The sequence below is a fragment of the Podarcis erhardii genome, assembly GCF_964252035.2.
Source record: "Podarcis erhardii genome assembly, chromosome: 8".
NCBI lineage: Eukaryota > Metazoa > Chordata > Lepidosauria > Squamata > Lacertidae > Podarcis > Podarcis erhardii.
In genome coordinates this window covers 70,037,175-70,109,263 of record NC_138499.1, presented here as the reverse complement: position 1 = coordinate 70,109,263, position 72,089 = coordinate 70,037,175, and the positions used below count along the sequence as shown (strand labels likewise).

The window sequence follows — 72,089 nt, the reverse complement described above, 5'->3', positions numbered from 1 at the left end:
GTGATACCTATTTATCTACTTGCACTGGTGTGCTTTCAAACTCCAAGGTTGGCAGGAGCTGGGACAGAGCAACAGGAGCTCACCCCGTTGCACAGATTCAAACTGCCGACCTGACAACTGGCAAGCCTACCTGCTCCCTACTCAGAGCTGGTAACCACATAGCACAAGGCAAGCAGGATCAACATTTGCATTACTGGGTGCTGTGGGTTGACCCCATGTTTGATTGCTCATTTTCTACACATCTTCCTGCCATTGACTGCTGATTTTTAAACTTTTTAAGAATTAAGTTTTTGTTTCCAAACTTTTCCCATAAAACAGCTGGGAATTGGGGTAGACATTCCCTTCAACGAGTAAAAAAACCAAAGCAAAAAACCTTCCTCCTCAGAGAAAGAAACCTAAACTCCACAGTGGAAATAAAGAACTTAAATGTAGAAGTGCCCTAGCTGAATATAGCACAAAAGGATCAAAAAGCTTTGGATTACAAGAGCTTTGGATGGTACCCAACTTGTTTTGCATCAGTAGCATCCATCAGTGGTTTGAGGAAGAAAAACCAGTTGTTGCCTCCTCAGATAGGAACACACCCACCCACTCCAGAGGAGCATGATTTGCAATCCTGGCTTTTCCACAAAGCGAGTGAGTCTCACGAGTGAGCGCATCATGACTCATCTTCAAAAGCTTGGTGGGCAGGGCTTGGAGACTATAGGGACATCTTCATTGCTTCTGTCCATTTCTGAACATCTCGCTTGATTCCTGAACTCCTGAATCATGACTCCTCAACTCAGTGGCTGTTGCCAAGCTTGTGCTGTTTCTCAATGAAATGAAGATCTCTTTCTTGCTTGTACATAAGAGCCTGTCTGTATATGTTGGGAGTGAGGCAGAACAAACAGAGGGACGCCAACTTTGTTGCCTTGAGCTTCAATCAGCAAATGTAACTAAGCATTTACAGAACCATGAACTTTGTCCATCTAAGATGTCAATCTTGTTAGGCTTGTGTGCAATTACTGAACTTCAAATCTCTCAGGGTGAAGTTAGAGGCCTAAGCAAATTTTTGGGTTTGTTTGTTTTTTGTTGTTGTTGCCTGATCTTGGCTCAAATGGTAACTTTACGGGAAATCTTCTGATAATACTCATTGCCCTGTGGCTAGTAGCTGTTGGATGGAGTGCTTCATTGTTTAGGATGCTCATTGAATTAAAAAGAAATAGCAGCAAAACAGTGTGCTTGTGCAGTAGTATAAATTAATCACACCGGGGCTCTTTGGAAATCAAAGATTGAGGAATTGGATTATGTGCAGAAAACGGTCTGATTCAAGCCTGTCTTTTTCATGAGGGCAACTTAATTAAACTTGGAATTTTCCATACAGAGTCATGAAATGAAAGCAGCAGAAAAGAAAAACACCTCTGACGCATCCACCATGAGCTATGTTTCTCTGCACAAATAGTTGTACTTTGGGTATGCTAAGACCGCAGCTGGTGTTAGTCACTCTTCAGTACCACAATAGAGTTTTGGTACACCCTATTCCGGCAGTTCATTTTCCTCCAATGAGTGGGCAGGACAAAAGAAAACAGTGCACTGGTGTTAGCTGCTGAAATTATGACTCCTGAGTGCAACATTCGCAGCTGCAAACTTTAGAAAGGAACTGCAGTACGGAACTATGGAGCGGTACTATTTCTAACTCTTTGGCAATGTTCACATAACAAAATGGCACTGCTCCGGGCTTCTTTCGCTTAGAGAGTGTCACGGAGAACCGTTATTCTCACTGCAACAAATGACGGAGCACTTTGGCTCCCTCTTTGAGTTGCATATCACTACCCAGCGGAAAGCATGTGTGGGTATATTGGCGAAAGAGATGAGGTTGTGGGGAGTGTATTGTCTTTTTCAGGTCTTATGAGAACTGGGCTTAAATAAGTCATGTAAGGGTTGTGGGTTTTGGCAGGCACTGCCCCTGTCTCCCAGTGTCCCTGTTGGCTCCACTTCCAGTCTTACCTTTGATTGGGAAAGTCTTCCATATTTTTAAGAGAGGATTTTGCTGTCTCCAGTTAGTTTGTTTATTAGATTTATACACCGCCCTTCATTGTAAGATCTTAGGAAGGTTCACAGAATAAAACAGAGGATAAAAACAAGTAAGCAAGTAAACCAAGACAACAAAACAATAACCCCCGCCTTCCCACAGAAGCATTAAGAAAGGCTGTAGAATATTAATCAGCCAAAAGCCTGGTTGAAGAGGAATGTTTTCGTCTGGTACCTAAATGAAGGTGCTAGGTGAACCATCCTGAAGAGAGAATTCCACAAATGGGGAGCCACTACAGAGAAGGCCCGTTCTCATGTTGCCACCCTCTGGACCTCACGTGGAGGAGGCACACAATGAAGGACCCCTGATGATTGTAGAGTCCGGAATGGTTTATATGGGGAGAGGCAATTCTTCAGGTATTGTGGTCCCGAGCCATTTAAGGCTTTATAGGTAAAAACGAACCCTCTAAATTGAGTCCAGAAGCTAATTGGCAGCCAGTGCAGTCGGAGCAGAAATGGTGTAATGTGCTCAAACCGTCTTGTCCCAGAGGGCTTAGGAAAATTGCAACTCCACTCTCCTTTGAAAACTGCTCACCCAGCTTCTCTTTGCCCCAAGCCTAATGCTTGTGTACGCATATGCATGCACACACATACATTTTGAAACTCATTGTGAAGTTCACTGCTTATCAGAGTTCATTGCTCATCAAAGATCTGTAGCAGTTACAGAAAATTGCCTTCCCGATTCCATGTGATGATACATTATTATGATGATATTTGAAATGACTGTTCCTAAGAACAGAACAGTGAGCAGCAGCTTCCCTGCTCTTCCTTTCCACCAGATATACAATTTTCCACAGCGTTCCAGCTTGATTTATTGCTAGTGTTTTCTAGTTTTCAGGCTCTCAAGGGTAGTTTAGGATAGTGCAGTTTAGATCCTTTTGCTGGGAATAAAAATGAGCACAAGAAAATTCACCATTGCGAGAACTAGAAGTTGATGAAGAAAATTGTCAGTGCATAGAAGCAAATGAATTTAGGAGTTGTGGAAGCCTCTCTTCCTTCCGCATTCCTTTTCAGGCGCCAGCTTCCAGAAGGATCGCTGCCCTGGCCAAGGCGGCAGAGCAGCTCAGGCCCATGGTGAGTAAGTGTTGGCCAAGGGAGGCAGGCAAGGGGTGACAACGGCCCAGCCCGGCCCAGTCCGGTGCTCCTCTCTGTGTACATTGGGAGGATTCACCCACCAAGGCCTGCATTGGCACCGGTCGGGTTCCCCCCCCCTGCATGTGCAGGCAGGCATTGTAGCATGGCCCCACTTGGATCTGGTGGAGAGGGGTGCTCTGGTGGTGTCGGTGGCTTACCCACCCCGGACGCTGGCAACCCATGCTACGCCACTGGAGGAATCTCCCTCATTCTTAAAAAGAATAAAAATAATGAGCACAGTGTCTTGAAGGAATACTAAGTCATATTCAGAGTAGACTTATGTCAACCAATTTCAGTGGGTCTGCTCTGACTAATATTGGATAGCACCAATTTGTAGTTCCCTTTCCTCACAATAAGCTTGAGGAAACTAACAACAGAATCAAATCATAATTTAGCAATGCAATTATTATTTTTTATAAAACACGTAAACACCGTAAAGCAACAGAAGCAGTGATCCCTCCCCCTGATCTCATGCCCCCCCCCCTCATGCAGGCGCTACCACCCAATGTTCCACCTCCTCTGGCCTGCCTCAGCGAAGGGGAGTTTGCCTATCTCAGTTGCTTGACGCACCTCCTTGATCTTTGCCCCTCCACCCAGTGGGGAAAGGAGAGGTTGAGGAATTGGCGGGGGTCCACCCTCCTTCTCTACCTGGGTGTGCCCATGCCCCACTCCTTCCCCTCTCCTCAATGATGGACGCAGCTACCCTCAGTCCCTGCTGACTCACAGAGACCCCCTCGGCCACTGTGCTGTGCCCCATGGGGCAGGATTCCTCCTCAAATGGGGGGGGGGTGCCCTCCTTGGCTTCACCCCACTCCCCTCCCCAAAGAGCAGATTTGTCTTTTTGTCCGATGATGGTAGCAATAAAAGCATCCTCCCTTAAAAAGAAAAACAAAAACAAAACAATGAATTGTACCTTGGTTTTGTGTTTTTTTTTGGGGGGGGGTCACTCTGCTGTGCCAACTCCATCTTGGTCTCTTCCTCATTTAAATCCAATGCATATTATTGAACATCATTACAAGGCATTGCAGTGAATTAAGCAGCCAGATAATTTGTCTGTGCCAGCATTCATCTGAGTGTCTTTCCCTTTTCAATACAGTGGTACCTTGGTTCTCAAACTTAATCCGTTCTGGAAGTCCATTCCAAAACCAAAGCGTTCCAAAACCAAGGCATGCTTTCCCATAGAAAGTAATGCAAAATGGATTAATCTGTTCCACTTTTAAAAACAACCCCGCAAACAGAAATTTAACATGAATTTTACTATCTAAAGAGACCATTGATACATAAAATGAAAGCAATAAACAATGTACTGTAGTCACACAATTAGTCAATCAGTAGCTGAACTGGGTTCCACACAGTCACAAAAACAAAGAGCTGCAAAAACAAAAACATAAAATAAATAGCAAAAACAGACAGACCTCAGCATAACACTCAAAACAGAAGTGTGACACTCAAAATGGAGTATGTTTAGCTTCCCAAAAAAGCTCACAAACTGGAACACACACTTCCAGATTTGCAGTGTTTAGGTTCCAAGTTGTTTGAGTACCAAGGCGTTTGAGAACCAAGGTACCACTGTATAAGAAAGAGATGTGAAAGGATGCACCTCTTTGGTGCATTATTGCACATCAGTTTCCCTGTAGGGAAAAAGCCATTGCTCTTGTTGTGAGTGATGGAGAAGAGAAATTCCTGTTCTCTCTCTCTCTCTCCCCCCCCCTTTTTAAAAAGCACAAATGATTGCAGCAGAAAGAAAAAACATCTTAGCCATGAGCAATTTGGCGGTTGAAAACATGAGTTTTCAATTGCTTGTCTTGGTCACAACCTGTGGCTTATTTCCACGCAGCTATTTATCATTTCCATCTCTCTCCTTATCATTCTTCCATTTCAAAAAGAAGGCAGAAAAGATTCAGTTTGCTAATATGCCCTTTGAGTCAGCTTTACATAACAGCACCATAGCATTTCAGCCAAATGAGTTTCTGCCTTCAAGAATATCATTTTTGCAGCACAGTTCATTTCAGCTGGGTCTATTTTTTCCCTGCCTTGATCAAAAAATAATAATAGTAATGGGCTTCATTCAAAATAATGGTTTTCCTGCATAAGTTACATTGAAAGGAGTGAGAAATGTGGAAGAACGTTACTCTGCATCTGGAATCTTTCTTGAAAAGTGTCTCCCTTAAAATGCACAGCCCAATACTCGCTTGAAGAGCGAAGACAAGTGGACTGAGACTATACAGCCCATTGAGATTTCCATTGTACTGTTTTTTCTTTCTTTTCTTTTCTGCTTTTGTTTTTTTATTTTTTGTTAGGTTATAAGTGTTATAACTGTGGAAAATTTAATTTAAAAAAATTTGAGGGGGGGGAATGAAAATGACCTAACACACGGGTCCAAAAAATACAGCATAAACACAAATTCCAGTTCTTCCATTTTCTGCAAAAGATGGTTAGCTTGGAGCCTGGTTTCCCCTTCCCATTAACATCAGAGTACAAATGACCGCGGGTATCAATGACAGCACTGTAACTTTCCAAAACAGCTTCTGTGGCTTTTGCATGTGCTGTGCATCCCACCTAGTGTCTGACAAATATTCAGGCACTTTAGACTTGAGGTGGCAAAAATGATTTTAGAACTGCCCATCTCTTTGTGGAGGATGAAAAGAAGGAATAAATTTCGTTGATAATGCCAAAACAGTTCACTGCATCAAGGCAGCAAACCACAGCTGAACAGCCCACCAGATTTAAAAAGTGACCTGCCGGCTCTTGTTGCTTCAATGAGTGGTTGATGTACGAAAGCAGTGATTGGTCTTAACTTCATTACCATAGCATTTTCGAGTCTCTGTCTCTTGTGCTTGCTAGCACCACTTTCAAATCTTTTACTCATGCTTAGATTAGAATCTAAAAATTAAAATTAAAATTGGGCTTCTGTCACTCTTCAGTAGCTGCCATCACTCAACTGACTTCCCTATGCCTTTGAGGGGTCTGACTCTGGCTGACTCCTGGGGTTTGGAGATGGAAACCCCTAACTTTGGGTTTCTCCTGGAGGGTTGGCACCTGCACATTTTTGAGCTTTTTCCCTCCCAGGACCTTTCTTAAGGCACTGGTAGTGGGCAGAGTGGGGGAGACTGTGTACACAGCACCGGACTGGGCTTTTAAACAAATAACAAATATTTTCTTGACTTTCTACAAGTATGGTTCTGGAGGAGACTCTTGAGAGTCCCATGGACTGCAAGAAGATCAAACCTATCCATTCTGAAGGAAATCAGCCCTGAGTGCTCACTGGAAGGACAGATCCTGAAGCTGAGGCTCCAATACTTTGGCCACCTCATGAGAAGAGAAGACTCCCTGGAAAAGCCCCTGATGTTGGGAAAGATGGAGGCCACAAGGAGAAGGGGACGACAGAGGACGAGATGGTTGGACAGTGTTCTCGAAGCTACCAGCATGAGTTTGACCAAACTGCAGGAGGCAGTGGAAGACAGGAGTGCCTGGCGTGCTCTGGTCCATGGGGTCACGAAGTGTCGGACACGACTAAATGACTAAACAACAACAACAATGTAATGCAGAGCACAGGTTGCAAAGGATGCTCTCGAGTCTAAACGACTAAACAACAACAACATCTACAAGTAACAGGATTTTAAACACAAAAGGCACTTTAAACGTAGAAAAGGAAAATAGCACCGGGCACATATAAAATAAGACAAAACGTAGTTCCTCTGACCCTGAACTGATCCCTATACTTATTTTCCCTTGGGGTGAGGTCCAGTTATCAACCTGCAGCCTGGCTTCCTGCTTTCTACAGGTAGTTCTGGATCCCCTCGAGGATCCCCTGCCTTCCCTGGTCCCCAAGGACACTCTCTGCCAGTGGGCAATTTACAGTGCAAGCTGCAGGCACCAACAGGGCTCTGTGAAGTGTGGAAGATAAGACGTCCTTGCCTGGGAGGGGTGAGGCCAGTGCCAGTCCCATGTGCTTGCCTTGGTCTGTTCAAGCCAAGGAGGAGGGAAGGAATGGAAGAGACTTGGGAGAGCTTGCTGGCCTGGTCTATCTGTCCTAGCCGGCCCCCCACTCGCACTCTCCCACTGATTAAAGTGCAGCACGTACCACTACTGACCTGACCCTTGAGCTGGAGAAAGCTGCGTAGCTGGTTGTTGACTCTGGGCCTATAGGCTCTGGATTCTGAAATGGAAAATGTTGGGGTGCGAGGATACTCAACAGTTCAGCTCGTTGGGGTGCAAGTCTTTGCGCGTCTCTGCGGTTAGCAGAAGAAGGAAGTTCCAGCCAAATACAGGAGCAAAACAGTGGTCAGTAGACGACGATCTTTGTTGTTGTGCAACAGGTCCCCACACAGAGTAAGAACCCTGAACATGGGTTACAAGCTCTTTGAAGACCTTCCCTCCCTACCAGAATACATGTCCAGAACCATCATTGATACATCACTGATACATCATCATGGTGTCACAAGGAGGGAGGGGAGTCGTGAGGTTACCCAAGTTCATCAACTTGTCCTGTGTCATGAATGAGCCAGACGTCAGGGAAGGTATGCAGCCAGCTCCCAGTGAAGGAAGTAGCCAGGAAGAAAGAGGGTTAACTGCCAGACAAGATGAGCATAGCCTAGTGCCAACTCCCCTATCCTTAGGACTGGCAGTTGATAAGAGAAGGACACAGGTCTGGCCAGGACGCTGAAGGGCTGGTGAGGTCCCCTAGATTTAGAGGCCCTAGGCTTCAGCCTACTTAGCCTATACATAAACCCAGTACTGACCGCTGCAATAAAACTCTCAGACACTGCTGAATTAAACTATTTTGGGGTTCAGTTTAGAACTTCATTACTATGAGATATCCAGATGAAGACTCCATTGCATGGTGAGTTCCCGCCCCCCACCAGGATAAATAAAGACACAAGACACCATAATTAAGGTTAACTGGGCGAATTAGGCCACAACTTTATTGAATTCCGGAATGAGAGGCATTGGCTTAGGCATTGGTCCTATCGACTATCTGGCTCCAGCCCATTTGCTGGAGACATGGGGAAGGGTTAACACTTTATCGGGGGTGTCTCCTGCCGAGGCATGTCGACTAGGAGCTCCCCCGGGTCACCGCTCGGGGGTGAGCCTTTGGCCCACACCTCCATAGGCTTCGGACAGGGCCACCCCCCTTGGAGTCCTTTAACGGACCACCCTTCGCTCACTGGGGGGAGGTGATGGCGTTCCTCCCCCCCCCCATCCTCTTACCAATGCCTACCGCCAATGCCGAAAAGTTGTGACGAGTTGCTACGAGGTAGGCGAAAAACCAAAAGGCTACAAATTGCCAATTGGGAAAAATTCCTACCATGCCCCTTGCGGCGACAGACCGAAGTCCATAGCAAAGTCAAAGACCTACCTAAAGCATACCTAAAGGGAGGGAGGGTGGGAAAACGTGAGGGCTAGCCGGCGAAAAGAGGGCGAGCCCCCTCTGCACCGGCCCTAAATAGGGCAGACCCGGCCGGGATTCCCCTGTTCTCGCGGGGGCTGAAACCAGCCCCTGCTCACGTGGGGGTGGGGGTGAAGCCCGCAACCCCACCTCCTGGGCAGGCCGGAAGTGGCTTTCTCAGACAAAATTTATCTATTCTTTTTGGTTCCTGCCCAGTTTGTTTCGTCAAAAAAAAAAAAAAAAAAAAAAACCCATTTCCTTTCCATTGTGCATGCCACCAAAAGTCATCCCAATGTTTCTTGTGCATTCTGGTGGACAGTGCCTGATGGGATGCATTCATGTTGCATGTTGCTGTCCCCTTCTCTCAGTTAGTGCTTCTCTGCCCACCAGAACTTCAAGAAACCTGAGGTCCATAGTGGACATGAGTGTGGATGTTTGTTTAACTGTGTGTGTACAATTTTTCTTTAAAAAAATTACACACACACACACACAGAGAGAGAGAGAGAGAGAGAGAGAATGGTACCTTGATTCTCAAACTTAATCCGTTCCAGAAGTCCGTTCCAAAACCAAAGCATTCCAAAACTAAGGCGCGCATTCCCATAGAAAGTAATGCAAAACAGATTAATCTGTTCCAGACTTTTTAAAAACAACCCCTAAAACAGGAATTTAATATGAAATTTACTATCTAACGAGACCATTGATCCATAAAATGAAAGCAATAATCAATGTACTGTACTATAAAATAAATAAGACATTATTGTAGATTATATATATATATATATATATATATATATATATATATATATATATATATAAATTATTTCCTGCACTGATGATGGTCATTGTTTAGATGGGGGACTTTTATCCATTTCCGTAGTCACACAATCAATCAACCAATCAATCAATCAATAGCTGAACTGGGTTCCACAAAGTCACAAAAACAAATTAACTGAAAAAGCTTCAAAAACAAAAATGCAAAATAAATAGTAAAAGCAAAAGTGCCAAACGTAATCCATTCTGGAAGTCCGTTTGACTTCTAAAATGTTAGAAAACCAAGGCGCAGATTCTGATTGGTGCAGGTGTCCCAGAAACAATAGCTGATAGCCACATCGGACATTCGGCTTCTGAAAAACATTCAAAAACTGGAACACTTACCAGGAAACAACCAATTCATTGTGAGCACACTTACAGGTAATTGTTTACCTGTGTGCATATACAGCTTTAATTTAATTTAATTTAATTTTTTAAAAAACAAACAAGTTTCTCACTCTACCAGATTTGCACAAAACAGCAGCCTTTCTCTTTCTTTTAAAAAACTGTGTCGCTCCAAGCTAGGCAAGGATTTGTAGTCCCTTTCATCATAAGTGCCATCTTGTGCCAAAGATTATGAGTACCCGCAATGAAGGGCTTCAACTTTGCCCCTTGACTTTGTGGGGGGCCCAGCCCCAACAAATATATTATTGTGGGTACAGAAGCATCCATGGCCCCATGGAGTTGGTTCCAGTGTCTTATATGAAAGCCTGATTCTTTCTTTCCTCCCTGCCTTCCTTTCCTTCCTAAAGGAGCACCTTTTTTTTTTTTAATGCAACAGTTTTGTGCAAGACGAGCTCCGTTTTCAAAATACAGCAGACGTGCTTCCGGCGACAGCTGTCAGAAAAGGGCAGGCTACATGTTTTCCTTTAGACTAATGGAGGAAAAAATGAATGTGAGGCTAGAAGGCACCAAGCAAAATATCCCCACACAAGTTAAAAAACAACAACACACCTCCCCACACAATGAGCTTCAGTGCATCCACAGTTATACAATCATACCTCATGTTACGTCCGCTTCATGTTACGTTCTTTCAGGTTACGTCCCGTGGCGACCCGGAAGTACCGGAAAGGGTTGCTTCCGGGTTTTGCCGCTCGCGCATGCACAGAAGCAGTGAATCGCAACCCACATGTGCGCAGACACGCCATTGCTGGTTGCACTCTTTTCATGTTGCGGACGGGCCTCCGGAACGGATCCCGTTCGCAACCAGAGGTATCACTGTATCAGATTTTCTTCCTTTATCCAATGATCTGTGGATAGGGAAGATCCAAATTTCCCAGGGAGGAAGTATTGGTTGCTGCCTGGATAAGGATGTCCTGTGGATGTCACAAAAAGCCAGCAACAACCCAGATAACAAGCAGCTGCAAATCCACATTAAACTACAGTGTGGATGAGCCTATAATTAATATAAAGGTAAAGGTAAAGGACCCCTGACAGTTAAGTCCAGCTGCGGACGACTCTGGGCTTGTGGCGCTCATCTCGCTTTCCAGGCCAAGGGATCCCGTGTTTCTCTGCGGACAGTTTTTTTGGGTCATGTGGCCAGCACGACTAAGCCGCTTCTGGCGAAACCAGAGCATTGCATGGAAACGCCGTTTACCTTCCTGCCGGAGCGGTACTTATTTATCTACTTGCACTTTTTGACAAGCTTTTGAACTGCTAGGTTGGCAGGAGCTGGAACCAAGCAACGGGAGCTCACCCTGTCGCGGGGATTCGAACTGCCAACCTTCTGATCGGCAAGCCCAAGAGGCTCAGTGGTTTGGACCACAGTGCCACCCGCATCCCTTATAATTATGTAATATAGATATGTGCTGTATTGCCATGTCTGGCTATCAATACCAGTCTGGCTGCCAGAAATGTAAACAACTTGCAACAAAGGGAACTGAAAGAAGCTAAAGGACACCAGTCAGTTCTTCAGCTTTTCAAAGGAGGTCAGGGTTTTATTTTCAAAACAGACCAGTAATTGGAAGTCAGGAGGAGGGACTGTGTTATAAGACTGCACCAGAGATGCAGAGAAATAATGCATGACCACGAACGGCAAAGGAAGTAAAGCAGTAAGAGGCATTAAAAATAAAGGGGGAAAGTGGTCTCATGAGGCCAGAAGCATTTAATGGTCTAGCATTCAGTAAGAAGAAGAAAAGGTTTATGGCTATACTGCCAACTTCCTTTTCAAGGACCAGACTTGCTCTATTATTTCTTCAGCAGAGCATCTAGCCGAATCCTTATTTGCTCATTTATTATTTTGTGTACCGCATTCCCCGCTACAAGCTAGATTCTGACTGCAATTTCTGAGAAATGTTTTCATATAAGGACCACGTGACGATGTTTATCTCAGCTCCCGTTTGCAGGAACTTTCTGTGCAGTGCCTTTCTGAGCCCGAGGTCATGGGCTCTCTTGTTCTGCTCTACTTTATATCTTTGATTTGTCAATAAAAGAGTAATGAATATGTGCCAGTACTTTCTCCCTAGCTGCTTCCACAGAACACAAAATCTGGTCCGCCCCCCCCCCAGCATAGTGCAACAATCTACATGCTCAGGAAAAGCAAATGGCCCAGAACTTTTGGAACCATGCCATCTTTAAAAACATGACCTCTTTCCTGGGTCAAGGTTGTTTTTGGTCTCTGACCTCCTTATGACAAATAGCTAACAACAGCCACTTGCCGGAAAGAGAAAAGTTGAAAGGGGAGTAGTATTATATCGAAAGATGCAGGTTGGTCACTTTGCAGCTTCTCCATTATTTTCTTATTATCCAAAAATTGACTGGAACATCACTGTGACCCCTTTTGACTGCTGGATGGAAAGAAACTCCATTGGCAAGAAATGGCAATGTTAAAAACATCCAGCACTAAAACATGGCATAGATGCACCCATCCTTCATCTACATATTGCAATATTATGCATGAGCCCCTCCCGCCGATCCACTTGTTTTCTCACTTTCCTTCCAGCCACTCCCTTTCTTCCTGACAGAGGAACAGCAAGGCTAGGAGGGAGTGGAATCTCTCAGGCTGGATCTACACAGCTATTTTAAAAAAGCTCTGGAAACGCTCTGGGGTGGGGGTGGGGTGGGAACGTTGTAAAGCTCACAATGGAAAATTTCGTTGTCTTTCAGCTCTACGGCACCATCTGGCATCCCAGTGTTATAATGCTATATTTTTTCTAATGTAGCTGAGTCCTGGGTCTACAAACTCTTAGGGAAGACCATAGATCTAAATAGGGGGCAGTGAGATGAGAGGATGAATTAAACTTGATAAGGAAGGAGGTCCGACGAGATTTAAGTTGGTTTAAAAAAGCCTTCTGCCATCCCAGGGACCCACATGATGTGTCTAAGTATGAATGACGAAGATGATACCAAACCAGACCCCTTTGGAATACTGAGGGACCTTTCCTATCTTATCAGAATTGGAGCTCCCAGACTAATTAGGGAAATGATTAAGAACTAGCCATTCACACAAAAGCAAGTGAACCTTGACTTCCGTTTTACCGCATTAAAATGCAAGTGGAGGTATGCAGGATGGATGATTCACCCATACAAAAATAAGTAAAGTATTCTGGTCACACACAAAACTAGATGTCAGGGAAGGTCTATAAATATTTAGACTTTTCTTCAGCTGCCAGCTACCTGTGGGACCACTGAAGTGAGGGAAAGATACTTAGGCTTCTGCCATGAAGAGAAGGCCTGCAGGAGAAGTAGGACTTGGAACGTCCTCTGTCTTGAATCTTGAAAAGTCACTGCTAGTTGGGGTTGACGATGCTGAGCGAGATGGACCAATTGCCGGACTCGGTTCTCGCATCAAGGAGAAAATAAAGGTTGCCTGGTGCTGAGTAGTGTTTTGAAGTTTGTTGTCTAGCAGAAGCTCATAATCAGGCAAGAGGCAGCCAAGCAAGAGTGTTTCATTCTTGTACAAGAATGGTTTCTCATCCACTTCATGGTGCAGACAAAAGGTCCTGATTACAGGTCACACAAATGATTTTATAGTTTCACATGAGCAGCTTGAAGCCTCATTCCTTTGCAGCTTGTCCCACCTTTATAAACCAATCATCACTTTTGATTAGCAACCTTAACTACGCATTTTGGAGGAATTTCCACCGTCCCCCTCTGTCCCTGCTAAGCCCTTTCCAGTTTCCTGCATTATTCTACTTGCAGTTAGACTTGTTTTTTCTGCTGATAATTTCAAGCTTTGACACCTGGGTTAACCACAAGCTTCATCTGTTAAGAGAGTTCCCTATTGTTGTCTGAAACAAGCAGGGGTGGACTTTGGCAATCTTTGGTAAGATGGCGTCCTGAGTCTGCATCAATAGGAGTATAGCATCTAGATCAAGGGAAGTAATAGTGCCACTGTATTCTGCTCTGATCAGACCTCACCTGGAGTACTGTGTCCAGTTCTGGGCACCACAGTTCAAGAAGGACACTGACAAACTGGAACGTGTCCAGAGGAGGGCAACCAAAATGGTCAAAGGCCTAGAAACGATGCCTTATGAAGAACGGCTAAGGGAGCTGGGCATGTTTAGCCTGGAGAAGAGGAGGTTAAGGGGTGATATGATAGCCATGTTCAAATATATAAAAGGATGTCACATAGAGGAGGGAGAAAGGTTGTTTTCTGCTGCTCCAGAGAAGCGGACACGGAGCAATGGTTCCAAACTACAAGAAAGAAGATTCCACCTAAACATTAGGAAGAACTTCCTGACAGTAAGAGCTGTTCGACAGTGGAATTTGCTGCCAAGGAGTGTGGTGGAGTCTCCTTCTTTGGAGGTCTTTAAGCAGAGGCTTGACAACCATATGTCAGGAGTGCTCTGATGGTGTTTCCTGCTTGGCAGGGGGTTGGACTCGATGGCCCTTGTGGTCTCTTCCAACTCTATGATTCTATGATTCAGTGAGTCAGGCCAAAATGGACCTTCACAATTATGAATCTTCTCAATTTTGCACCCTCTCAGCTTGGCACCCTGTGCAGGGGAACCACCTGTAAATCTGGCGCTGGGAACAAGGTACTACTCAGAGATACTACTGTTAGAAGCTGACAAGCAAGCATTTCATTTTCCAGAAACGGGCCCTTGATTTGCCCAGCTCACTTAGCTTTTATACTTAGCTACATAATTGTTGCTCTTTGCTAAGCCAGAATAACTCCATCGTTTAGTACAGTTGTCCCCACACAATAACAACCCCAGCACTGCTGACTGTTGTAAACTATCTTGGAGATATTTTTTATAGGAAAGATGGAGGTAAACCTTGAACATCGATAAATAAGTAGTAACAGTGTCACGTGACTGTTATTTGAATTGGTACAGCCCAGAAACAGGATTAACACTTCAGTGTGGGTGAGGCCAAAGAAACTAAAACAGTACACAGAATTAAGAGGTAAAGGGACCCCTGAACATTAGGTCCAGTCACGGACGACTCTGGGGTTGCGGCGCTCATCTCGCTTTATTGGCCGAGGGAGCCGGCGTACAGCTTCCGGGTCATGTGGCCAGCATGACTAAGCCGCTTCTGGCGAACCAGAGCAGTGCAAGGAAACGCCATTTACCTTCCCACCAGAGCGGTACCTATTTATCTACTTGCACTTTGACGTGCTTTTGAACTGCTAGGTTGGTGGGAGCTGGAACCAAGCGATGGGAGCTCACCCCGTCGCGGGATTTGAACCACCAACCTTCTGATTGGCAAGCCCTAGGCTCTGTGGTTTAACACACAGTGCCATCCGTGTCCCTTGTACACAGAATTAGGGTTGCCATATTTAAAAAAGTAAAAACCAGAACACCCCAAAAATTGTTGAGCTCCCGCCCCGGCCGGAAGTCCTGGTAATGGCCAGGAAAATCCAGACATATGTCAGCCCTAACAGAATGTACCTTCTTGCTCTCTCAACTTGCTTTGAATGCTTAAGAGGAAGATGTCTGGAAAGAATAGGAAAACTCTGCTGAAAACATGCAATCTCTTCTCATGCATTTGGAGACACAAAAATAAAATAAAGTCGGGGCATAATTAACTTTCCACTGAAACAACAATCAAGCTGAGAGAATGCTTTCCCCTAACTGCATACATGGTGGTTGTTTTGATTAGAACAACAAGCTTCTGCCAGTGTTGAATAATGAATTTCACTCTAAGGGTAGCACTGTGTGAATATTCATATAGAACGGTGTGAAAAGATTCTAATGCAGCATTTTTTGGAACACCCTCATTTTTGGGTGAAAAGTGCCTGAGCCATTTGATACCGGGGGACAAATAATTCTAACCCAGAGCATAGTTTGAAAGCAGGGCTGTAACCAGCACTCCGCAAAAGGTGGGATCCCTAGGTGGGGCTTCAAAGAAAAGAATGGGAAATCAGTGATTTTTCTCATAGCTAACAGGAACTTTGACAACTCTTTCACCAACCGGAAAGATTGATGTGTATTTCAGCACTTTATTTTATTTTATTTTTTGATATATTGCTTGGCCAGAGAACTGCACTATGTAATGTGGGAAATGGTGGACTTTGATGGGTGGCTGTGTTTCAGTTTGCATCTTGCTTCTGGAATTGCGAATTAGGTAGGCTTGCCTTGAAATGGGAACCAGTCAACATTCTCTCCCAGTCCTTCTTCTGAGAAGCAAACACTCTTCTGAGAGCTCTTGGGCAAAACATTCAATGAGATCTGGAAGTGTAAAGAGATTGAAGGTACATTCTTTCACCTTTGGTGGACGTGCCCAAGGATTAAGGCCTTCTGGGAAATGATATATAATGAATTGAAAAAAGTACTTAAGTACACTTTCTTGAAGAAACCAGAGGCCTTTCTTCTGGGCATGGTTGGCCAATTGGTGCTAAAGAAGGACAGAACCTTTTTTATGTACGCAACAACAGCAGCAAGAATACTGATTGCGAAATATTGGAAGACACAAGATTTACCCATTCTGGAAGAATGGCAGATGAAGATGATAGACTATATGGGATTGGCAGAAATGACTGGCAGAATCCGAGACCAGGGAAAAGAGTCGGCAGAAGAGGATTGGAGGAAATTTAAAGTTTATTTGCAGAAATATTGCAAAATTAATGAATGTTAGAATGTTGTTGGACAGAAATTAAGTGGTTACCAGCTGTAAAGTAAAAGTGGAGTAATAAGCTAAAATAAGTTACAAATAAGTTATAATAAGGATTTGCTGAATTAAGATTCGAACTGGAATACAAAAAGGGGAGGTGAGAGGAGGTTCGAGAAACAAAGTAATAGAAATAAGTTTTGGAAACTATACTGTTTTGTTTTGTTTTTTCTTTTTTGATTGTGTACTTTTTGTATTTTTGTATTTTTGTATTTCAGTTTTTTGTATTAAATTGGAAACTCTAATAAATATTTATTAAAAAAACAACATTCAATGAGATCAACAACCACAGAGTTGTTGTGGGTCTCACTTTAAGAGAAATGGATGAGGCTGTTTTCTTTCATTATGTCCTATAAAAATTAAAAGCAACCTTGTCGGTGCAAGACAAGCCCTTGCTTTAACCAAATCTCAAGTGTTGTATTCTGAGTTGTGCTTTCGTTGCCTATCAGTGTGAAGAATTCAGCACCAAAGTGAATCACCTGTCAGATTTTCGTAATGAAACAACATTCCCACATCCACAGGAGCCCAGAAATATCAAAGCACGTTGCACTAAAACGAAAACAAACCAAAATTTTTGAATACTGGGTTTCACTCTCATAATACTCCTATATGAAATTTTATTGGTGAATATTCAGCATGAAGTGAAAGTAAAGTCTGCTGCAATTTTCCATTAAAAAAGAGACAATCTTCCTGTTTTACATATACTTCCATGCCAAATGGAGTGGGTGGCGCTATGGTCTAAACCGCTGAGCCTCTTGGACTTGCAGATTGGAAGGTCGGCGGTTCGAATCTGCACAATATGGGGAGCTCCCGTTGCTCTGTCCCAGCTCCTGCCAACCTAGCAGTTCAAAAGCATACCAGTGCAAGTAGATAAATAGGGACGCTGTGACAGGAAGGTAAATGGCGTTTCTGTGCGCTCTGGCACTTGTCACAGTCTTCCGAGCACCAGAAGCAGTTTAGTCATGCTGGCCTCACAACCTGGAAAGCTTTCTGTGGACAAATGCTGGCTCCCTTGGCCTGACGCAAGATGAGTGTCACATTCCCAGAGTCACCTTTGACTGGACTTAACCACCCAGGGGTCCTTTACCTTTTACCCTTTCCATGCCAAATACAAATGTATTCATGGGAAAACTTGAGCAAGACACCCTCACAAAGCCCATTAAGAAACCACTTACATCAGGCTTCCTCAGCCTCGGCCCTCCAGATGTTTTTGGCCTACAACTCCCATGATCCCTAGCTAGCAGGACCAGTGGTCAGGGATGATGGGAGTTGTAGTCTCAAAACAACTGGAGGGCCGAGGTTGAGGAAGCCTGACTTATATGGTGGTGATGCACAAAAGATATCTTTGTGGTCTGGACAAATGGCAAAGCAAATTTAGAACAATTCATAAATTACATCAGCTCTGCTCATCCAGCTATCAACATTCAACAGCACCATTGATAATCCATTCATCCCTTCCCTCACTAATGAGGAACAACAAAATGGCTGCCAAACTCTACAGCAAACTCCCTGATGCTCATACCAACCCAGACTGGAAATCCTGCAATCCAAATTGTATAATGAAAGCCATTGCCTGCAGTTTATCTGTCATGTTTAAATGCATTTGCAAACAAGAAAGATAAATACCAAAGAAGGGTCAGTGAATTTATAGAAATCCTTCATGTTTTTGAGAAAAAATTAACAATAATTTATTTATATGTATGTTTATACGTTCAGTGATATGATGATTTGTACAATGTATATTTATATAGACATGTGTATTATTTAAAGCTCGAATAAAAAAGTATTTTAAAAGAAAAAGAAAAAGAAATCCTTCATGTTTTTGTTTGTTTGCAACATTCACTGGGCTTCCACCCTCTTTGCTGCCCAGCTGTAATCTCAACACAGATCCCTTTCTCTTTTGCTATTTGCATTGGAAGAAAGCTTCCACTATAGTTCCAATATACTTAGCAGATACATGCCTCAGCTTTGAATTAAGAACATACCTGCTATTTACCATGGACAGAATTACCAATTGCATGAACGTCGTCTCATCCAGTCTGGCTCTTAGTGAGTGGTTGCTATTCTCACTCCAAATAATAAGTGTGGACATGCAGTTGCCCATGTCTCCAGACACTGGGCAGCCGCTGCTGGATCCTACAGAGGCTAGGCACAGAGATCACTGGACTCCCCTATGAGTCTTTGGAATATTCAAACAGACACATCCACCCCATCAGTCAATATTTTGCTAGTAACAGAGACTCTTCAGATAAATTTTGCCTATACCTCTGACCTGACACCTTGAGATAACCAAGTACAACAGTGCCATCTGCTTGCCATTAGATGTTCCAGCAAGCTTATGTTTTTGGATGGGACGCGGGTGGTGCTGTGGGTTAAACCACAGAGCCTAGGACTTGCTGATTAGAAGGTCAGCGGTTCGAATCTCCATGACGGGGTGAGCTCCCGTTCCTCGGCCCCTGCTCCTGCCAACCTAGCAGTTCAAAAGCACGTCAGAGTGCAAGTAGATAAATAGGTACCGCTCCAGCGGGAAGGTAAACGGTGTTTCCCTGTGCTGCTCTGGTTCGCCAGAAGTGGCTTAGTCATGCTGGCCACGTGATCCGGAAGCTGTACACTGGCTCCCTCAGCCAATAAAGCGAGATGAGCACCGCAACCCCAGAGTTGGCCACGACTGGACCTAATGGTCAGGGGTCCCTTTACCTTTTTGCGTTTTCGGATGGCCCATGTTGACTCCTAAAAAGAAGACAGGCAAAAGGCATGAAATACCTTGCAAGTTTAAGGACTTACAAGGAGCTTTAGATGGACAAGGAAGAACAGGTTCATCAGTTGCACTTTTGCTTTCCCTGTTGGCTTAAAACAGTGGTTCCCAAACCCTTTTGGGCCACTGCCCCTTTAGTCCCATAAATTCACCCCCTTACTCACCGTCTTATTCCACATGTGCTCAACCATTTCATTCAGTGGAACTGGTACCCCTACAGGTGCCACAGAATACCCATTCCACATTGGCTAGAACTCGACCGTTCAGAGTAGCAACACCTGAACTTCGGAACTCTTTGCCTATTGAGGACAAGCAGGCGCCTTCACAGCAGTCTTTTCGGCGCTTGCTAAAAAACATTCCTATCTAGCAAAGCAGGGTTGACGTTACAGGGATTTCAAAGGCGGAATTGATGTCCGGGAGGTGGGGTTGGGGTTGGGGAGCTCAACAACTTTTGAGGTGTCCTGGTTTTTACTTTTTGGAACATGGCAGCCCTAAGAAAAGCCTACCCAGATGCTTAGAAAGTTGAGGAATTTTTAATCTATTTTAGTAGTTTAACTTTTGTATGTTTTAAAGTGGGCTTGTGAATTTTTCTCAATTTTACTGTTTCATTTTTTGTAAATAGCTTTGAGAGTTGTTGTTTTTTACAGCCAAGAGGTGTATAACTTTTATGAAATAAGAAATAAAAAATGAATGAATGAATGAAATCCACACCTGCAGCATCCTGCTGCTGCCCCCTTGCTTCTTAGTGCCCCCTAGGTAATCACCCCCAGGGGCAGTACCACCCACTTGGGAAGAACAGGCTTAAAATGCCCACTGCTTAAGCCCACACAGTTCTTTCCAGGAATGGATATCAATTCCAGATGGATGCCAGGATGATGAACCCCATCAGTGGAAATCCTGTAGAAGGTTTTTGGCTTGTGCAGTGGGATTTCCCCCTCTTCTCTTGGTCCTACTCCTCCAGAAATGGGTTCCTGGAAGGTTGGAAGAACTGCCAGAGTGGTATGCCGGGGGGGGGGGGGAGGAGGAGAAATGGGAATGTCTGTTTGGCCAGCTGATATACGGTAGTACCTCCGGTTACAGACGCTTCAGGTTACAGATGCTTCAGGTTACAGACTCCGCTAACCCAGAAATATTACCTTGGGTTAAGAACTTTAGTTCAGGATGAGAACAGAAATCGTGTTCTGGCGGCGCGGCAACAGCGGGAAGCCCCATTAGCTAAAGTGGTGCTTCAGGTTAATAACAGTTTCAGGTTTAGAATGGACCTCCGGAACGAATTAAGTTCTTAACCCAAGGTTATGCTAGTGCAAACGGATTGCTTGTAATATTGAGGCACCAAATTCTGTCCATTTCTATTTCTGAGGATTTCTGGTGAGCTGAACAGATGAAAAAAACATAACCCTCTGGCAGGATAAGCAAAAGGCAGGTGACTGTGAAGAGCAGACCTTTCCTCTCTTTCTGTTAACACCACGTGCTTAGGAGTTGTTGGAGAGGAATGATGTTTTGAAAAAATGAAGTTCGGAACGGAAATCTCAGCTTCTTTGCTTGCTGTTAGAGAACACAGCCCTCTGCTGGCTAAAGCTGACACATCAACCGAGACAAGTTGCCTTGAAGGAACATTTGCTTTGTTGCAGCTTGCCTCAACTAATTTAATTTAGCCATGCAGTACTTTTCTTTCCTCAAGAAAGGTAAGAACAATAACTGCCACCCCCAAGGAGTTTGTCTAGCTGCTGTTACTTAATGCTCCTCTTCCCAAACATACCCTTGTGATGGTGGAGAGCATTTTCTGTAGACAAGAGAGGCTTTGTGATAGCAGGCCAGATAGCTCAGTTGGTTAGAGCGTGATGCTCATAATGCCAAAGTTGCAGGTTCAATCCCTGTGTGAGACAGTTGCATATTCCTGCATTGCAGGGGGTGGGACTTAGATGATCCTTAGAGCCCTTCCAGTTCTATGATTCGATGACCTTTCCTGTTGGGCTGCATGGGAAATACAATACCCTATGACTCCTGATTCAATGCATTGGGTCAGAATAGCTGGTTGGTGGCATAGCTGTCAAGCATCCCTTATTTGGAGGGACAGTCCCATATTCCAGCGCCATGCCCTGCTGCTGTCCCTTATTGATGGATGTCCCTTAAATGTCCCTTAAATGATGACCCTTAAATTTCAAAGGAAGCAGCTCCTCTCCCTCCCTCCCTGCTGGCCATGGAGGAGGGAGGCTCCAACTGTGTTGCTTGGCTGTGTTGCTCACCCAATAAGAAGTCTAAGAACGACTGGGGGGTGGAGCTTGCATGCCTTGTGCTGATCAAATCAGCTGCGTTGCCTTTGCTCAGTGCTTCCCAGCGGAGAGGTGATGGTGGTTTTCCTTGAGGCTTCGTTTGGCTGCTGGCTGGGCTTTCTGCCTTTGGCTCAGAGGGGCTCAGAAGTTGAACATACCTGTGCTGAGTTCTTGGATTGGAATCGGATGGATACGTCATTGATGGCCCACTCACCCTTGCCGGCAACCTCTGGAGTGAGATCCTATTTCATTGGGTGTATGAAGTGGTCTATTAAGAGTTAGGAAAAAAGCATTTTTTGCTTCTTACGTTTATGTTTTAAGACATCTGATTTACACTTTATTCAGAAGTCATGCTGGCTGGCACATACATTAAACACTGCAGGTGGGGAACTTTTTTCAGACTGTGAGTCACATATTTCAAAAAGTGAAAATCTGGATACAAACGTCATTGAGCTTTTACCCAAACTTGCACTGGCAATTCTTTTGTTTTGTTCTTTTTTATTATTAAAGATTTTCTTGTTTTACAGAAGCATGTGTAATATCTCTCGTATTTTTCCCATGTAACATTTTTACAAATCAGTTTCATTTGTTGAGATGTTGTGGGGGGGAAGGGGGGAGGTGGGGGTGGGGTTGGGTGGCGATGTTTCTATTTTGCTTAATGTATGTAGGGTTTGGTGTCAGCGTTGCTCATGCTGTTCATTTGTGAGAGAGGTTGGGGTTGGCCTAGGGTGTGGTTGTTTGTTTGTGATTGGCTGTGGTGGTCTTTGTTTTCGTGTGTGAGTGGGGTGGGTGGGTGTTTTGGATCAGGTTAGCCATATTGATTTGTATGCTGTTGGTGGATTATTGTCACTGGAGATAATCTCACAGTAACTGCAAGTGTGTGGCATCATCTTCTCTGATCACCTGGCAACCAGAAATACAACCTGTTGTCATGTCTACCAGTTGCCCAGCACATGACACAGACCACAAAGACCATTCATATGTGTGACCTGTAAACAGCGGAGCCATAAGCAGAGCAAACTGCCCTACCCTGTTAACATGGTTTTTTTAGGTGTAGCACTGACAATTTGACAATCTTCTGTGATGAATAGATTACCGGGACGAATAAATCACCATGTTGAGCTGGCCTCATACAACAGTTGCACACAATGCTGCTGCTGCTGTTTCCTGGGTGAAGATGAGGGAAGCAGTAGACTTTAGAATGTAATATTGAATAAGTGAAGAAGAAAAAATACTTGTTGCTATGGTGAAAGCCAGGTGGGCAGCTGCTCCCAGCAGAGGTCCCTTCACAATTTCTTCATTGCTTCAAGTGAAGCTTCTGTGTTAACTATAAAACTTTTATCTCTTCGGAGCACGAGAGGAAGCAGTAGGATATTTGTCACCATGCAGAAGGACTTATTGCCTTCCAACGTAGCCATGACAAATTTCCCCATCTCTGAGTAACTGCATCCATTGGGCTGACAGAGCTTCAGGATTAGACGGATTCTCAAAGGTCTAGTAAGATATATAAATCAGGGTAGTGAATGGAATCTCCATGTTCAGAGGCAACAGATTCCCAATGCTGGGGACAAACAAACTGGAGTAGTCACTGCGCAGATTCCATGCTTCCAAAAGCATTTGGCCTGCAGAGGTTGAAAGTACAGTTCTGGATAATCCACAATTTTGATCCGGCAAAGTGCAACCAGAAGAGGATCTATACAGATATAAAAAAAAGCTGCAAAAATGCTTTTAAAAAAAGTTGTAAAATATACATGGAACTTGCCATTAGCTCATCAGCGCCATCTAGTGCCACATTTGTATAATGCACTTAAAAAATACATAAAACGTTATATTTGCAGCAGTATAGCTAAGTCCCAGCTTAGAGATGGGGCTTTCAAGGGTGTGAGGAGCATCAGCTTCCTTGACATAGAATCATAGAGTTGACCCATGCAATGGTCAGGAATGAGGCTTCCAAGGAAGTTATGAGTATCAGCCTAGCCAGGACAAAGACCTGTTATATATTCTGGGCTTTACTAGCTTTACGAGGCACCTGACCCTCACCTGAGACTTCTCCAGCTGAGGCATCACACACCAGGCTAAAGCTTCACCTGGGCTATTTTACTATTCAGGGCAACTTTACAAGGTTTAATTCCATTCCTCTCATCAAACCTTTCTTTGGCAGGTCTACTATAATCCTGATTCAGTATTATAATCATTAAAATTACAATTATTATTATTAAAATTTGTATACCGCCCTTCATCCAAAGATCTCAAGGAGGTTTAGAACATCAAGATGCAAAATGAGAACACAAAATGCATAATAAAACAAAAACAAACCAATAACTCCTGCTCCCACAAACATATTTAAAGGCCATAAAATGTTCAATCAGCCTCCACACTAGGAACGTCCAGAATCAGCCCAAGATCATCTGGATTCTAACCCTCACATCCTGTTGGATCCTGGTATTCAATTGCTCCCTTGATGCATTGAAACATTATGTTGTTATTTATTAAGTTTTCCCTGGAAGACAGCGGTTAGATTTTAAAAACACCCAACAACCCATAGCTTTTATTTTTCATCCAAACAAAAAGGCATAGGAAATAAGCGTTCACGAAAATGAATTGTCAGGTGACATTGTTTCATAATTCATCTTCTAGGCTCCCTTGTTTTTCCTGACAATCACATTGTTCACGTACCCAGAAATACTTTTTAGGGTGACACAGGGCAACTCAGACCAGTTTCTCGAGGCTTGTTGTTTAGGCACTGTGACAGTGGCAGAATTTGTCATCATAGGCCAAGAAATCTGCCCTCGACGCCTTAACCTGCGGAAAAACATTTTTTTGAAAAAATCCTTAAGCCGCGGGGTCACAATTGCAGCAAAAATCTGACTTTCTGCAGGTTAAGGCGTCGAGGGTGAATTTCTTGGCCTGTGAGAAAAAGCTTTCTGTTTCCACCGCTAAACCTTTCAGGGAAGAATTTGCAACCGTTTGGCACAATTGTTGAGAGAATTTGAGAAAGTCAGATTTTTGCTGAAATTGTGGCTTAGGGATTTTTTCAAAAAAATCTTTTTCCGCAGGTTAACTTGTCGAGGGCTGATTTCTTGTCCTGTGATAAAAATCCTTCTGTTTTGACCACCAAAACCTTCAGGGGAGCACTTACAACCATTTGGCACCATTTTTGAGTGAATTGGAGAAAATCAGATTTTTGCTGAAATTGTGACCCTGGGGCTTAGGAATTTTTTTCAAAAAAATCTTTTTCCACAGGTTAAGTTGTTGAGGGCTGATTTCTTGTCCTGTGATAAAAATCCTTCTGTTTTGACCGCCAAACCTTTCAGGGGAGCATTTGCAACTGTTTGGCACCATTTTTGAGTGAATTGTAGAACATCAGATTTTTGCTGAAATTGTGACCCCGCGGCTTGGGGATTTTTTCAAAAAAATCTTTTCCCACACATTAAAGCATTTGCTGCTGATTTCTTTGCATATGAAAAAAAGCCTTCTGTTTCCCTCACCCAACCTGGACAACGTCAGATTTTTGCTGAAAGATTTTTGAGGAGACCGCCATAATTGTAAACATATTGTATATGCTGCTTCGTATAGATACAATACGGACATGTGAGTGAGCTCTTCCTTTGCTCCTTGTCATGGTGAGGAAAACTGTGAGCTTAAACATTTATGCGCACAGTGTTTCCCTTTCATAGCTAGTAGCAACTGCAGGGGACATAGCTATCAACATTTTCCTTTATTTTTACGGGAAATTCCCTTATTCCGAATAGGATTCCTCACCAGAAAAGGGAAAAGTTGACAGCTATGCTGGGGAGCGGTTTGGATTGGGGCTGTGGTACCGTAAGAATGGGCAAGTCCTCCTTCCCCATCCTACGTTTTTTGCAAATATAGACCACCTGACTGCTTTTCCAAAGAGAAAAATTACATTGGTACCCTCAGGGCAACCAGAAGAGGCTTCCCAGATTGGGTGAAGCTGCTACATTAGCTTTCTGGGAGGTAGCGGGGTGATTGGCATGACTGACAAATGCATTGGCAGGATCTGTACCATCCCTATCACCTTGGACCCATGTCTCCTGGCAAACAGGAGCAACTCACCTGTCTAGAAGCAAGTGCAACAGCTCCAACCCGTCAGGCAAGCTGCTTCTGAGTGTAATGTGTAGTTTAGCCCAATTTCATCTGGGTTAGGCTGCCTTGATGTCATCTGATGTCCTCCTGACTCATAGGACACGCAGTGCGCTGCTTCAGGGTGGTTATGTCTCCTGTTTTAAGGGCTGTTCAGTTCTAGCCTGGTTTAAAGATCAAGGACGAAGTAAGTAGTGTAAGAAGTGTTGTAATGCGTACAATAAAACACAAGGGAACTTCTGCTTTCCATGGACTCAGCTGTGCAGCTGCAAATAATCATAAGCATAATCACAATATGAGCAGGGCTGGCCCACCATGAGGCAATGTGAGATAATGTGAGACTCACCTCAGGTGGCAGATCCTGTCTCTTCCATGCCTGCCCCCCCAACGATTTCCCCCCTTATTTAAAGCTAAAGAACACATCGGTTAAACCTCATTTTCCACCAGCAGGGATGAAATCTTCCCTGTCAAGTTTTTAAAGACAGACTGGAGTGGAATCTAGACACATATTAAAAACACTGTGAAAATGCTTTTTTAAAGAAAGGTTTTGAAAAATACATTGAATTTGGCATAGCTCACTGTCGCCACCTAGTGTCACATTCGTATATTGCTCTTTTCAACACATTTAAACGTTTTGTTTGCAGTTGTATAGCTGAGTCCTAGGGGGAGTCTAGAAGAGGAGGAAGAGCTGTGTCACAAGCCGGGCACTGGGAAGAGGGCTGTAGATCAATCAATGCTCGAACAGAAACTATGACATCTGTTCTCTCCTTTGTGCAATAATCTTTTGCTCTCAAAACAAACACCTCCTGCCTCACTGTGAGTGCATGGCTGCCTTGGGTCACATCTGCAGGGTGCTTATTTAAAGGATTGGATGTGTGTGCACTAAAGTCCCCTTGCACTGGGAACTTCAGCCCATGCTGATCCCCCTCCCGCCCACTTGTCCAATGGGAACCATTGTTAGACTGATACAATCCTGTGAAATCTTCACAGCTGGCTTTCTCGTGATGGCACGGACATGTCCACAGGGTGGAGGGAAGGAACCGCCTGGCTTTAGAGGGAGATTCCCATGCTTTCCATTGCTGCTGAATCAAGAGTGTGGGCAGCTGCTGTGGAAACGTACCCTCAGGGAGGCCAGATGTCTCCTATTATAGAAGGTCACGACTTATTCCAGAAGATCAAAGCACTTGGCAACCACTGCTTCACTTTGTTTTTCGCGTTATGTAATGCATTTCTCAGGATACAAACAGCAGCAGCAGCAGCAGTAATGCCAGCGACTAAATTTGGCTCCTACAGGGACACTCACAATTTGTTCTGCTTGCAATTTAGATCCACAGCTTGTTCAGTGTAATGTGCCAACCCAAGTCATCTCTCGTTCGTTTTACTTACGGCTGCCATACGTTCGGACATTATCGGAAGGCAGAATCAACGTCCGGGAGAATCTCCGAAAGGTGGTGCTTTGCCCTGAATCAATTGAATAATTGTGGTTTGGGGGCTCAACAAACCCCTCAGTTTTGGGGTTTCCTAATGTCCTAATTTTGGGGCATCCTGGTTTCCCCCCTGGACATTATCAGAAGGCGGAATTGACGTCCGGGGGGAATCTCTTTGTTCTGGATCAATCAAGCTCAACAATTTTTGGGTCTTCCTGTAAAAAGCTTTCGAGGTGTCGTGGTTTTTACTTTTTTAAATATGGCAATCCTAGTTTTATTTCTCTTTTGCACTAGGGTGATTTAAGTGCTGGGCAGACCAGATGTGTTTACTTTCCGCCATGCTGATGAGACAGTGAGGGCAGAATGGGAAGACGGAAAAGCCTAGCTAGGCCACTCTAACAAAAACTATAATAATTTGCCCTCAAGAACAAAAATAGGAGCAGTGACAAGAATCGGAAAACAGTGGCGTTTTTTGACAGGGCGGGTCCAAAACATTTTGCTGTCTGAAGTGAAGGACAAGATGGTGGCCTCCCTCTGCTCTGGACTAGGAGCTGGATCTTGCTTCAATGCTGAGAGGAGCAGGCTAATTTTGGGGGGGCGGGGCGGGCACAGAAGAGGTCCATGGCACACGCAGGCCTAGATGTCAGGGACTGGGCGGAGGAAGAGCGGTGGAGACTGCTGCCCCATCCTGATCCTCCCAGGGAGGAGGAAGACAGTATAGATTTACAACAGGGGTTTGAGGGAGGTAGCAGCTCAGAGGCAGATGAGGGGGAAAGTTGGGAAATTATGGGAGAGGAGCAAACAGAGCCAGAGCAGCAGCTGGCTGACATGTCGTCACTAGAAAGCATTCCAGACCCTCCATGTCCCAGAACCTGGTGAGCCTTAAAAGTAGGAGAGCAAAGAGCTTGAAGACAGAGGGTACTTAGTGGCACCGTAAAGGAGGTGATGATGACGATAATGAATGAGGAAGTGGGAGAGAAGGGGGTGGAGATTCACTCGGGACAATGCCATTATGCAAGAGGCTGGGTTCTATGGCCTCTTTCTGTAAAGTCTGAAATAAAAAAGGACTGTAAGAAACTTTTCCTTGCCTTTATACTTTCCTGGGCAAGTAGCTGGGAGCCGCTGACAGCATCCTGACACTATCCTCCTGGGATGGTGGAAGTGGTGGGGCTCAGAAAGAACAGCCAGGGGGCTCCTGCTACCACCTCTCTGCTTCCATACCCTCCAACATTTCTCAGATGAAAATAGGGACGTCCCATTCCATAAAAATAATTTTACTATTTATACCCTGCCCACCTGACTGGGTTGCCCCAGCTACACTGGGCAACTTCCAACTTACCAACATAATAAAACATTAAACTTCCAACTTACAAACATAATAAAACATAATAAAACATTAAACATTAAAAAAACTACAGGGCTGCCTTCAGATGGCTTGGGGGGTCAGAAAACTCCATACCCTCCAACTTTATCTGATGAAAATAGGGGCCTCCTAAGAAAAAGTGGGACATTCTGGAATCTGGGATCAAATCAGAAGCCGGAATGGTTTCTCTAAATCCCTGCAAAATAGGGACACTTGGAGGGTCTGTGCTTCTGCCACCTCTGTTTGCCTAATGATAGGGCAGGCCCTCTCAGTGATAGCTGGAGCATATTCAATGTATTGGTGAGAAAATTGTGCTCTGCTGTGCTCCAGATTACAACATTTATACAATATTCAGTGTCGTGCTAACGAGTTTGTTCTATCAGGGCAACCATTTGGGCTTGTGGACAGAAATATCCTCCCTCCTTTCCCCCACATGCTGCTCTGGGGGGTTCAGAGCCAATTTCAGGGGTTCAGGCGGGCGGCACATAGGGGGGAAAGAGCCTTGTTTTGAAAGTGGAAGTCCTTGTGCAGGGTTTCCACGGATGGAACTCATTAGCTGAATCCTGAATGTTGTTCTGCGGGGACCATTGGGAACAACCCAACCTTGCCTGCGGAGCTCTGATGTTTTGCCTGCATAATACAGGTAGGCCTGAGGGAGAACTTTGATTCAGTTCAAATGTCAAGGCAAACCTACCCAGTTCACTCTTTCCCAAACAACAGGTGCATCAAAACGCCAGCCATCCTTCAAAATGTGTACTCCTCTGAATTTTGCTGTGCAGTTCTCCAGTCCAGTCATGTATATATACTGGGATAAGGTGCTCGTAATAATGCATCTGTTGGTGAAAACGTAAAGATCACATTACATCAGGGAGAAAGTGGCTTGCAAAAAATGTGCACAGAAAAATACAGTGGTACCTCTGGTGACGTACTTAATTCCTTCCGGAGGTCTGTTCTTAACCTGAAACTGTTTTTAACCTGAAGCACCACTTTAGCTAATGGGGCCTCCCACTGCTGCCGTGCCGCCACCACACGATTTCTGTTCTCATCCTGAACCAAAGTTCTTAACCCGAGGTACTATTTCTGGGTTAGCGGAGTCTGTAACCTGAAGCGTATGTAACCCGAGGTACCACTGTATGAATACTGGGATGCATTAGCCCTGAATGCCAACAAAGGTCCGTATAGTAAAAGCTATGGTTTTCCAAGTAGTGATGTGTGGAAGTGAGTGCTGGACCATAAAGAAGGCTGATCGCCGAAGAATTGATGCTTTTGAATTGTGGTGCTGGAGGAGACTCTTGAGAGGCCCATGGACTGCAAGAAGATAAAATCTATCCATACTTAAGGAAATCAGCCCTGAGTGCTCACTGGAAGGACAGATCCTGAAGCTGAGGCTCCAATACTTTGGCCGCCGCATGAGAAGAGAAGACTCCCTGGAAAAGACCCTGATCCTGGGAAAGATGGAGGGCACAAGGAGAAGGGGACAACAGAGGATGAGATGGTTGGACAGTGTTCTCAAAGCTACCAGCATGAGTTTGACCAAACTGCGGGAGGCAGTGGAAGACAGAAGTGCTTGGCGTGCTCTGGTCCATGGGGTCACGAAGAGTTGGACACGACTAAATGACTAAACAACAACAAATTAGCCCAGAAATGCTGATAAATTCTCATGGGGAGGAGTATTCTGTATACAAAGAAAAATCACAAAGTGTTGTGGGAATGTGGAGAACTGAACGCCAGCCTGGGATGAGGAGAGACCAAGAGAAACCGAAATTTACAGGTGCGACCATCCCATGTTGATGTTCTATTGTTTTGGTGTAACCGATGCCTGGGAACTGGATAGGCGAGTGTCTGATTACCTATGAATGCCCACATTGTTTCAGGTTCTTTACTGTTACTTGGGAATCACGATAACAAAAGCTGTATAGTTTCAGGGCGAGGCAAATGTTTATCTCTCCCTTCAAAATGCTCAGCACAAGTGGAAAGGGTGGTTACCTGTGGCAGCCAAATACCAAGGATTGAAAAGCAATCAGCAAACTGTTTCATTCAGGGGTGGCATAAAGGGTAACTTTGCTTACGACCTGCACACCTTCAATTGTTCCTTTCTTTCCTCCCCTAGCTTCATATTACCTCACCTCAGCTTTCTATTGATTGAGTTTGTTAACATTTGATACATTTCACAGATTGTGGAGTTGTGTAATATGACAGAAGTGACTCACCAGATGGAGCAAAGCTGCTACGCTAGCGTCCTGGCAAGTGGATCATGGCTGCTTACCAGAACAGGGAAGATCAGTGCAATGCAAACATATAATCAGGCCCGCCGGATAGCTTCCCCCATTCTAGTAAGCAACAGCGACCCCAAGTTGTTTTCTTTCTGTAAGCTGTGTATCCTCTCCTTCTTTCTGTAAGCTGTGTATCCTCTCCTTCAATTTCTACCCTCTGCGCTACACTAGAGCAGTGTGTCAGAATTGGCTGTGTTCTGAACAAAATCAGGCCTGTTTGGAGCAATTCAGACATCAGTCAAGTCAGGTGGAGACAGTCCTGGATCGCTACAGGTGAGGTTTGGTTGGACCACAGTGATTTCGGGCTGTCAGAGTGGTGGAGCATCAGGCAGGAAGGAGCAAATCAGACGCCGCTAGTGCAGACACCTCTGACATCCCTGAGGAGTTTGAGACACTGACAGTGATACGAAGAAACCTCTCAGGCCCAGCTTGCCAACTCCTGGGACTAAGAGCTGCATCTGCCCTGCTCTTCAAAGGAAGATGCAGGGGGCAAGTCACCTGTTGGATCAATGTCTGTGCTTGTGCCAAGCCATGCGTCTAAACCTTCTTTGCACCTCCTATACCTCTGGACCACTGCCTTACGTACCAAACTTGGTTTATGCATTGAAGACTTTAGCAAATGTGGAGTTTGAGTTCTTTGTCCAGTAGTGAGGGCACTTCCCACCAGACCACTCCTTACTGCCCCCTGAAGCAGCAGGATTGAATCCTGCTGCTTAGAAGCTGGAAACCAGAAGCATTAGATTCTGCATGGTCCTGGTTGCTGCTCCTTTGTGAGTGGCTTCCCACCTGCTCTCACATGGTGGAGGGAGAGGAAGAGATGCTTGATCTCCTACTCTGGCAATACCCTCAATACCTCAAGGACCACCTCTCTCCATATGAACCTACCTGGACCCTGAGATCATCATTGGAGGCCCTTCATTGTGTGCCTCCTCCTTGAGAGTCCGGAATATGTCAACACAAAAACAGGCCTTTTCTGTGGTGGTTCTCCCCAAGGAGGCTTGCCTGGGCCTTCATTAGACACCGTTAGGTGCCAGGCAAAAATATTCCTCTTCTGTCAGGCCTTTGGCTGATAAACATCCAATACACTTTTAAACATGATATGGGAGGGCAGATTGTTGGTTTGTCTCTCCCCCCCTTTTATTTTTCTTATGTGCTTTGTGGGTTTTTATATTGCATTTTTAAAGAAGGCTGATAACAGAAGAATTGATGCTTTTGAATTATGGTGCTGGAGGAGACTCTGGAGAGTCCCATGGACTGCAAGAAGATCAAAACTATCCATTATGAAGGAAATCAGCCCTGAGTGCTCACTGGAAGGACAGATCCTGAAGCTGATGCTCCAATATTTTGGCCACCTCATGAGAAGAGAAGACTCCTGGAAAAGACCCTGATGTTGGGAAAGATGGAGGGCACAAGGAGAAGGGGATGACAGAGGACGAGATGCTTGGACAGTGTTCTCAAAGCTACCAACATGAGTTTGACCAAACTGCGGGAGGCAGTGAAAAACAAGAGTGCCTGGCATGCTCTGGTCCATGGGGTCACAAAGAGTAGGACACGACTAAACAACAACATACTGCATTTTTATGTTGTGAATCGCCCTGACATCTATGGATGAAGAGCAGGATGTAGATTTCATAAACAAACAAATAAACTCCTCCCTTCACCTCTTGTCCCCAAATTGCTTCGGAGAAGATCCTGGGCAAGGTGGGTGGTCTCTGGATCAACCTGGAGTGGGTCAGCCTGACTGGGGACCCCTGGATCAGGACTGAAGGGCAGATTAGCAGGGGGAGAGGGCTGATGTATGCTACACACAGTGACAAATCTTGGTGGATTACTCTTAGGGCAGATTCTAATCCCTCCACTCATAGAAGCCTTTGAAAGATGCTTCAAGGAGTCTCACCTTTCAGCGGTGCGGGAGAGATCCTTAAAGAAAAGAGAAGGAGGAGATAGTCACTTACCAAACTTATTCTACTCGTGGTAAGCCCGGTTTTCTGATGGAGACTGTTAACACGCCTTCATCATAAAGGAGAAATTGGGATCAAACTGCTAAGAAATGTGTATTGGGTCTTCCTTCTGCCTCTCGTAGAGTTTTATTAATACTTCTCTGAGTCAATCGGCTCTCTGGAATTAATTAAACAGAGTAATAAAAATGCACTTTTATTAACTTTCTCATTTTCTTTGTGCCCCAAGGAAGGGTAAACTTATTTAATTATCACCTCCCTCATTGCCTGGGTAAGAAAGAAATTCAGGGAAGCTTATTACAAGCAATAGAAGATTAATTTTGCCCCGGTGAGCAAGAAGCTAGGAGCTGAACAGCTGTTCCAAGGCAATTAGCTTCCCAAATGCTTCTCTTAGTTAGGTCTCGCTTCAGTTTTTATATCTATACATATGTGTGTAGATCTAAAGGAGGACATCTGGTCTAAAGTAAACCAAAGTTACCTCTAACCAAAATTATTGGGGTGACTAGTCTATGGAACTACCTGCCTTCTGTGGTGCAGCTAAATACATCTCAGGGCAGGTCTTCAGAGCCTTGCAGCTTAGGAGGTCACTGAACAGCCATTCAGAGAGCATCTAGGGTAGCATTCACATGCTGTGATACTATGGGGCTGGGGGCTGTCACTGCAGCATCCTTCCTTTTCAGAAACATTTTATAGCCAGGGGGTACCCAGCCGGGCATGACAGATGCTCATTTTATTACTATTTTCCCCCTTAAAAATATGTATTGTCCTTTTCAACAATGGTGCATCTTCCCATGGGAATTGTGCTGGTTATCAGGGCAGAAGAAATGGGCCCCGTTTCACTTCTGGTAATTATGCTATGATTTGAGTGAGTTTAGAACAGGAAACGGCACATGCTGGGCGTGTATCTTTTTCCTCAAGGTGTCAGGGACTGGCTAGATGAGATGGAGTGGTGGAAGCTGCCTGACCAAGAGCCCCCCCCCCCGGAAAGCGCAGAGGGAGAGAATTTTGATCCTGGTGGTGGGAAACCAGCCACACCCTAGAGGAGGAGCTGGGAAGTACTGGAGGCTGGGAGCTTGAAGGTTGGTGAAGAGGAGGAAAGAGGCAGTGCCCCAGCACAGGGCAGGGACAGGAATCAGACTTAGCAGATCTCCCACAGAGGCACTCTGACAGCTTCTCTGCAGCCCCCCTACCAGAGTGAGGCGTTTATTGCATGTTGCCGAGCAGAGAGTCTGGCAGACCCAGAGAGGGTTCCTTGGAGCTCGCCGTAGACAGAGCGAGAAGCAGAAGAAGAGTTTGGATTTGATATCCCGCTTTATCACTACCTGAAGGAGTCTCAAAGCGGCTAACATTCTCCTTTCCCTTCCTTCCCCACAACAAACACTCTGTGAAGTGAGTGAGGCTGTGAGACTTCAGAGAAGTGTGACTAGCCCAAGGTCACCCAGCAGCTGCATGTGGAGGAGCGGAGATGCAAACCCGGTTCCCCAGATTATGAATCTACCGCTCTTAACTACTACGCCACACTGGCTCACACAGAAGCCTGGGGAGTGAAGGAGGAGCTAAAAGCCAGTCCAGGCAATTGCTTTGTCCAGACAAGTGCAACCTTTAGAAGTCTCTGTGTGTTCTTTGTCTTGCTTTCCTTAATAAAGAAACTAACTGTAAGGTAGTCAAGCGTTTCACTCTCTTTCTCTGATCTGTGAATGACCTGCTCTCCTCGTCGGCTTCCGGACAAGATGCTACATTCCAGTGATATCATATTTTCCTTGTCAGTTTCCTAACACAGGGTTGGAAACTTTGTGGTTATGTGGTTTGTTTGCTTGCTCTAGAATATCAGGGGTAGGGCTATAGCTCTCTCCCTGTCATATCCGGGTTCAGTCCCTGTCATATCCGGGTAGGGCTGGGAATGCCCCCCCCCCTCGAAACCTTGGAGCATCACTGCCTATCAGTGCAGACAATGCTGAGCTAGATGTCCCAAAGGCCTGACTCATTATAAGTCAGCCTCTATGTTCTCCTCGGCTACATAGAAGCAGTTGTGAAACAGCAGGGCGTGGAGAAATGTTAATTGTGTACTCTGCTGCTGAAGTAATGCACATGGCTGTCTATATCTCCCCATTAAGCCCAGAATCTAAGATTACTTAGCTGCACCATTGCCTCTTTGGGGTTGGTAGCCATTTGGGGTCCACGTGAACCTTTTCAAACTGGAGAAACTGTTGTCAGCACAGCGTGCCCTGCAACCACGTGGACCTACCCGGACCCTGAGATTATCATTGGAGGCCCTTTTTTGTGCACCTCCTGTGAGAGGTCCAGATGGTGGCAACATGAGAAAGGGCCTTTTCTGTAGTGGCTCCCTGTTCGCAGAATGCTCTCCCCAGAGAGGCTCACTTGGCACCTTCATTGCATATCTTTAGGCACCAGGTGAAAAGGTTTCTCTGTTACCTGGCCTTTGGCTGAGTGGCTTTTGGCTTGTTTTTGGTTTTGCTTCGTTATGTATTTTGTGTTCTCATTTTGTATTTTTGAATTGTAAATTGCCCTGAAATCATCGCGTGAAGGATGTGGTATACAAATCTAATAAAAATAAATAACCAAACACACAGAGAAACCTATTCGATTGGCTGTAATAGAGACATTCTTTCAGGCCTAATTTCAGCAGAGGGTAGGGTGGGTGGGCTCTGTAGGAATCAGTTAATGAGTCCTGTCAGCGGAAGCCCCAACATTTGCTTGGTCAGCAAAAGCTGTTGTGCTTGGGCCCAGATAGAGCTTTGAGAGTTCATAATGTGCACCTCAAAGAATAGGAGAAATTTATGAGTGCAGAGGGAGGTTAGTTGAAATACAGAAGCCTTTCAGGTGGATTCCTATATGAGGGATGGGGAGTCACAGGCTATTTAAGAATCGAAAAAGTGGTCTGTAATGCAACACTGTTTTAGAATTACTGTTACTCCATAACTTGGTGAGTAAAATTAGGATATACATATATTAAAAGTTTGATGCTATAGAATATATCACCAAGGGAAAATATTACACTTTTAGCAAGTAATGGATTAGGATGTTGAGGTCTGACCTTTCGAAGTTTATGTCCAAACTTTAAATCAATAACTAATATCTTAGATTTTACTGCAGCTCTAGGGAGGATTAATTGCCCTTCTGGATGAAGTAAGGCATCGCCTTTAACTGCAAGTGCAATTTCTGAGGTGATTTGACAGACAAATTCACATATACTTAAACCATAAAATGAGCGTTCTTTCATTTATGATGATTGAAAAGAGACACTTCTCAAAAATAGTCACTTGCCACTCGACATTCATCAGTTTTAAAAGCACAATTGGCAGAATCATGCTCATTCCATTTGTCATATATGCAAAGTGTACTGGTTCTTCAATTTCCCTGTTCGCTCATAAAGCTCGGTTCGGGTAACTTTCTGCTACCCAAACTTAAAACCGTGCTGCAGGCCAGCATAAGCAGTAGTTTCCTGCTAATGCTCCATTTGTACCTGAGGGAGATAATGCAAGTAAATGTTTTGTTTCAGACTGGAGCACTGGCAATTGTACAGCATGCTAGGCATACTGAAATCAACAACACAAGGATCCCTGTCTGCCTTCCCCCTTGAGGTCTCTTGGCCCTTGAACCAATACAAGCTCAGAATCTTCCCTGAAGCTCCCTTATTTTGCCTGATGTGAGATGGGCAGGACTTACAATTTGGTGGATCCGCAACACAGATTCTCTTTGTGTGGACAGGCGGAGTCCCCCAAACCCTGGGCTGCTCCTGTGTGGAATAACCACTCAAGGCAATATCCTATGGGATTAAAATTACCACAACTTTATTAAGTTTCAGATGTGGGTACACCTTGGCTCAGGCATTGGGCTTTTATCCCTCCCAGTCCCCCACCTGGGGAACATCAGGGATATCCAGTGTGTGTGGGGATTGGGCTGGCTCTGGAGAACATATGTTCAAGCAGAGAGAGCCCATCCCCCATTTTGCTCCCATCACAGGGGAGAGCAATGATAACCTCTAGGCGTACGGCCAAAGCCTCCCCTCAAAACAACCCCTTTAATGGGGAACCCTGGTATTGCCGCCACAAAGAGAAGATGGGGCGTGAGTCACTGCTACACGCCCACCCCCATTTAGGGAAGATAGACTAAAGGATTCTGCCCAATGCCTGATACCGCCAAAGTTGTGACGTTTTGCTACAGGAAAGGCAAACCTGCCAATGCTGGAGAATTCCTTTCTGGCCCTTCAACAGTGACCTTGACATAGCAGAGCCCGCATACCTGTGGAGAAGAGGTTAACCTGCCATAGAAGTCTTAACTGAGGGTGGGTAGGGTGGGAGAAGCTCTGGAGCCAACTGACGCTTTGCAGGTAAGATCCTTTCCTCTATTGTGTGGGCAGGGTGGTCCCTCCCCCTACCAGGCCTGATCACCTTGGCAACGCCTCCCCAGGTGGGATTGGGCAACTGGCTGAGATAGGCGGAGACCTCCAGGTATTCCACCTGGGGAAGGCGAAGCCAAGCCTGTGCATAGGGTCCAGGGGGCTGCGCGTGACCGCGCAAAGGGCGCCCCCCATTTAATGTGGGGAGCGGTTATTCCTGCACTCTGATTAGATTACTGTTCCCATCTGACCGTACAGGATTATGTATCTCATGTAGGAATTGGCCAATTTGTAAATTCCCATTTCTGTTCACTTCTCACTTTCCAATCTTAAATTCACATTTCTACATCAGTTTGCATTTTTTCCGTTTAAAAAGTACCCATAAATTCATAGCCTGAATTTCTTATAAAATGCTTTTTTTTTTTTTTTTGCATTCAGTTTTTCCCAATATACACATATTTGCAAATCATTTCCCCGTAAAATAGTACATTTTGGTATGTTATTTCTACTAATATGTAGACTTTTATACACATTCTATACCAGTATGTGCATTTTCCTACACATTACAGTGGTACCTCGGGTTAAGTACTTAATTCGTACCAAAGGTCTGTTCTTAACCTGAAACTGTTCTTAACCTGAAGCACCACTTTAGCTAATGGGACCTCCTGCTGCTGCCGCGCCACTGGAGTACGATTTCTGTTCTCATCCTGAAGCAAAGTTCTTAACCTGAAACACTATCTCTGGGTTAGTGGAGTCTGTAACCTGAAGCGTCTGTAACCTGAAGCGTCTGTAACCTGAGGTATCACTGTACTGCTCAGACTGACTAGAGCTCAGTCAGTAGAGCATGAAACTCTTAATTTCAGGATCGTGGGTTCCAGCCCCATGTTGGGCAAAAGATTCCTGCATTGCAGGGGGTTGGACTAGATGAGTCCGTGGTCCCTTCCAACTCTATGATCCTATGACTACAGAAATGCACCACAAAATTCAGAGAAGTATGAATTTTAAAGGGTGTCCCTATGTCAGTTCACATTTTGTTTTGGAAAGTACCTAATAGGCAGGTTTGCCTTAAAATAAAAACTGATTCTAAATTCTCTCCCAGCTCTAATATCATGTTTTAAATTGTGATCCAAACTCCTTTTGGTAAACTACCCAGCTGAAGATGTAATATAATCAAACATTTCCTATTTTGTTGAATTTTTGAAAGCTGCTTGCTGTTCTTGCAAAACAGGGGAGTGTTTGGACAACAACAACAACAAAATATTGTGAAATATTATCTCCTCTAGTCCTCTTTATTGATATAATTCTGCCATTACAAGAAATGTGGTTAATCTTAGCTGATTACTCCCATTCCCACTAGTGAAACAAAAGCACACGTGATTGCTCAGCTGGGAAATGTACAAAGAACTTTGATCAAAACATGATAAATGATCCAGAAAATGGAAAGAACATCTATTAAGCCGCAGGAAATTAGATGAAAGGCATTTAAAAACTATGAAAAGAAGGTGCGAGCAATCATGTGGTCCTCTGAGAGTATCTGAGAGACATGAATAGAAAATATTATATTAAGGCAGCAGTTCTCATGCCCAATTCTTGGGAAGTTTCCAAGTAAATTATTATATTTGTCACCACTAGAAACATTTCCTTAATGCAGAGAATATCAGTTTATAAGCCAAGAATGGGGAACTCATGGCTCTCCAGATATTGTGACCGGGGTGTATGGGGGTTTAAGGGAGGGGTGATCACTGCATATGGTGACAGCAGTCAGGAAATTAAAAGACTGCCTGCTTCTTGGGAGAAAAGCAATGACAAACCTAGACAGCATCTTAAAAAGCAGAGACATCACCTTGCCAACAAAGGCACGTATAGTTAATGCTATGGTTTTCCCAGTAGTGATGTATGGAAGTGAGTGCTGGACCATAAAGAAGGCTGATCGCCAAAGAATTGATGCTTTTGAATTATGGTGCTGGAGGAGACTCTTGAGAGTCCCATGGACTGCAAGAAGATCAAACCCTCTCCATTCTGAAGGAAATCAGTCCTGAGTGCTCACTGGAAGGACAGATCCTGAAGCTGAGGCTCCAGTACTTTGCCACTTCATGAGAAGAGAAGACTCCCTGGAAAAGACCCTGATGTTGGGAAAGATGGAGGGCACAAGGAGAAGGGGACGACAGAGGACGAGATGGTTGGACAGTGTTCTCAAAGCTACCAGCATGAGTTTGACCAAACTGTGGGAGGCAGTAGAAGACAGGAATGCCTGGCGTGCTCTGGTCCATGGGGTCACAAAGAGTCGGACACGACTAAACGACTAAGCAACAACAACAAATAACTCTAGGGGACATGTTATGCTCCTTCTGGGGTAGTTTGTCCACCTTTAGTCCCTACCATGCCTCAGCTGTCATCTGTGGCTCCCAGAGGCTGACATCATGTGACAGCATCCACACTCCAGGAAATGGCTTTGACTGGCTGGCTAAACCAGGTGAGGGTAGCTGATGGCTCTCAAACCTTCAGTGACTTTCCCTGCATGTGAAGACAAGCTATGGCAGATTCAGCGGACGAGCTCAATAGTGGGTTCCATGATCAGGAAGGTTGTTTCTGCACGTGCTGTAGAGGGAAGCGAGGGGCAGATGGGGCTCTTCAGCCTGGGAAAGTAGCCCATCTAGGAGAAGGAAAACCCTGGTCCTAAACTTCCAGCGCCTTGAGGCTATACTAATTTGTGAGGTAGGTTTCATGAATAAACCCTGAGCAAAAATCTGCCTTGTGGGACATCTTCAGGAGAAGAAGAGGCTCTAGAAATCTGGAGTGGAGTATTTAAGATGGTTGAATGCATGGGCATAGCCAGGGTGGGGGGCAGGGAGGGGCTGCTGTCCACCTAAATCAATAAAAATTAATAAAAACACGTAGCTAACTGAGGTTCTGCCCCCCCAAACAAAAGGCCTGCCCCCCTAACAAAAATCATGTACTCCTCCTCCCAACAACTCCTGCAGCTAAGCTGCTGCTAATTTTATTGCTCTGCATTTTTCGGGGGGGGGGGGGAGCAGAAGGGACCTCAGCCCTTAGGACTTAACTCCTATGATCTGGTGTAACTTTATGCCAGCTTAATTTAGGCTGGCTAGCTTTACACCAGTTTTTTGCATGCAGGATTGCTCCCTTAGTTTCTTACTATAAAATGCCATAACCCCAATAGAGGGTTTTTAATGAAATAGAGGGTTTTTATTGAAAGGTCTTTAATTTTGCATGGACAGGCGGAGTCCCCCCAATGTCAGGCAACTCCTGAGTGGAATAATGACTCAAGACAATGTGCTATGGGATTAAAATTGGCCTCAACTTTATTAAGCTTTGGATGTAGGGAGACTTTGGCTCAGGCATTGGACGTTTATCCTTCCCAGTCCCCAGCCAGGGATCTGGGGCACATCAGGATAATCCAGAATGTGTGGGGACTGGGCTGGCTCTGGAGAACATATGTTCAAGCAGAGAGCCCGCTCCCCATTTTGCCGCTGTCACAGGGAAGAGCAATGACAACCTCTCGGTGTATGACCAATGCTTCCCCTCAAGACCCCTTTAATGGGGAACCCTGGTATCACTGCCACAAGGGGGGGCGTGGGTCACTACTTCACGCCCACCCCCCCATTTAGGGAAGATAGACCAAAGGATTCCGCCCAAGGCTTGAAACCACCAAAGTTGTGATGTTTTGCTACGGGGAAGGCAAAACCTGCCAATGCAGGAAAATTCCTTTCTGGCCCTTCAACAGAGACCATGATGTAGCAGCGCCCGCATACCTGTGGAGAATAATGAATAAATAAGTTTTTATTTATACCCCGCCCTTCCTTGTTCAGAAAACCAGGCTCAGGGTGGCTAACAACAAATTTAAAACACTTAATTGATGCAACAAGAAACAGCATAAAATACAATATAAAACATGAATAACAATAAATTCAGAATTCAAAAATCAATTTGGGGGGGGGGATCCATCCAATAAACATTAGATGATCACCAGGGCTAGCTGGCTAAATTAGTCCTATTTGGGCCAGCGAGGAGACCAAGGGAGAATTAGCTGTGGTATTCCAGAGCGGGTAATCTTCATAAAAAGGGGAGGGGGAGGGAAGGAAGGGGAATAAAAGATCAGGCTGAATTCAAATTAAAAGCCAGGTGGAATAGCTCTGTCTTACAGGCCCTGCAGAAGGAAGTTAAATCCTGCATGGGACAGAGCATTCCACCAGGTCGGAGCCAACACTGAGAAGGCCCTGGCCCTGGTGGAGGATTGACTTCCTTAGGCCCGGGAGCTCTAAACTATGGTTATTCATGGACCTTAAGGTCCTCTGCGGGGCATACCAGGAGAGGTGGTCCCGTAAATACGAGGTCCCTAAGCCACAAAGAGAAGAGGTTAACCTGCAAAAGAAGGTTTAACTGAGGGAGGGCAGGGTGGGAGAAGCTCTGGAGCCAACTGACGCTTTGCAGGTAAGATTCTCCCTCTGTTGTGTGGGCAGGGCGGTCCTTCCCCTTACCTGGCCAATTCCCTGGCAACGCCTCCCCAGGCGGGATTGGGTGATTGGCTGAGGTAGGCAGAGACCTCCAGGTATCCAGCCTGGGGAGGGCGAAGCCAGCCCATGCTACCAGGAGCCAAACTGGGATCCAGGGGGCTGCATGTGACCACATAAAGGGCGCCCCCCCATTTTATGTGGGGAGCGGTCATTGTTATCAAACTGCTGCAAAGAATGTATAGGGATGCCTGTGTGTTTGGCAGGGAGAGAAGGAGCACAGCAGAAAGGAAAAATATTCCTTGCATTTGACCTAACAAATAATTAAAGAATCCTAAGAGCCTTAAGCCAACAATGCCAAAAAAGAAAAAAAGAAAAAAAACCCTACACAAAGGAAATCAGAATTCTTTGTCTCCACCCTTTTTTTGCTTTAACAAGTAACTGGAACGCCCAGAGGCACTATCTATTCAACAAATACCAAACTATGTAAAACAAATTAGTTCAGCAGCAGATACATTTGAGAATTGTGTGTTTGTCTATATTCGGGTTGCTGAGAAATTGCACTTTTTACTACTCTGGATATATTTTCTGGTTATTCAGAGTGGCAAAGAAATGGATTTCCAGATGGTGAACAACAGAACAAGTAAGTGCGCAGATATCATTAACAGATTATTATTATTATTATTTTAAAAAAGATATCTAGCTGTTCAAGATGTTTAAAAATAGTAATCTGTTTTGAGGATGACTTTGTCAGGGCCAGAGAGTCTGGGACACGGTTTCCGTTTTGTACTGATACATTTTAAAAAGCGAAAGAGAAGTCGTTCAAAGTGTTTGGGTGGGGGTTGTGAAGTTCAGAACATTTGGGGTCAGAATCCTCAAAGACAAGAGCAGCAAGCACAGATTGGTCTCTTGTCTGCTGTTCCCTCATCCTTGATGTTTGTTTTCCTCAAAAGCCACCTGCTACTTTATATATGATGAGAAGCTATGGTGGTGTTGTTTTTAAACTGTCAGGAAAGAAATTAAATCTTAAAAGCTTCCTTCTTTCTTTCCTGCTAACAAGGGGTGGCGATGTGTTTTAAAACAACAACAACAAAACCCCAAAAGGAACAATTATAAGGTTGGGTTTTTTTTTTTACTAATTTTTATTAGTTTATTAGGTAACTAATTTTTATCAGGCATATAGGAGCTCAGTCTTTTATCTGAAATGTTCCATGTGCGCTTTCCTGAAATAAATATTTCTGCTGTTAATGTTCAACAGTTAAACAGAAACTTTTCTAAGAAATCTTTGGTGGTTTCTCATTGCTTCTCCTTCAGTTGCTGTACAGATGTAAAGACAGACTTCATAGAGCTGATTCAGATTTCACATTTCTTTTCATTGTATTCAGATGCAGACACAAATCTAAAAATTCAACATGAGAATGGGTCCTGTGATGTTCTTCCAGGTCTGTAGAGTCTTAATACTTTTGGTCTATCCGACAGTGTTTCTCAAACTAGGGTCCCCAGCTGTTGTTGGACTACAACTCCCAACATCCCTAGCTAGCAGGACCAGTGGTCAGGGATGATGGGAGTTGTGGTCCAACAACAGCTTGGGGACTCAAGTTTGAGAAACACTGGACGTTTGTCCAGGAAATCTCTATGACATGGGTTGCTAATGGGGCAACTTCCAGATGCAGTTGGATTGTGACTATCACCTTCCCTGACCATTGACTGTGCTTGGTGGGGCTGATGGGATTTGTAGTTCAACAACTTTTGGAGGGTACTGTATTGGTTATCTGGGCTGTGGATGATCTGCTGTGGATTCTCCGCTATGGAATTCCATCCAGCAAACACTTATTTGAACCCAAATTCTCCTCCTCCTCCTTCTCAGGGATAAACATATACAGTATTGTCTTTCTGTACTTTCTTTAGTTGGAGATGCTTAGTTTAATCAATCAATCAATCAATCATTATGCAATCCAAGACCTTTGGCTAATGACAGTCATTTCAATGGCTTGGATTCTTTCTTTCTTTCTTTCTTTCTTTCTTTCTTTCTTTCTTTCTTTCTTTCTTTCTTTCTTTTATTAGTTTTTAATTAAAGATTTTATTGCGTTACAAACCAGACAGACTTCCAGCTGATGGGAGTCTCTCTAAATGGAGATCTGTTCGAGTGATGCTTCGCCCAGCAGAATGGGGCAGGGGAGATGACATTCACTGATCCCTTCTTTCCCCCCCTCCAGGGGCCCCCAACTTGAATAAAATATTGGGGGGGGCAGGTAAGCCCTGCCCTGCACAATTGATCACATGACGCATTGCACCACACCATTTGAATGAAAAAGTCTATCAATTTGGGCGGGCCATCCCCCTTCAGATATTTTTTGGGGGAGCCAATGGGACCTCGACCCCTAGGAGTTGGCTCCTATGCTCCCCCCTATAGCCTCTTGTGCCCTCCCACATGCTCCAGAGGGCAGGTAGATTTAGAGGACTCTCTAGAGCAGTATGAGACATGGTTCAGGGGAAGGGGGTATCTGTGAAAATTGCACCCCTTCCTTAAGCAGGCAGGATCCTCAGTCAGAGCTCTGAAGGGCAGGAGCCCTTTCATTCATAGCTGCCTCACTATGATCCAAGCCATAATTTCCCAGTTTCAGGACTCTGGCTACCACCTCTTGTTTCTTATTAGGGTGCTCCCCAGTGTGGTGTAGTGGTTAAGAGCGGTGGACTCATAATCTGGTGAACTGTGTTTGATTACCTGCTCCTCCACATGCAGCTGCTGGGTGACCTTGGGCTAGTCACACTTCTCTGAAGTCTCTCAGCCTCACTCACCTCACAGGATGTTTGTTGTGGGGGAGGAAGGGAAAGGAGACTGTTAGCCGCTTTGAGACTCCTTCGGGTAGTGATAAAGCGGGATATCAAATCCAAACTCCTCCTCCTCCTCCTCCTCCCCCTCCTCCTCCTCCTCCTCCTCCTCCTCCTCCTCCTCTTCTTCTCCTGTCTCCTACTGAGCTCCCAGGCCAGTAACCCAATCTCTTCGCTATGGCTGTTGAGGATCTGCACACAGAGACAATTCTTCACTGCCAACAAAGGGACACCCACTGCCTCACCGTTTCTCTTTTTAAGATTTTCCCAGTGAAAATACGTAACTTTCCAAAAGCACCAGCAGTACATTCAAAGATGCTATAAATATGAAAAGGAAGAATGACATGGGAATACGAAGCGCTGCAGAAGGCATGCAACTGCAAATAGCTAATTGTCCAGGGATATAATTTGACACTTTTCTTCTCTCTTTCTCTCTATCTTTCCACTCCCACTCTCCTCGCCCTTATCAAATTTTTGCAAATGGTTAGAAGGAAAAGATTATATCTCTGAAATTACTTCACAGTCATTTTGCATGAGTGGGAAAAGAAAAAAAAGTCGCTTTACAACTCATGCTTTCATTTGAGGTATTAAATGTACCAAAATGGATTCTGGGCAAAGTGAGAACAGATTTACATTTTCAGCACAGTATATTTTAATGACAAAGCCACATTGTAAAATGTGCCATAAAACACACTAGGAGAAAAATGGGGGATTGAATGTAGAATGTAGATTTCTATTTGTAGCAGATGCGATTTCGCCCCTTCAGATGATTGTATGCAAATATCTTTGTAGGCACCTGTGCTTTGCAGGTAAAACTGAGTCATTAACTGTGTAAATGATCTATTTTTCCCCCCATGCAGAAAATTTCAGCAAAAATCAAATGCACTAAAACAAATATCAGATGTTTCACGTTTTGTTTTGTTTTCTCTCTGAAGTTGAGTTCTGCTAAATTAATTTTAAATAGCATCGGAGAAATGTTGGAAGGTATGAGGTTATACCTATATAACCAGCCAATGCAGTATACACATACCTTGGGTAAAAATAGCCCCCGAGGCTGAAGAGTGAGTGTGACAATGTGCCACAGATCCACACAGCTTAGCCATGCTGGCCACATGACCCGGAAGCTGTCTACTGACAAACGCCGGCTCCCTTGGCCTATAGAGCTTGCGTGAGTCTGCCAATCAAGCACAGAGCAGAACACTGGCACCAACTTCAGGGGCCCCTGGGGAGCCGGTCACCCACAATTTTGTTGTTGTGGGTGCCTGACCTCTGTACCCCACCATCACCGCTGCTCGGCCTTCACCCCCAGGCTGCTGTCACTGCCTTACCTCTGGCACTTAGGCAGTGGCTGAGCTGTGACTTGTGCCACTGATGCGGGGCCTGTATGGGGTCCACTGCAGCCATGGACAGAGGTCCCAGGCAGCAATGCGATGTCGGAGCACACATGCCACTCTGTGGCGCGCACCCTGAGTGCCCACAGTGTGGCGCCCAAGTTGGCGCAGCTGTGGCAGAGAGACAGGGGATGTTTGTGTGTCAAAGGAAGGGGAATGGGAGGGCAATTTACACAAGGAGGTTTACAAGCTGAAGATACTACAAAACAGGCAGCAAAGATCACACACGTAATAACAATCTGATCCAATGCAGCGAATGGGGCATTGCAGTTTTAAATTGGGTATGGCTATTTTAGCAAGCTTACTTATCCTTTGTATATTGACCTTTTTTATTCCTCATTTCCAGACAAACAGATCAGTACTGGACCTGACCCACTGAGACAAAAGCGTCTTTCTAGCTTCCAGGGAGAAAGTGAAAAGAGAGAAAAAGATTCTACCTTTGAGAGCTTTGTGACCAATTTTTCAAACATCTTTGAGTCAGGTAGGATTAATATATTCATTTTTATTCGTGTGTGTGTGTAGGGGAGAGAGGCGGAAATTTAAGATCTACACGTACAGTTTCTGAATCACCCTATTGTGAATCCTTCAAGACCTGCTTCTCAGGATGTCTGCAGAATCTTGAAGTGGGGTATTGTTTAGGGGTCATTGTTGCGGTCCATATTTAATTTTGGAGATGCTAGTTTTGCCATTACTCATGCTATTTTTGTATATCAATTTTAAAATCTTATTACGGCATGTGGGGATTGTTTAAATTTGTTGTGTATGTTTCGATAAGTTTTTATTTATCACTTATGACCACTGTTCTCATATTTTTGAAATTATCTACATCTTTGCATACTGTAAGCCACCTGGAGCATGGTTGGAATGATGGAAAGGTGGCATGCAAAGAAGCAATGCTGAAGCTGGAGACTCTCCCCCTGTACTTTTTACATCAGGGGTAGGGAACCTGTGGTCCTCTGGAAGTTGAGGCTGGTGGGCAATAGCTGGAGATAAAGTCCAGATGTCCAACAACATCTGGAGAGTCACAGCCTCCCCATCACTGTTTAACAGTCATTATGTGTTCCTTCCATTCATCTCAAGGTCCTGTTGTGTGGCGCACATGGAGTCCTTCTTGCTGGGACTGGATGAAAGGACCATGGGTTAAAATGGTTGGGAGAAGCTTGACCCCATTTTTCTATCCAGTTGCAGATTTAAATGTGCAACCTTGTGCAAATCAGCCTTTGCCCCAAGTCTCCTCCTGAATCCTACACATCATTAAACAGAATTTCTCTCCTCCAACTCCCAGATCTTTTGCCTACTCAGAATGGTGAGGAACTGACAGAACGTTTCCTGCATGAAGTTGTGAGTATTCTCCTGAGTTACATCAAAAAGACCTACGATGGAAAGACGAAAGTGCTGGATTTCCACCACCCTCACCAGCTTCTGGAAGGGTTGGAAGGCTTCAGCGTGGAACTTTCGGATCAGCCAGAACCTCTGGAACAAATACTTGTTGATTGTAGGGATACCTTGAAATATGGAGTCAAAACAGGTAACTGCTCTTTGTTTTTATACAGCATTTTTTCAGTGGCTAGCAGCCATGTGGACTTTGGGTTCACAGAGAGCATGTGTCTGAATGGCAGGAGCTGGGAGTCAACCGCAGGGAAGGGATATTGCCTCCTTGCTCAACTTGTGGGCTTCCCAGAGACATGTGGCCAACCAACATGGGAAACAGGATGGCGGACCACCTTGATCTGTTCATGCTGTTCTAGCATGTGTCTTCCTATTGCAGTCTGGTGGCATACAAACTTTCTGTCTTCAGGGTAGACATAGGGCCAGATCATCCATCCATCCATCTGACCATTGATCATGTTTATGTGCTGCAGGAATGACTGCATTCCGCACCATCCTACCTGCACATAGTATAATAAATGACCCAAGAACTTTAGACATATGCCGAATTCTTGTGTTCTTCTTTCTCCCTCCTCACTTTTATGGAAGAGCTGTATGGTTGCACACATCACAATCTCCAAGTGGTGAGACTTCAGGGGTTTCCATCACTTACTCAGAGTTTGGTTTTCTTGGAGTGCAGGTCCTTGGAGACTATGGTGTCTTGTGGAAAAGAAGTAGATGTCTGTTTCTGTTTGTGTGTGTGTTTAATGAACTATCCACATAAGCCAAGAGCTTTCTTCTACCACAGTTGCTACTGCACCTCCCTGTACAAACACCCCCTCCCCCTTGGCTCTACCTAACTTCTTCACAATATATTTTAACTGCCACTAATTTGTACCACTAATTTAGGGTTGCCATATGTCTGGGATTTCCTGGACATAGCCAGAATACGGCAGTTGGAAATCACTGAAATGTCTGGGAAAATCCATGTTGAAAGTCTAGATTTTGGTGAATTTCCTTAAAAATAGCTAAAAAACCTCATTTTTTTTCCTCTTTCACTTTTTGAAATATGGCAACCCTAACAAATTGGAAACTTTGCTGATGAAGTGATGCACCCCTAACATTTCTTCAAAAAGCATGACCTGTTTTATCTTCAATTTATCGACATTTCAGGGCATCCTCGTTACTTCAACCAACTTTCCAGTGGCCTTGACATTATAGGACTTGCTGGCGAATGGCTGACGGCTACAGCAAATACAAACATGTATGTACTGTAGATTGTCATTTTTAGACAAGATTAATCTGAATTAAGAAACAACAGCGAAACCAAACTCCTTTTTTTATTATTGCTCTTTAAGAATGCGAAGGATGTATGAAATCCAGCAAACAGAGAATAAATACATTTATGAAATGCATCAGGAAGGCTGGCTTATTGGACTCAGAGGGATAGAAAAACTAGAAAGAAAAAAGGAGTTAAGGAGCCCAGTTTCTACTGAAATAACCAAAGCTTCAGTTTAGGGCCAAATGATATGATTAAAAAGAAACATGTTTAGCACCTGTCACACCTCCTCCTTAACACCCCCTGTGGGGGGATCCTGATTTGGACTGGGATTGCAGCATGAGAGGAGAGTGAGCGAGCTCTTCACTCCATATCCTCTTTTAAAAACAAAAAACGCTACTCCTTGAGCTATTGCTTTGAAAACACTATTCGCAGCAAGTGGTATCTTCTGGGACAAATAGCAGATTGTCATGAGGACAATAACAAAGGTAATCTGAGCCTATCATTGTAGGCAAGATTCAGACAAAGTTAAGCATGTTTAAGTCTCACTTGAAGAACTCTTTAAATCAAAAGTGGGGAGCCTGTGGCCTGCAAGGTGTACGCGGACTCATCTCAGTGGTCCCAGGCAGAAGGTCTTGGGTTCAATCCAGGCACCTCCTGGTATGGCTGGGAGAGACTCCTGTCTGAAATCCTGAAGAGCCACAGCCAGCCAGCATAGAAAATACTGAGCTAGGTAGAGGTAAAAGGTAAAGGTAAAGGACCCCTGGATGGTTAAGTCCAGTCAAAGGCAACTATAGGGTTATGGCGCTCATCTCACTTTCAGGCCGAGGGAGCTGTCCACAGACAGCTTTCCAGGTTATGTGGCCAGCATGACTAAACTGCTTCTGGCACAACAGGACACTGTGACGAGGGCCAGAGCACATAGAAACACCATTTACCTTTCCGCCCCAGCGGCACCTATTTATCTACTTGCACTAGTGTGCTTTTGAACTGCTAGGTTGGCAGGAGCTGGGACAGAGCAACGGGAGCTCAGTGGACTAAACCACTGAGCCTCTTGAGCTTGCTGATTGGAAGCTAGATAGACTAATGGTCTGGTCTGTGTCAGTATGAAGCAGCTTCCATGATTCCAACTTCCATCTGTCCCAACCAGAATGGCCAACTGTCAGAGACAATGGCAGTTGTAGACCATCTGCATCTTGGAGGACCACATGTTCCTGCTATAAATTTACAAAGTTTGTCCAAATGCCTTAATAAAAGACCACTAAGAATTAAAATTAATGATTGTTTGTTTTGGCTGGATCATGCCTAATTATAAATAGCAACTATTTACAGAAGACATATGCAAACTTGTCATAATTCTTTGTAGAGGGCCTTTCCCCCACTTGCCTGCAAGAATAACACAATGAATTCTGATGCACACTGCACTTTTACAATATTTTTAAAATAACAACTATCCCATCAGTTTTCCTGCATTGCAGGTGAAATATATAAATTTTCAGAGTTTTGGTGGGTTTTGCTGTAAGCAAATTTGATTGCTTAAATGACACATCTAGCGAGGTCGACAGTGCTGAATCTTTACCCTTCATACTTTAATTACATCTGTGACACTATGAACAGCAGAATTAGTCTCCATAGTGACATTTTAACAAAGTGGGCATTGTGTAAGAACTCTTCAAAAGATGAAGTTGGAAGGAGTCTGAGAAATGTCAGTGAAAATACTGTTGATAACTTCAGATATAAACAGAATAATGTCCATGCCAAGTTCTTATGGAAAACTTTAACAAATTTAATCGTTTTCCTCTGCTGTCTTAAATATTATGTAATGAGCTTGGAACAAAGATAGCTTATTGACTAAATTTGGACTGCAGGACTGCATCAAAGACTTCAAAAGCTTTCCAAAAAGCCTTTTAGTTGTTGTTCAGAATTGAAGACAGACTTTCACAATGGATTTTACTCTTGTGCATCTTTGATTTTAAAGAGTGACATTTCAAAAATATTCTTAAAACTCCTATGTGGCATGGCATCTCAAAGACAATTGATTTCAACCCAATGAAATCAATTGGGCTAACTTAAATCCTGTCAATTTCAAGGAACACCTTCTAAGTGTAACTAAGCCTAGATCCAAACCAGTTTAATTTGATCACCAGAATGAGTCACTGAGAATTACACCATTTGAGTTTGATATTTTGGAATAAGTCTTGAGAGCTTTTGAGACAAAGGCAAAGATCCAAACAACTGTGCTATCCATTCTACATGCCCAGTGGACCTTTGAATTCATGTTCATTCCAACTGCCGCTTTGATGCACACTCTCTGCTTCTGAAGTTCAGGAGAGCTTCAAAGTCCAAACATGAAACAGACAGGGCTATATGGCAGCAGTTCGAGAAGAGCAGCAAAAATTGCCACTAGGATGGCCCTTTCCACATTTCCTGATTAGGCATGGAGATCAGCCTGAATTCAGTGGAGCACCCTGACATTTCCCTTTTCTATTAATGGAACGTTCTTGGTGGAGTTATGTGCTCTCAACGAACCAAGCACTGGACATGTACTGTGTACTTCAGTATTTCCCTGTACCTTTGTGGGTGGAAATGTCCATTACGCCCACGGTTAGCTAATGTTGTTCTCTGAATTTGGTGCCAGCAGTGCAGGATGAGGATAAGGTCCTCTTATCCTCTAAGAGAGGATAAAAGGAGCAAGGCATGCAGACAAAGTGCAGTGTGATCAAAAGGGGATTTTGATCAAAAGGAGCATGAAACATAATGACATAGCTTCAGGGCTCGAAACCCATAATGGGTACATATACCTGTACTGTTCAGTAAGCTTTGTTTACCGGCTCGCTGGCAAACACACCTCTCTTTTTGGGAGCGTGGGGTGGGGCAGAGCAGAGTGGACTGTGCCAAGCCAGGAAGTATTGCTTCAGTGTTAGATAGCGGCTTTGTGTTCTTCCACCACGTGGACCGCTCAGTATGGTTAGAAAACAAGCATTTGTCGGGAAAGTTGCTTGATGCTAATGATAACAGAACTACCTCTTGGAGGCTTCCGTTCTCAGTAATAATGTTTTATTATTATGTATAACATTTCTGTACTGCTGTCCACTAACATCAAGTTACCTGGGAAAGTTCAAAAATATCATTATTGTCATTACTGTTGTTGTCATCATTATCAGTGGTGTGCGGTCAATGGACTACAGGGACTAGGCTAATCCCCTAAAGCAGTGGTTCTCAACCTGTGGGTCCCCAGATGTTGTTGGACTACAACTCCCATCATCCCTGAGCTTTGGCCTTGCTAGCTAGGGGTGATGGGAGTTGTAGTCCAACAACATCTGGGGACCCACAGGTTGAGAAAGGCTGCCCTAAAGAGTCCACTAACCCCCCAAAGCTCAACTGGCTTTGGGAAGGAGGTGGCAGGGCTTTGGCATCCTTGAAGCCTGGTGCCTCTGTCCCAAAGCCCGGGAAGCTTCTTCCCAGCTTAGGGAGGGAAGTGTGATGCTCAATTTCGTGGCGTCAGACCCCCAACTCAATCATCCTTGCAAGCTGGCACCTCTGGTCTTAACTATCCCCCTACCAAAAAATTCACTGCATGCCATGGAATCAGTCATCAGCGTAGAAGTTTAAACTGAAGTGTAACAACTAAACTCAGATGTAACATCTTAAACAAGCAGTAGGGAACCTCAGGACAGGGATGGACTGCCTAGTCCTCAAGAATTTCCCACAGGCCACACCCATGCTAGTCCTACTTAGTGCCCTCCTTTGGTGCTTTAACCAGCTGGTCTGTGATAATGCCCCTTGCTCAGCTGAATGGAGCTGTGTGCATAGAGACTTTTTGTTGCTGAGATGTAGCCTACAGTACAAAGACAAAAGTCCACTGACTTTTGCCTCTGGGCCCGCCCACTTTTTGCTCTCTAACTGTTATGTACTGAAGTTCTCACCCTGGGCCAGCAGGGGGATACTGTAGATAGTTATGCAAATGAAGGATCGAAAGTGACGTTCAGTGATTGGATAGTTTTAGAAAGTTGTTACAGTAACAAGGTACTGGAGCTAAATATAAGAAGGCTGCCTGAGCCCTTCAGCTCAGTTCAGTTCTGGCCTCAGAATAAAGAAGAGCTGTTTGAAGAATCGCTATGTCGTTTGATATGTTCACCCACAACTTGACACTAACCATCCCTACTTTTGCCTCTGGCTCCACCTACCACTGGCACAGGTTTCTCTACCCTTGACACAGACGATGGAAAAGAGGATGGTAAGAAAAGGTACCTGAGGAAAAGAGGGATGAAAAAAGAAATGTTAAGGCCCCAGATCGAACTCTAGCTGTGCACAAGTAGCCCCAAGTAACAACCACATCCTCATAGATGGGAATGTTCTCATATATATTAATACATTCTTGTTACCTTCCTGTGTGGAAGCCTGTTTCTGTGAGCAATTCTCTGTTGCTTGACCAAGGTGGAAATCTGTATTGATTTTTCTTTGTCTTTATCAAGCTATTCTGATGAGTTCATTTTGTATTTCTGACTACCATTTTTTGTTTCATTTTTAAAAATAGGTTTACTTATGAAATAGCCCCAGTATTCATTGTAATGGAGGAGATCATACTTAGAAAAATGCAAGAAATTATCGGATGGGGGGAAAGTGAAGCAGATGGCATATTTTCTCCCGGTAAGTAGATCAGAAATTATTATTCATCCAATGAGTCTTATTCAAACCCTAGAACCGACATGGATCATTTCCTGACATTTTAAAATGTGAACATTAATTTGAAGATAGACTGTGTATAGAAAGATGAATAGATACTGGCTCAAGATCACTGTAAGAACATGTTTCTTAAGGGGAGGGCAGAGAACTCCGAGAAAGTGGTATGGCTAGATTATCCAATCAAAGCTTTAAAGAGAAAGACTTTTTTCTTTTGCAGTGATCAGGTATCACACTAAGCTATGGCTTAGCTTCCTCCCAGCCTTGTTTGCTCTACTTCCCATGCCCAAGAGGAGGACATTGGATGGAAGTACCCATCCAAATATTTCTGTATGCCACTACAGCAGCTCGGATCTTATTAGCCCCAAACTGGTGAGTGAGTGAAGTCCTTAAAAAGGAGGATTGGCAACTAAAAATGATAAGATATGCAGAGCACTTCCTTCCCAATGAAGAGCTTTTATGCTAGCAAGACTAATTATAATAATAATAATTATTTATTATTTATACCCCGCCCATCTGGCTGGGTTTGCCCAGCCACTCTGGATGGCTTTCAACAAAATATTAAAATACAATAGTCTATTAAACATTAAAAGCTTCCTTAAACAGAGCTGCCTTCAGATGTCTTCTAAAAGTCTGGTAGTTGTTTTTCTCTTTGACATCTGGTGGGAGGGCATTCCACAGGGCGCCACTACCGAGAAGGCCCTCTGCCTGCTTCCCTGTAACTTCGCTTCTCGCAGTGAGGGAACCGCCAGAAGGCCCTCAGAGCTGGACCTCAGTGTCCGGGCTGAACAATGGGGTTGGAGATGCTCCTTCAGGTATACTGAACCGAGGCCGTTAGAAAGACTAAATGCTTTCCCCACTGCAGTTACCACAGGCGGATACTTGCAAATTTCTTATCGATCCTGCCTGTGTGCCTGCAATCAGGGAATACCAGACTCACTGGACCATATTCTTTTGGACTGCCCTTTGCACAGCAGACTCCGCAAACAGATGCTGAGCAAGATGTTGGACCTGGGACCCACGGCTCTGAGAAAAAGCAAAATGAGGTTCCTCCTAGAGGATAGGGACAAGGATGTTACTGCCTCAGTGGCTTCCTTTTTAAACTCCATCTTACCTGAAAGGGTAAGCACAGGGGTCAGCAAACTTTTTCAGCAGGGGGCCGGTCCACTGTTCCTCAGACCTTGTGGGGGGCCAGACTATATATTTTTTTGGGGGGGGGATGAATTCCTATGCCCCACAAATAACCCAGAGATGCATTTTAAAGAAAAGGACACATTCTACTCATGTAAAACACGCTGATTCCTAGATCGTTCGTGGGTCAGATTTAGAAGGCGATTGGGCCGGATCCAGCCTACCCATGTGTTATGTTGTATTATTCATTCCCAAAGAGACTAAGCTATTCAAGCAGATGATTAATTTCTCTCTTTGTCTTCCAGGGGGCAGCATATCAAACCTCTACAGTGTTCTAGTTGCCCGCTATAAATGTTACCCTGAGATTAAAACCAAAGGCATGGCAGCCATTCCAGACATCATTCTCTTTGTTTCTGAACATGTGAGTATGCACTCGCAATAAAGTCTGTGCTATGTTATTTGTCTGTGATATGATGCCTTTTAATGATAATCCTGTAGAGACTTGTTATATTTTAGTAAGTCTTTTTATAAGACCAGTAATAAACCTTTGTAAGCTTCTTCTCTTTTTCTTGTTGTTTAAGCTGTGTGTGTGTGTGTGTGTGTGTGTGTGTGTGTGTGTAAAATCATGCACTGCTGCTATGCTTGTCTTGCGAGAACCTCCACCCTAAGTCATATCTAACTGAAATCAATCAGTTTGCAACAAACATTTTATGTGTGCATGCAAAATATCAAAATGGGTACTCCAAATTTGCCACCAATTTGTAGTAAATTGGGGGGCCATTTCATTCCAGCCCTAGTTCTCTATTCTTTTCCATGGCTGAACTCGGGGGGGGGGGGACAAACAACCTGATTCTGCAAGTTTCAAGTAAAGATTGTGTATACTCTGTGAAGATTTGCCTGGTTCCCACATTGTGACCAAAAGAGCTCAAATTTATGCCTTGTTTCACTTGCAAAACCGGGTGGAAAGTTTTCAAATATCAGATTTTATCTTCACCCATTGATTTCAATGGAGCTTAGTCATAGCTCATTGCTGGCCTTAACTGGGCTGTGACCATTGTCAATTTCATAAAATAATGGTTGGTAACCAGAGATATCTCAAGGATGCCTTATGAGCTGGTGGCAATACTTCCCTCTGAGGAACAAAACAGCATTAGAGATGATATATGTTTTGGAATGGTTACTCTGAAACCAGCAAACACAGGAATGGGCAGTTTCACTGTGTATGATGTTCACTCTTCTCCTCAAAACAATGATTTAAGTAGTATTGTAGTTGAATTGTACTCCCCTAGATGTCAACAGATGACAAGGGCTTAAATTCCTGGCTTGTCTGTCTTTGTATTTCTTTAACATAGAAGCAATCATGAAGCAATCTTTCAGCTCTAATGTATGTTGTGAGATCTTTCCTCTATTTAACCTTTTCAACCTTACTATCTAAGAGCCATTATTCTGTAAAGAAAGCTGCAGCAGTTCTTGGGATCGGAATGGATAATGTTATTGTTGTCAAGTGTGATGAAAGGTAAGGCCTTCACCTGCTTTTTGTGCATGATTTATATATCCACTCAAGCAATTTACTTGCATTTGCAGAGATGTGTGAACCTTTTATTTCTTCATATTCTAGATTCACATATTAGGAACACTTCCCCCAAAAAACATATGTGTTGCTTTCACAATGCAGAACTGAATAATGTTTTCTGTATTTTAGGCATAATATTTGAAATAATATCTTAATTGCACATCATTCAGTGAACTGCCTGTTTAGTCGCCATATTTCAATAAGTAAAAACCAGGACACCCTGAAAGTTGCTGAGCTTTTTTTAGGAAACCACAAAAATTGTTGAGATTCTTTATGACAAACCCCAAGGTTGTTGATTTTTCAATTGACTTGCCTAAGAAAGTGCCGGCTTTTGGAAATTACGTACCCCTGGACCTCAATCGACTTTTGAAATCCTGGTTTAGTTATAGGCCCGGAGGTCTCCCTAAGCAATTGGCTTCATTTCACAATGGCTTGTGCATCCAACAGTCATGTTTTTCACAGGTCTGATAATAATTTCTCACCATTTCAAAGCATTCTGGGAAAATACAATGGTGACCACCTCAAAAAGTGGCAGACGTCAGGCGATAGCTGCCCAAATCAGCTCTGTCACTACAGCAAAAACAACGGTTAATGGTTTTTGTTAGGAAAAAACAATGAAAACAAATGAACGAATTGAAGAAAAATTCCAAAATCTGTATCAGGAGAATACTTTTAGCAGGTCAATCAAAATGGCACAAAATAACATTGGGGCTTTTCAGTTCTCCGGAACAGAATGGAAGAGACCAGGAAAAACTGCTGGTAGTGAAGTCATGGCGTCTGCATTTGGGTCACAGCTCACGTCCACAGCAAACATTTAAAGTTCATGGCTTCAGCACAGAGCTACAATTCCTAGCATTCTTTGGGGGAAGCTGTATGCTTTAATGTTTGGTGTGGGTGTGACCACAGTCTCCAGATGGAATGTGAGATAAAATAGCAGACACGAAAAGAAGGTTCTGTTAGGTGCCATACGGATTTCAGGTGCCAGCCCAAATTACAAAACTGGGGGCGGCGGGGGGGGGGGAATATTGCACACTCCCAATGTAGAGCCAAATGCCCTGTTCTTCTCTGAAGCAGTGCATTGAGTCTTGTGGGGGTTTCTTCCACTATGCAAAACTTTAGCTTGAAGGGGGAAACGGATGGTGCCCTTAATTGTTATGCATTTGGAAGGATGCACAATGAGTAATATTTAGCAAGCACTGCTGCTGCTGCTTTGTTCTTAACAGGGGGAAGATGATTCCATCTGAACTGGAGGAAAACATTATCCAAGTTAAAAAACAGGTTTGGCTTCCATCACCTTCATGTAACCTTTCAGGTCCTTGTTCTATAGCTACTCTGCTGGAATTTAATTGTATGTTTGTGATATCCCTATTGAGCTAAATTGGACTTTGGCAGGTTATTTGGAACTGGTCAGAAGGGTCTCTAGCTCCCTTGCCCCAGGCAAGTTAGCAGGTGGTTGAGAATGACTTGGTGGCTTCTCCCCATCTCTTCCTCCTCTTTGTCCTTTGCAAAGTGAAAGGGATGATGGTGAAGGAGGAGGACAGGGCTAGGGAGCTTATGGTCCTCCAGATGTTACCAGAATCCAACTCCCACCAACCCCAGCCTGTATAGCCAATGGTCTTCCCCTCAGGAGTAGGAGTCGCCACCTCTGGAGACCAATATCAAAACCTGTCATTGGCACCAGGCCTGGTGATCCTTTTTATGGTATTAAAAATATGCCACATGAAGCAGTCTCAAGCAACGACTAGAGCAGCCTTTCTCAACCTGTGGGTCCCCAGATGTTGTTGGACTACAACTCCCATCACCCCTAGCTAGCAAGGCCAGAGCTCAGGGATGATGGGAGTTGTAGTCCAACAACATCTGGGGATCCAGAGGTTGAGAACCACTGGACTAGAGAGTCTCGCTACTGGAAGCCTGCGCACAAACTTCCACCAGTGCAACGGGGTTTCCCCTGCTACTGTTGTCATAGTAGCAAGTTGAAATGCCTCCCAATTTTTAAAATATTTTAAGTGTTGAAGAACGTATGAGCTGGACAAGGAGAAAGGAATCCCAAGAGTCCTGATCTGTAGGCTGACAATCAATGATGATGATTGTGCACACAAGACAAAGAAGGAAAAAAGAATAGATTCTCCCACCTGTGATGTGTCAATTCATTTTTCCAGAATATAGGCAAAATGCCTTTGCGATGTATTGCATTGCCACTATATCCTACAGTGATGCTTGCCAAGAAAAGGAATGAATCTTACCATGCTCTGCAGCAAAGGATTATGATGTTTCACAAAAGTTGAGCTTTCTTTGGGCAGAGTTGTTGAACTTTTTAAAGTTTTGACCTCCTGGCTAGCTGCCCAGGAAAGTATAAAGACAAGAGAAGGTTTCTGACCATCCTTTTTTATTCAATATTTACACAGAGAGGCTATAGAAGCCAGCCTCTTGGATCATGGCATTGTCATGACAGAAGCTCCACCCCCTTCTCTCCCACTTCCTCATTCGTCATCATCATCACCTCCTCTACGGGTGCCTCTAAGTTCCCTCTGTCTTCAAGCTCTTTGCTCTCCTACTTTTAAGGCTTGCCAGGTTCTGGGAGATGGTGGGTCTGGAATGCTTTCTAGTGTCAATGTGTCAGCCAGCTGCTGCTCTGGATCTCCCATGATTTCCCAACTTCCCCCCTCGTCTGCCTCTGAGCTGCTGCCTCCCTTAACCCCCTGTTGTAAGTCTATACTGTCTTCTTCTTCCTCCTCCCTGGAAGGGTCAGGATGGGGAGGCCGTCTCCATCACTACTCCTTCTCTGCCCAGTCCTTGACAGCTGTTGAGCCAAAACGCAAAAAGGATGTTTCTGACAGCAGTGTTCCTGATATGTCCAGGAAATTCTGGATGTATGGCAACTTAGGTTATGACAAAGGACAAGTCCTTGTTGCATGTACACTAATACAGGCTGCCATCTTGAATATGTTTTCAGGGCAAAGTACCATTCTATGTGAGTGCCACAGCTGGGACAACTGTGTATGGAGCTTTCGATCCACTCGTTCACATAGCTGACATCTGTGAGAAGTATAACCTCTGGATGCATGTGGATGTAAGGTGGTTGTTGGCTATCTGTTCCATCTTGCTCCTGGAAGTCGAGTTTTGAAATGTTAAATGCTTGTAAAATCATTGAAATGTATAAAATTGAAAATCATAAATAATAATAATAATAATAATAATAATAATAATAATAATAAAATCTTCCAAGCAAAGAGATCAGTAGTATAGCTACTAAGTTCAGAATGTCTATAGGATTGTCTGTAGATTGGATTCTTATTCAATTACGAAATGTACTTATGATGAGTTGAAGGCAAAATTTTAATAAACGGTGTTGGTGAACGGTGGCATTCTCCCAGTAAGATAAGCGTGTGTTTCGTTTCTGATAGGCAGCATGGGGAGGCGGCCTGCTTCTGTCGAGAAGGCATTCCCACAAACTGAGCGGCATTGAAAGGTAATCACATTATGTTCTTTAAGGGTAAGCTGCAGTGAGATCAACATATTAGCCAGTCTTTCTCCTCGCTTCAGACCTCTTGCTGAAGTGCAGACTGTAAGGCCTGTCACCATAGTAATAGTGACTCATAGTAGGAGCGGAAGCGAGTTGTTGCACTGAGTTTGAGGGGGAACAGAGAATAAATCTAGAGCAGTGCCAAGTTTTATATTATGGAAGACAGGGGTGAGGAGCCTCAGTCCTGGGGGCTGAATGTGGCCCTCTCTGGCCCCCAAGACCCTTCCAAGGCCACAGCCCTCCCTACGCCCCCCCCCCAGGACCAATCTGGAGTGCTTGTGTCTGGCTACAATGTGTCCTTGAATACCACAGACTTAATCTGGATGGTCCCTGGAAAAGACCCTGATGTTGGGAAAGATGGAGGGCACAAGGAGAAGGGGACGACAGAGGACGAGATGGTTGGACAGTGTTCTTGAAGCTACCAGCATAAGTTTGACCAAACTGTGGGAGGCAGTGGAAGACAGGAGTGCCTGGCGTGCTCTGGTCCATGAGGTCACGAAGAGTCGGACACAACTAAATGACTAAACAACAACAAATCTGGATGGAAGGAGTGTGCATGCGTATGTCTGGAATCCTCTGACTTTGGCATGGCTGGAATATAGCCTCCTGTCAGGGAGCCAGCAAGGAGAGCAGGTCGTTCGCAGATCAGAGAAAGAGAGTGAAACACTAGCTGACGTACAGTTAGTTTCTTTATTAAGAAAGCAGAACAAAGAGCACATGGAGATTTCTAAGGATTGCTCCTCCCTAGATGAAGCAGTTGCCCGGATTGGCTTGTAACTCCCTCTCCACACTCACTCCTTCTGTGTCAGGCCCCTCCCTCCATCTACGGTGACCCCCAAGGGACCCTCTCTGTGTCTGCCTAGCTCTGTGCTCTGTGGTATGCAGCAGATGCCTTGTTTTGAGCATGGGGGGTGGCTGCAGGCTGTCAGAGAAGGAGTCAGAGTAGCTCCGTGGTGGACCCACCAAGTCTGATTTCTGTTCCTGTCCTGTTTCCTCCTCTTCATCATCCTCCAAGCTCCCAGCCTCCAGTACTTCCCAGCTCTTCCCTTCCTGTGTGGTCTGGCTGGTTCCCCACCACCAGGATCCTGGGTCCAAACCCTTTCCTTCTGCACTTTCCCTGGGGGGCTCTTGGCTAGGTGGCTTCCTCATCCAGCCAGTCCCTGACACATCTTCTACAAAGAGTTCCACCTGTTCCCCTGCCCACCTTTTGCCTCCCTTTGCCCCACTGCTATCCACCCCCCCCCAAAAAAGTTGGCTGAACAAGACCCCTCCTCCCCTGATGTAAGAGACCTACAAGTTTATTTGCACTCTGTTCCCTGTTGGCATAATTTCATACAATTTTTTTTTTGCTGCAGCAAATGCTGCGTCCCCATTCTCTCAAAAGTCCTGCTGACTTTTCATTTTGCTTCCCCCGCCTCCCGCTCCCCATTCTCCTGTCAAGTTGCTTTGATGATAAACCTTGTGGATCAAAGTTGCTGATATGAACATCTCTATAAAGTATTATTAGGTCGGTGACTTCATCGCTAATGCTTCCAACTAATATTTATGTGTGCGTTTATATGCTTCAGAGTATACGACCCATTTCAAACCTGGCATATTCATTATCTTTTAATTTTCTTCTTTACCTAGGGCTAATTCTGTCACATGGAATCCTCACAAGCTGATGGGAGTTCCGCTGCAGTGCTCTGCTTTCTTAGTCCGTGAGAAGGTAACACCCACCCCTTTCCTACCATGGACAGAGTTGAATATCTCAGGGCAGACACAGGATCCCAGACCAGTTTTCAATGCCGCTTCTTTAAGAAGGAGTTAAGTTCCACACAAGCATGACTAGATTTGCTGTCTGATGCTGGGATGTGACTCCTGTTGCACATGATGGGACTTGCTTTGGAGAAAACATGCGTATGACTGGGTTGTAAAGTGCATTTAGTTGTCTGCATCTGGAGAGCACCAGATTGAGGAAGGCTGTGCTAGGCTATATATCTGCAGGTGATGTACACATAACAATGTGTGAAATGCCAAGCTGAATGCAGTCCATCAGCTATGTAGTGTAGCCTGCTAGATGGTGGCTGTGTGCAGAGGCAAGGATTTTGAAGTATCCAGCAGGCCACAATATGTGGGAGTGGACTGCATTCAGCTTGGTGGGTCACAAGTTGTACTGAGACAGTTTGAGTTGATCTCTTTGACAGGAACACACTGGCTGGGGCAACCCAGCCAGATCGGCGGGTCACAAATATGATGATGATGATGATGATGATGATGAATACTTGGGCTGTATCCAGACTAACTCAGTCATTCTTATTTAATAATATTTATATACTACTTGATTGTTAAAAAACCAAAAACCTCAAAGTTAGGCATCCCCAACCTTCGGCCCTCCAGATGTTTTGGACTACAGTTCCCATCATCCCTGACCACTGGTCCTGTTAGCTAGGGATCATGGGAGTTGTAGGCCAAAACATCTGGAGGGCCGCAGGTTGGGGATGCCTGCTCAAAGTGTTTTACAAAAGGGATGAGACAATAAAAGTATACATAAAAAACCAGATTGTGGTGGTCCTGATGGCCTTGGCCAACTAGATGACACACTGAGGGGTTGGCCGAGCAAATAGATGGGGGGGGCAGATGCAACAGAAGCCTGCCTCCCACAGGTCCACTTCCCATGCCCTGCCCCTGAGGCTGCTGTGGATTGACCCATTTGAATGGGCAGGTTTGGAAGGAACCCATGAGCCTCCACGAAGGCCGAGAGGGACAGGGACAAACAGCTAAGATGCTGTGTCTCATCTGGGGGAAGAGGAGGCACCACATTAGGCTGCAAACGCTGCTCATTGGAAGTGGCTGGTTTTTTGCAATACAATTTTTAATCAATTTTTTTGCAACATTTTCACAATAATCTTCATATCAAGTAATTTCATTGTTTCATAAATAGACTTTGCACCCCGTCTCTACCATGTTTTTACTCAAACCTTTTCTGCTGCATTATATCTTGATCAATTACAAAAAATTTCTCTACTACCGTGACCTTATCATTTTTCTTCCACTGCTTTTATCTCGAATCCTGCCTGCAATTTCATTCGACTATAGTTAAAACAGCTATTTAAAGCACTGAAATCATCGCTGAAATCAGTGATAAGCTAAAAATATATATTAAAACACATGTAAACATTCTGCACATCCGGGGGGAGGCATGTCTGAAGCAGTTACGGAAAAGAGTGCAGTGAAGACACCTGCTTGATGTCAATAGGGAGTTCCACATTGTGAGTGTGGAAGATCAATTTCTTACAAATCCAGAGTATTAACTGCATCTGCAACAGTGCCAGATCCACAGACTGAGTGGGCATATATGGGGAAAGGTGATCTCACTGGTAGAGTCTCATGCTGTAGTCCCACTGAAATCAGTTGTATCTAAGTTAATTGTGACTAAGTTATGCCATTTACTTCAATGGGGCTAAAACATGACCATTGTCATCATGCCCAGCTTGTGGATTTCCCTTAGCCATCTGGCTGACAATTGTGGAGATCAGGATGCCAGGCCAGATGTGATTAGAGAGATCTGTTTCAGCAGAGTTCTTCTTTATGTTCCCTGCATATCATGTTCAGGAAAATCTCTCAGAGCAGGTTCTACAAAATCATTAAAATGTCAATAAATTATGTTTACTTCCTGTCACTGAATTGTTTTAAATGTGAAGGTGATTTCAGATGCAGCATTATCTTAACAATTCTATCCCTCCGCTAGGGTCTTCTCCAAGCCTGTAATCAGCTCTGCGCCGGATATCTCTTCCAACCAGACAAACAGTATGACACAGCTTACGACACTGGGGACAAGGCGATCCAGTGCGGCCGGCATGTTGACGTATTCAAGCTGTGGCTAATGTGGAGAGCTAAGGTAGGAAACATCTTGCAGGGATGGGAGGAAGTCGCTGAGATATATTGCATAACAATGACGTTATCATGATGAATCTGAAGCCATGGAAGGGAGGGAGAGTTAGGGAGAGCAGGGGAACTGCAGGTAAAGTGAGGTTGCCAAACCCACAAAACTCTTCTATATTGATGCTCCCAGGGCTTTTTTTCAGCTGGAACTCACTGGAACTCAGTTCTGGCATGTCTCATGTGGGCACCGTTGCCATTCTAAGAGAATAAGGGAGGTGTTCATGGTGCGTTCTGGCATTTCTTTTTGTAGAAAAATAGCACTGGATGCACCTGCTAAGGAACATCTGCCACAGAGTGATGCATTAGTTTCTGAGGGATATTCCAAAGGACATGTTTTCTTCTGCTCCAGAGGGTAGAAACTGAAGCAGTGGATTCAAATTACAAGAAAGGAGAATCTGGCTAAACCAAACAATTAAACCCCTGTGTTGCAAACAAATATCAGTAATATCCAAAGGCAACATGATGACATGATGATGTTGCTGGACTCCAGCTCCCATTGGCCCTGGTCAGCATGCCCAATGGTCAAGAATTGTAGGAATTGTAGTCCAGGTACATTTGGAGGGCTACAGGTTCCCCATCTCTGAATTAGACAATATGTGTGCTGCCTACAGGGAAGAGCTGAAAGTCAAAGGTAGTGCAACTGCTTTGCATGCAGAAGGTCCCAGGTTCATCTCTGGTATCTTCAGGTGGGGCTGTCTTAAACCCTGGAGAGCCACCTCCAGCCAAGTGTAGACATTTAGTGAGCTTGATGGACCAAGCCTCTGCATGATGTCACAGAATCATAGAATTGTAGACTTGGAAAGGGTCCCAATGGCTATCTAGTGCAATCCCATGCAGCACAGGAATCACAACTAAAGAATCCCTGGCAGATGGCCATCCAGCTTCTGTTTAATAATTTCAGTGAAGGAGTTTACCATCTTCCGAGGTAGTCCATTCCACTGTTGGAATTCCTTCCTAATGTTTAATAATATCCAAAGGCAACACGATGACCAAGTACAACAATGCGATGTCAATATAAACTCTTTATATAATCTATACAGAACATTGAACAATATGAAATACATGAAATATGCACTCTCTGCAAAACCAAATAAACAGAAATCTTCTAAATCTCTGAGTCACAAAATATGCACTCTTGATGGATTCTCTTGAAAACATAGAACCAAATAAACATAAGTCTTATAGGTCTCTGAAAGTCTTCGTGGGCTATGCAAGTCTCTGAGAGAAGCAACCATATAGAGTGGCTACATAACTTTATGACCACTGCTCCATAGCAATTGTTGTTATACAATTCCATTCACCATATAGATGGGTTTATGAAGCATTTCTGTATCCTTCTGCTGTGCTGAAGAAGAATTCTACGAAACAGTGGGTATATCCAGAATCACTGTTCACTACGTCTGTTTGCGGACAACTTTGGCAGCGTTGGACGTCATACAACAAAGCTTTATGGCTTGTTTTCACCAGATTAGCATCTGACCCATTGCTTTTCTCAGAGACTTGCATAGCCCACAAAGACTTTCAGAGACCTATAAGACTTATGTTTATTTGGTTCTATGTTTTCAAGAGAATCCATCAAGAGTGCATATTTTGTGACTCAGAGATTTAGAAGATTTCTGTTTATTTGGTTTTGCAGAGAGTGCATATTTCATGTATTTCATATTGTTCAATGTTCTGTATAGATTATATAAAGAGTTTATATTGACATCGCATTGTTGTACTTGGTCATCGTGTTGCCTTTGGATATTATTAAACATTAGGAAGGACTTCCAACAGTGGAATGGATTACCTCGGAAGATGGCAAACTCCTTCATTGAAAATTTTAAACAGAAGTTGGATGGCCATCTGCCAGGGATTCTTTAGTTGTGATTCCTGTGCTGCATGGGATTGCACTAGATAGCCATTAGGACCCTTTCCAAGTCTACAATTCTATGATTCTGTGACGTCATGCAGAGGCTTGGTCCATCAAGCTCACTAATGTCTACACTTGGCTGGAGGTGGCTCTCCAGGGTTTAAGACAGCCCCACCTGAAGATACCAGAGATGAACCTGGGACCTTCTGCATGCAAAGCAGTTGCACTACCTTTGACTTTCAGCTCTTCCCTGTAGGCAGCACACATATTGTCTAATTCAGAGATGGGGAACCTGTAGCCCTCCAAATGTACCTGGACTACAATTCCTACAATTCTTGACCATTGGGCATGCTGACTAGGGCCAATGGGAGCTGGAGTCCAGCAACATCTGAAGGGCTGCAGGTTTGTTGTGGATTTCTGCTATACCTGTAGATTTACTGGCCTTTCCATCCTTTAAATAGTATGACACAGTCTAGATGCAAAGTGAACTCTCTCAGTTTGTCTCTTTCCCTCCACTGATATCTTACAGGGCACGCGAGGATTTGAAACGCTTATCAACAGATTTCTAGAACTTGCAGAATACCTTTACAAGGAACTGAAGACAAGAAAGAACTATGAGCTTGTGTTTGATGCCGAGGTAAGTATTGAACAAGGAGAGTACTACTGGATTACGTATTGATCCTGGCATCCTGCATCAAATTTAATTATTACTAATAAACAAACAGACCAACACACAACCCAATAGGAGTGACTGCCTCTAGCTTGTGGCATGTGCTTCTCGAGCTACTTCTGTTTCCCGTTTTCCAGAGCCATTTTGTTTACTAAGTTCCACTCATCTGGCCATGTACATGACTCTGTGTACGAGGCAATTCTATTCAAGTGATTGTTTCAAAAAGTATATTTAAACTTTGTGCATCATGTTGGGCTTTTGGCAAAGTGGAGAAGTGATGATCAATGTCTCTGTGCTATCTGTCAATCAATCAATCAATCAATCAATCAATCAATCAATGGATTGGAAACCTGTGATCCTCCAGATGTTGGGCTACAACTGCCACTTTCCCTGACCATTGATCATGCTGGATGAAGCTGGTGGGTGTTGGAGTCTAATAGGGTTGCCATATGTACTCTTTTTCTAGGACACATCCTCTTTTCCACAATGAGAGTCATCACAGAGATCCATAATTAAAAGTAGACTTCAAGTATGGCAAATTCAGCACCGAATTAGGGCTGCAGTGAATTCAGCCTGTCATAACCCACAACCCTTGCAGTTCGTAGATGAAGACTCTGGTGTGGATGAGGTTCAAGCCACTTCCTTGATGGGAGAAACTTATTCAAAGGATGTATCTCCTATGCTGTCTCTGCCTCTCTAGCTTCACAGAAGTCAAGGACTAGAAGATGATAAGTTGAGGGCCTTTTTATCCAGCCAGCCAGCTCCTCCATGGAGGCAGAGCTTTATCACTGGTTATCCTGTACATAAAGCTTCATTGAGCTTCCTTGGGTTCTAGCTCCCTGCAGAGGTGGCATCTATTGTAGCAGCCTTAGTAGGGCCTCTGGGAGCTGTCCAAGGTACCATCTGCTTTCTTTGTCAATAGAAACTACCAGTTTCCCCTGTGAGCTTTGAATGTCAAAGCATTTCATGCTCAGACCCACAAATTCAGCTGAAATACGTGTCTGGGTTGAGTTTATTCTTGGCTGAGACCCTATTTATGACTGAATTTGGTCAACCTTGGGCAAGTCACTAACTCTCAGCCTCAGCTACCTCACAAGGTTCTGGTGAGGATAAAACAGAGAGATCTACATACTCCACATTGAGCTCCTTGAAGGAAAGGTGGACTATATTTGCAACAAATAAATGAATACTTTTGTATAAATTAGAATTCTGACTTTTCAGACATTGTACTGAGAGTGCTGGCAGTTGTCATTTGACAAACTGATTTTATCGAACTATTTGTGTGACATATTTGCTAATAAATCTGGCTTCCCAATAGTCATCTCACTTGGGGTTTGGGTACATTTAAATGATTTATTTTCGCTTTTTAAAGCCAACTCTTTCCCAGAGACCAGGCTTATATTATACTGGGATGAATTTAGATTTCACAGTAACATACCACTGACTCTTGTAGGACTTTTTTTGAGTAATGATCGTTTTGCAACTGCCAGCTAGATTATGAAGCATCTCTGGGTCTTTTTATATATATGGAGTCTTACTAAACATTGGCTTCCATGTTAATTTTGTGCAAGGAAATTGTGAAAACCAAGATTTGCTCCTTCAGATTCTGGAATCTTTTTGAAATATTTTATATATTAAAAGCTCAGGGAGAATCATTGGGCTTAGGTTTGCTTCACATTCGCACACAGTAAGCATTTGTGAGTGAATTGCGCTAGAGAAGTTGCTGAAAAGGAATTGCAAAGTTTAGAATCTGTCCAGGTGGGTTTAATAAATGGAAACATTTGTTGAAAATAGACATTGGCATTTTGTAATTTGTATTTTATTTTGTTTGTCTAAGCCTGAACTCACCAATGTGTGTTTCTGGTACATCCCACCCAGCCTTCGAAAGATCCCAAAGGGACCAGAGAGAGAAAAAAGACTACATCAGGTAGAATTTCTCATGCAAACCTTTTTGTCAGTCACAAAAAGTGTGTACAGAAATAGGAACACCAATGCTGTTGTTGTTAAGATCTGTTGCAGACCCCAATTTCTTTCATCTACACACCAGAACTAGGGATGAGAAAACTTGTCCATTTCTAACCTGTGGCAGTTTTGCATATTCTTTTTATCCATAATTCCATTCTGCTGCATTTCCACATCAATCTGCAATTTTAGGGAGAAAGTCTCACAGGAATATTAAGGCGCAGTTCTCTTAAAACACATATTTAAATGTGTTTTGGTGCATTCTTCAACCCTGAAACTCTTGGATGCTGATTCCTAGAGACTGGTTCCCTCCTGCTGCTGCCCGTGGCTTAGTCCTGAGAGTGTCCTAGCTGTTGTGCTTATTACAGTGGTGCCTCGCAAGACGAAATTAATTCGTTCCGCAAGTTTTTTCGTCTTGCGAGTTTTTCGTCTTGCGAAGCACGGTTTCCCATAGGAATGCATTGAAAATCAATCAATGCGTTCCTATGGAAACCGCCTTCAGACCAGGTCCGGGGACAGTCTGTCCCCCGACCTCTTCTGAAGCCTGGGGGGGGGACAAGGGCTTTTCTTCCCACCCCCAGCATTTTAAAAAACCCCGGGACAGCAGAGGACTTCTCCGCTGTCCCGGGTTTTTTTAAAATGCTGGCAGGCGGCAGCGAAGGCTTCGCTGCCGCCCGCCAGCATTTTAAGATCGCCCCAGACAGCAGACTTCTCCGCTGTCCTGGGGCGATTTTAAAGCCCCCGGGAAGGCAGGCGGGGGGGAGCAAAGACTTTCGCCCCCCCGCCTGCCTTCAAAAGCCGTCCGGGATAGCGGAGAAAGCGCTGTGTTTCTCCGCTCTCTCGGGAAGGCAGGCAGGGGGGAGCAAAGACTTTTGCCCCCCGCCGGCCTTCAGAAGAGGTCCAGGACCCCTTCTGAAGGCCAGCGGGGGGGGGGGCGAAAGTCTTTGCTCCCCCCCGCCTGCCTTCAAAAGCCGTCCGGGATAGCGGGAAGCGCTTCCCTGCTATCCCGGACCGCTTTTAAAATGCTGGCGGTGGGGAGCAAAGCCTTTCGGCCCCCGCCGGCCTTCCTGGACCTCTTCTGAAGGCCGGGGGGGGGGAAAGGCTTTGCTCCCCACCGCCAGCATTTAAAAGAGGTCCCCGAAGATTTCCCTATGGGCTTTCTTCTTGCGAAGCAAGCCCATAGGGAAATTTGTCTTGTGAAGCGCCTCGAAAAACGGAAAACCCTTTCGTCTTGCGGGTTTTCCGTCTTGCAAGGCATTCGTCTTGCGGGGCACCACTGTACATCTTTGGAAGTTTTAGCCAATCATACTACAGCACCAGTGACTAGATACCCTTTTAAAAGGGCTGTTCATAATTGTCTCATAATGTAAGCCCTTTCTTTGCATTTGTTTCCAATACCTGTATTTATTTTATTTAGAGAAATTTATAAAATGCTGAATCAAAGAGCTCTCTTAAGAGGCATACGTAGTAAAATTGTACCTAAAACACAGCAAAAACCCACATATACATAAAAATAGCTATTGTTGAAAGCATTGTTCAAAGCATTGAGAAACCAGTAAAACTTTGGAAACAAAAATAGTTCAATAGATTACACGTGGGTGTACGTTTGCTGAAAAAATTGTTCAGCTGTCATCTAAAACAAAATAATAATAATAATAATAATAATAATAATAATAATAATAATAATAATAATAAGTTTATAACCCACCCATCTCCCATCTGGCTGGGTTCCCCCAGCCACTCTGGGCAGCTCCTAATCGGATATTAAAAACACAATACAGCATTAAACATTAAAAACTTGCCTGAACAGGATAGTTGTTTATTTCCTTGACATCTGATGGGAGGGTGTTTCACAGGGCAAGCACCACTACTGAGAAGGCCCTCTGCCTGGTTCCCTGTAACCTCACTTCTCACAGTGAGGGAACAGCTAGAAGGCCCTCGGTGCTAGATCTCAGTGTCCGGGCTGAATGATGGTGATGGAGACGCTCCTTCAGGTATACTGAATTTAGAGAGGATGCCTGCCAAATATTAAAAGCACCTGATAAATCTCTTCTTCTGATTGATCCAGTGTGGTGTAGTGGTTAATAGCAGTAGACTCGTAATCTGGTGAACCGGGTTCGTATCTCCGCTCCTCCACATGCAGCTGCTGGGTGACCTTGGGCTGGTCACCCTTCTTTGACGTTTCTCAGCCTCACTCACCTCACAGAGTATTTGTTGTGGGGAAGGAAGGGAAAGGAGAATGTTAGCTGCTTTGAGACTCCTTTGGGTAGAGATAAAGCAGGATATCAAATCCAAACTACTACTACTACTACTCTTCTTCTTCTTCTTCTTCTTCTTCTTCTTCTTCTTCTTCTTCTTCTTCTTTCACATGTCCAATGAGTTCCATCCTTTCTTTAAAACCAAACATTACAGTATCATATCTACTCTGCTACAGATCCAGCCTATTGCTACTGCCTATTTATGGAACTAGTTCCTAAATTATTCCAAAACATAATTGCAACTTTTTTTATATATATCCATGTCTAGGTTGCTCCAAAGATAAAAGCGAGGATGATAGAAGAAGGTACTACAATGGTTAGTTATCAGCCTCACGGGAACCATGTGAATTTTTTCCGAATGGTCTTCTCTAACCCAGCAACCAAGAAATCAGATGTTGATTTTCTCTTGGAAGAAATTGAAAGGCTTGGGAAGGATTTGTGACAGCTGGCCCATAAATCTCAAAAAGTGGGGACCAACATTTCATTGGTGTAGTGGATCCTGTTCAAAGTTTTGTCACTGTTGTTCTGATGACCTTGGGTGCATATTGAGGTTCTTCAAAATAGGAACAAACCATGGTTAGAAGCTGCTCATCTTTAAAACTATCTTCAAATACAAGATCTATTAATGTAGCATTTAAAGAAGGGGTGGGTAGATGATAGACTAGTAGATATCCCATATCTCTGACTTCAGTTGTCTAACAGAATACAGTGGTACTTCGGGTTACATACGCTTCAGGTTACATACGCTTCAGGTTACAGACTCCGCTAACCCAGAAATAGTGCTTCAGGTTAAGAACTTTGCTTCAGGTTGAGAACAGAAATCGTGCTGTGGCAGTGCGGCGGTAACGGGAGGCCCCATTAGCTAAAGCGGTGCTTCAGGTTAAGAACAGTTTCAGGTTTAGTACAGACCTCCGGAATGAATTAAGTACTTAACCCGAGGTACCACTGTATCAGCACTTTTTAGTTGGTGCATTTTAAGCTTGCCTAAGGTCTGTGAAAAGGGTGTGGCAAGAGAGAGATAACTTAAGCTGAATCCCAAGCTTTGGCAGCTCAGGCATGTGGCTTGGCAACCTGCCCCAAAGCTGATGTAACTTAAACACTATATAAGAGGTTTGTTTTGCCTCTGCCAGGCCAGCTCTGCCAGCAGTAGCCATGCTTTGGATGTGGCATAGCTTTCTTTATATCAGCTTAACTCACACCAGCTTGCTTTACACCACCTTCTTGGGCAGAGGATTGCTCCCTTAGGATTTGTCTATTAAATCCTATTTCTCAGATTTGGAATGCTGCTTTCCTTATGAAGACAAGAGGAGGCCATGTATCATTTTCTTAGAATTAATAGGCCCAAGTCCAGGCAGATAGAGCTAGATCTACACACACAAAATATGGCGCACTTTTCATTGCCTTTGATTTGAACCAAATGGACCAGGTCACAATGGACCAACAGATGCAAGCCTGCTTTCTTATACGATGGCAGCCCTAAGCAAAGCAAGCATCACAAGTAAAAAACATATTTCTTTCTTCTGCCTGTAAGATCCATAGGGATGATTTTTATTTTTTGATGTCGGAATAAATCCTTCATATTTATTAGGAAATTATATTTGTGTTGTGTTGAAAAGGGGCATTACTATCAGGGACATTGACAGGGATCTCAATAAGCACAGAGTAATAGATTATTAGCTGAAGTTATATGGATTTAATGTACATAATCCAGAATAGGTTGAACAGCATTGCAGCAATATTGTCATTGTATTATGAATGCTAAATAAATTAATAAACGCACAAGCGATTTCCCAATTATGTAAAACGTGGTTGATTTCTATGAATTATGTACATGAAACATGCATGTTAAGACAGAGGATTCTTGTTTTCATCTAGGTATGTCTCCTGTTCATTTGGTGTTAGCTAGGAAAGAGTGTGGAACTTATATAATTGAAGGCCAGGAATCCTATCCCTCCAGCGGGGAGACAAGGCAGCTAGAGCTGCCCATTTTTTGTTCCAAAAATACTTGGTTCTTCTGCTGTTTCAGTGCGGCCCTCAGGGGGATCTGGCGAACCAGAGCAGCGCACGGGAACACTGTTTACCTTCCCGCCAGAGCAGTCCCTATTTATCTACTTGCACTTTGACGTGCTTTTGAATTTCTAGGTTGGCAGGAGCTGGGACCGAGCAATGAGAGCTCAGCCCGTCGTGGGGATTCGAACCGCTGAC

At 44.2% G+C, this 72,089-nt stretch overlaps 1 protein-coding gene across 2 annotated transcripts; it reads left to right on the top strand.

Moving 5' to 3' along the window:
• Positions 1-41,933: 41,933 nt before the first annotated feature.
• On the top strand, positions 41,934-70,416 carry LOC309348035 (glutamate decarboxylase 1-like). 2 transcript variants are annotated; one of them, XM_081873078.1, is made up of 16 exons: positions 41,934-42,081; positions 42,824-42,880; positions 46,008-46,142; positions 46,947-47,189; positions 48,203-48,293; positions 52,846-52,958; positions 54,428-54,543; positions 55,559-55,638; positions 56,919-56,973; positions 58,649-58,765; positions 59,100-59,164; positions 60,848-60,926; positions 62,949-63,098; positions 65,524-65,631; positions 67,543-67,591; positions 70,153-70,416. In XM_081873078.1, exons 1-16 carry the CDS (start codon positions 42,051-42,053, stop codon positions 70,203-70,205), a joined length of 1,542 nt encoding a protein of 513 aa, XP_081729204.1. In that variant the 5' UTR covers positions 41,934-42,050; the 3' UTR covers positions 70,206-70,416. The 2 variants fall into 2 exon arrangements, with proteins under 2 accessions (XP_081729204.1, XP_081729203.1); XM_081873077.1 differs by having other exon boundaries at positions 41,940-42,081; positions 67,502-67,591.
• The last annotated feature ends 1,673 nt before the right edge of the window (positions 70,417-72,089 follow it).

Excerpts from the sequence above, each read along its gene's own strand:
- LOC309348035 (XM_081873077.1), top strand. The coding sequence starts at position 42,051 with ATGGATTTCCAGATGGTGAACAACAGAACAA. Across the intron at positions 46,143-46,946 it reads TTCAAACATCTTTGAGTCAG|ATCTTTTGCCTACTCAGAAT; the intron begins GTAGGATTAATA and ends TCCAACTCCCAG. Across the intron at positions 48,294-52,845 it reads GCTACAGCAAATACAAACAT|GTTTACTTATGAAATAGCCC; the intron begins GTATGTACTGTA and ends TTTTAAAAATAG.